Here is a 72089-nt window from a genome sequence, read left to right on the forward strand (position 1 = left end):
GTTACTCACACATACAAAGCACTGTCTATAAGTCATTAAAACTTTCACAATCTAGGCCTGCCACAAAAAGTGCTGATATCAAAATTAGACTAAGTTACAAGAAACAATAGTGGCTCACACAAATAAAAAATGCCGTATTTCCAAACAATGCTGCTACCCAGTGTTTCTTAAATTATATATAAGTAACTTGGCCCTGCGTTTTTTCATCTTACCATTTTACCAAAGAAATTACCACAAATTATTTAATTGAATAGTTTAAACAATATGTTTATTGCAGAATGGTCATATAGGTTAAGTTTGACATGATCACAGACTATTGTACAAAGAAAGTTCATTACGCATGACCAAGATGAATTTGCTTATTGAAAGATATATAAAACAGATGGCACTGGTGGAAATAGCATGTATTGCTTGATGCTTAATGAGTGTTAACATTGCAATTAGTTGTTCTTTATCGCCGTCATTTTTTAAAATTATTGTTCGTGCTTTTAAAGAAGGTAGACCAGTAAGCATAAGCCTGAATATAGATGAAATCCAGGCATCTAAAGGGGTGTAAATATAATATAGGTTGATATTTTGACATAAAGGATTAGGTTAGTTCAATTCAACTGCAATTCAGCTCAGGTTTTAATTCCATATGGCCTGGCTATATGCTTTTGCAACCAGATCAAGCTGGTTTACCAAACATCTAGATGGTACAACATAATAAAGTGTATATGTTCAGTAAAAGACTTAGTTGATTGCAAATTCGCTAGATTTAGCTGAAATGTGAGTTTTGTAGTCAGCTAGGACATAGGCAGTCTATGTCAGGGTAAAACATGAGTGAATTAGTGGTCAACAGAACTAACCTAGTCCTTTTATGTCAAAACATCTGTCAACATTGATTTCCATCCCTTCATTAGATACCATATGTATTTCGTGTTTTGCTCACTGGAAGACAAATGATACTATGTGGAGTTCACACGTGAAATTGAATGGATTTCAGGAATATAAATGAGTTCCCACGAGGCTTAGGCAGTTGCAAATTAGTTTTAAAGTAACAGCCAATTATTAGTTAGCCAATTAGGTTGCGTAATAAGTTGTAGGTTTGCCTGAGGCTTCGGTGGGATGCGATCCAAGTCTTTTAAGTTGAATGTATCATAGGCAAGCGAGCATATGTCCATTTGTATGTATGTGATGTTTTTCTTGGCTGGTGTAGCTAAATGTCCAGAGGGGCGACGTATTGTTTGTGGAAAAAAGGAAGAAGGAAAAAACACAGTCCCCTAAGTTTGGGGCTTTATAGTGCAGTGAATTTTGTCTGTTGACATGAGGTCAGAAGGTACAGAAATGAATGTTAAGGGCTGAGAGTCTGTGGTCATTGTGGTTATTTCTGTAGGCAAACCTGAAAAGTGCCCAACTCTCAGTGCTGTATAGGGCATGCTGCCATATGCCGCTTGGTCCAGATGGATGTCCATGACTTCAAAGTGGCTTTAGTTTATTTAGCCATGTGAAAAAATAAAGAATTAAGTATGGTTGTGGCAGTGTTCGATTTAACCAGAGACATATGCTGCGTAAGTCTACACAGGTGTCGTTATTGCCACACCGCCAATAGGCCTACTGGTTGTAACTGCAATTTAAACATTAAATTTAAAAAAGTACATCAGCAGAGCTGATTTTATTAAATAAATATAAGCGAGTTATATTCAAATAATGCTCAGTACCATCAGGCATAGCCAGTTCTCCTCAGTTGCCAGTAAATGAGTAATAAAATAATTTTTGCATCGCAATATTGTGAAAAGACCACACACACTGTAATGATCTCAGTTCTAACACAAGAAGCATGACGTTTTGAATAAAACAAATTCATGCTTTATGTTTAATGTCCTTACTGTCTTCAAAAAAGTAAAACTGGTCTATGCGAGTGACGTTCACACTGCAGCTGCACATGACTATATACACATGTGACGCAGTGTTCACTCATGGAAAAAGGACATGCACTGTCACAACACCAAATGTTTGTATTGTTCGGCAAAAGTTAGCACGCAGTACAGCTGTTCCACTGTCTAGCTAGCTGGCTGAGGTGTAGTCAGTAAGACAGCTTTAGTTAGCTTGCCAACCCCAACTTACTGCATTGCAGCCTTGCTAGCTCATGTACCAGCTAGTTTGGGGAAAAGCTAGAAACAGGGAAATTCACTTATACGAGAGAGAGAGAGAGAGAGAGAGAGAGAGAGAGAGAGAGATGCCTTATATGTTGGAAAAGGAAGAGCAAAACTTAAGGAACCACAAACTATCATATTCTTTCAGTGACTCACTGATTTGAAGCTACCATATTGCTATGCTTTGGTGGTGGTGGGGGGGTGGGGGGGGGTCTTCGACCAATGTGTCCAAAGCATTAGTGTGGTGGGTGTGTTCTGTAGGGAGCCAGCAGTGCTGCAGATAGACCTTTCTCCAATGATGGGCAGCATGTTGCAACTCCACCCACACTGATATTGATGAAACCTCACTCTCCTAACACAAATGTCCTATATGTGTGTGTGTTGAGCCCACCCAACCTGTTCCACACCCTGCCCCCTGGTGCAAACTGATCCAGAGTAAGACTCAGAGAACTCTTAGTAAGATAAACATGAGTTTAATCAACTCTCATTAGACAGAAAGACATAAATTAATCATAAAAAGGTCATCATAAAATGGTCTCATAAAAGGTTGGAATTTGTGAGAAACACCAGACTGTTATATTGTAAATGCAGATCAGCAGGATGTGTGAGTGTTCACACAAAAGATCACAACTCTCTTTTATACAATAAAGTAAACAATTGGGTCATATGATGTAGAGGGAAGGCAGAGATGGCTCAGGGTCACAGATTATGGGCACACTTCTAAAACCTCTAAAACTAATTACAAGCCAACTACAGTAAATTGAACTGAATTAAACTGAACAGTGTAATTAAAACATGTGTAAATATAAATTACACATTAATTATAAAATAACTAGACACATATGTATAGAAAAAATGAATTTAATATAATATAATGATGAACATATTAATAAACATTATTTCTGATTTCTTCTGTAATTTTCAGTTTCACCAGCCCAGTCTACTGCATGACCATAACCTAGTTCTGGTGTGAATTACTTAGCCCAGTCAGAGAAATAAAATTAGTTTTCTTGAAACTTCATAGTTTTGATTGTATAACAACGATGGGACCTGTTAAAATACTTAACAAATCCCCAATGCCTTGTCAGAAAAATATGAATTAGTATAACCTTATGCTGTCACTAACTCTTCCATCTCTGTAGCAGAAATCACATTCTCTCGCTCAGCCATCTGCTTCCGGGTCAGGGGGAGGTCATCATCAGGGTGACACAGGTGAGACAAACGCTGTCAGCAGAAAAATAAAATAATGGAATGGTGGATCTTTGTGAGACAAGTGTTTCATACAATATACAGTCCTGTGAAAAACTATTTCCCCTTCCTGATTTCCTCCTTTATTAATCCTTTATTTGTCATACTGAATGGTTTCATATTTGTAGACAAAATGTAACATTAGACAATATTTAATTAAATTTTTTTTTCACCCATTTTCTCCCCATTTTAGTCGTTATACCAATTCCCCTTGTGTATCACGGTCCTGGTCGATGCGCTATCCTCTGTCGGTCTGGGGAGGGTGTAGACTACCACATGCCAGCCTCCAGTACATGTGGAGCTGCCAGCCGCTTCTTTACACCTGACAGTGAGGAGTTTCACAGGGAGAGCGTAACGCGTGCAGAAGTTCACGCTATCTCCCCCAGATCCCCTCCCAGCTGAACAGGCGCCCCGACCAACCAGTAGGAATCGCTAATGCAACGATCAGGACACATACCCTCACCGGCTTCCCACCTGCAAACACTGCCAATTGTGTTCGTAGGAATGTCTGAAAAAAAAATTTTCAGACACCCACATGACCAGTACATAAGACTAGTTTGCTACCTGGCTAGGATTAAGAATGGAAGCAAACTCTGTGGGTTCCTTCCTATTGCTTATATTCACCCCTTACTTCTCTTTTTTTATATTTTCCTTGCTCCTTAGCTCCACCAAAGGAAAATGCAAATAAGTGAAGCAATGATGAGCTACGAGGATGCAGGAGTTGAGGTAACGTGTATTACGCAAATGGAACATGCTTGAAATGCCTGAATGCGGATGTGGAAGATGTGGAGAGGTGGATCCACAGTTGGATCACCTCACGTCAAGTTCCAATAAAGACTTCTGAAAAGGCTGCACTTGTGTTTTCCTCACTGAAGTCTCCTCCATGAGCTTCCTTGCTCCTCCAAGGAGCATTTAACAGATTGGTCTTTGATTTCCAGGTCATGCGAGGACCGAGGAGATGAGGACGTATAAAATAAAATTTTGGAATGAACCCAATTTTTCATTTTGGAATTTAAAAATAACATTTTTACAAGGACAGAGAGATTTATCTGCATCCACCTGCCTTGAATTGGACTCACTGTATATCTACTGATGTGTGGAAGTGTATTTGTATGTGTGTGTGTATGATTAGATAAAACACTGTAGGCCCTGGGTAAGGTACTGTGGGAAGAGAACTAGCTCCTAGAACAGCTGTGGAGACATGGGTTCTGGGCCTCACCTGTCTGAGAGTGCCAGTGCTGAGGGAGAGCTTGACCAGACTCCACCCTGGAATCAGTACAACAGAGGAGAGGGCCAGCAGCCAGCCCAGCACGTACGCCCAGTCTGGGTACACATACCAGCGGTTAAAGGTCAGGGGCTGGTAATCTACCACATAGAAGATGAAAGATCCCTATGGGAGAGGAGATAGAGTGTAAGGTTAATAAATGTAACACACATCAGACTGCTGTTGTGTCATGGAAGTAGAATTACCATGAAACTGTCTTTAAAGCAGGGTTCGATTGCTAAAATTGGTCACATTATGCAGTCAACAAAAAAAAAACTGTTCATCAAGCGCTTCATGAAATAGGTTTCCATGGCCAAGCAGCCATGCACAAGCCTAAGATCACCATGTGGAAAAAAGCGTTGGCTGGATTGATGTAAAGCGCACCGCTATTGGACTCTGGTGCAGTGTAAATGCGTACTCTGGAGTGATGAATCACGCTTCACTATCTAGCAGTCTGACGAACAAATCTCGGTTTGGCGGAATGCATAGTGCCAACTGTACTGGCCCGAATAGCGCAAACTGTAAAGTTGGGTGGAGTAGGAATAATAGTCTCTGTCTGTTTTTCCTGGTTTGGACTGGACCCCTTAGTTCCAGTGAAGGAAAATGTTAATACAATGACATTCTAGAGAACGGAGTGCTTCCCACAGTTTGGGGAAGGCCCTTTCCTTTTGCAGCATGACCCTGTGCACAAAGCAAGGTCCATAAAGAAATGGTTTGCTGAGTTTGGTGGGGAAGAACTTGATTGGCCTGCAGAGCCCTGACCTCTACCCCATCAAACACCTTTGGATTAATTGGAATGCTGACTGCAAGCTAGGCCTTACGCCCAACATCAGTGCCCAGCCTCACTAATGCTCTTGTGGCTGAATGGAAGGGAATCTTTGCAGCCATGTTCCAAAATCTAGTGGAAAGCTTTACTAGAAGAGAGGAGCCTGTTCTAGCAGCAAGGGGTCCAACTGCATATTAATTCCCCTGGTTTTGGAATGAGATGTTCAACAAACAGATATAGGGGTGATGTTGAGTTTTCACATATTTTTAGACATGTAGTGTATATATATATATTTTTTTTTAAAAACACGTTTTCAACGTACAAAAAGGCCAAGTTACTCACATATACAAAAAATTAATTATAAGTCATTAAAAAAAAACTTGCAGAACCTAGGCCTGCGATTAAAAGTATTGATATCAAAATGGGGCCAAGTTACAACAAACAATATTGGCTATCTTAGCTTACACAGACACAGCAGGGCACAATGCACAATCAGGCCACAGAGAGGGAAGGGTAAAACGAGACAACCAAAAACCAATAATTGAACAATTGAAAACAATAATACAATTAAACAGGGGGAGCAGGACACAAAACAGAAGTGCCGCCATCTGGCGGCCCAACAAGGAAAGACAGACGGAAACGCAGAACAATTTTATTTTACAAAATATGACAATTTTACATTGAAAAATTAATTATACTTATTTTACTTATTTGGCTAAACTTCATCTGACTGAGAAACATATGGTATATTAATGGGGAAAACATATGAGCATGGGTTTGTAAGATTCAATATTTATTTAATATGAATTTATATATTTTAATATTAATTATAAATATTTGTAATTTTCATTTCTGTTTATCTATTCAATCCACCACCATTCTGTAGTGTAAATTATTGTATGTTTCTTGGTATAAATATCTGTTTGTAAATGTGTATGCTATATCTATTTATCTATGTACAGTATGTATACATAATATTTATCTATCCATTATGTATACCTGCTTACCCTGAGCAGGGTCACGGGGGGTGCTGGAGCCTATCCCAGCGTGCATTGGGCGAGAGGCAGGAATACACTGTGGACAGGCCACAAATCTATCGCAGGGCACACATTCACTCACACACTCATACCTATGGGCAATTTAGAGTCTCCAGTGAGCCTATCTGCATGTCTTTGGACTGTGGGAGGAAACTGGAGTACCCGGAGGAAACCCACATGGATACAAGGAGAACATGCAAACTCCACAAAGAAAGGCCCCAAGCCGAGATTCGAACTCACAACCTTCTTGCTGTGAAGCGACGCACTGTCCCACTGGACCACCGTGCTGCCCACATACCATTTCTGGAGTTTCATTTTTGTCAGCCTGTAAAGCATTCATTTGAATGATGTATTCTTTCATGAGGCAATTTTTGTTATCTGACACTGATGTGACACATAAATTTAGAATGACCACATTCTCTTCAGATGAAAAAACATGGGGCCAAGTTACATGAAATCATTTAGGAAACATTGGGTAGCATTGCTTTGGAATAGAGCTTGTATAATTTGTGTAAGCTAAGATAGTCAATATTGTTTGTTGTAACTTTGGAGAGGAGGAAGAGTGTTAATAACACATAAACTGCCATTGTAGCACAGATGCATAATTAACATGAAATTGTTAATGGAGCAGGTTATTTTTCAACAGTAAAAAAAAAATAAAAAAATTTTTTTTCCCAAAGCATTAATTGGCTGCTGACTGAAAGGAAAACAGAAAACCCTGCAGACTCCGAAGCTCTCCAGGACTGACATTTCTGATGCCTGGCCTAATGACCCTGAATCATTAGGTAAATCTAGTGATGGTTAGAATTGTACAGCAAACAATGTGAACCCCAGTCTTGCAACATGCCAAACTAAAATATATCCATAGGAAAATTCAATGACTTCCATTTCTCCCTCCTCACACTTTAAAGTACATAAATTATTTGCCCCCAGCATGAGTGTCTGGGTGTCCCACATTCAGACCAACAAAGTAGGCATTCAGTTTAGTGTCCAACAACTGTGGCTCCTCCAACCACGAAGCTTCTCCACCCTAGCTCCCCAGTGGTGGAACGAACTCCGCGTCCCTCTACGAACCATTCGGTCATTCGCCGTGGTCTGAAGACACATGTCTTCAGACTGTACCTGGACTAACTACCACTACTCTGCAGGGCACTCCCAATATAGAATCGCTCCTATCACTTGAATCTGACTAATTTGTTCCTGCAGCACTTTCAAGTATCTCCATCCAACACTTGCATTGCACTTGTAGCATCTTGACTTTGTAGCTCGTCAGCATGCCTCCTATTTTGACTTATAATAATTTTCTGACCTAGCCTACACTTACTATGTGAACTGGACTTAATGTGTTCATGGCTATGGATAACTGTTACGATGAGTATTGCACCTTATTGACAGGGTGGGCACGGTGGCATAGTGGTTAGCACTGTTGCCTCGAATCTGGGTCCGACCGGATCCTCTCTGCGTGGACTTTGCACATTCTCCCCGTGTTTGCGTGAGTTTACTCCGGGTACCCCGGACATGCATGTTAGGTGCGCTCCTGCAGTTGCCCATGACCAAGACACTGGCCTCAGAACTGGAGTTGGTCCCCAGGTGCTGCACTGTGGCTGCCCACTGCTCCTAAGTAACTAGGATGGGTCAAATGCAGAGTACAAATTACCCCACAGGGTTCAACAAAAGTATATCTTATCTTATCTTATCTTATTTTATCTTATCTTATCTTATCTTATCTTATCTTATCTTATCTATCTTATCTTATCTTATCTTATCTTATCTTATCTTATCTTATCTTATCTTATCTTATCTTATCTTATCTTATCTTATCTTATCTATCTTATCTTATATCTTATCTTATTGGACTTGTGTTTTGTAGTTGTTCCAATAACCTTTGGTATGCACAATTTTACTTATCTATCCTCGCTACTGTATAACTAATAGAGGTATATTCTCTACATATGTATTGTAAGCACATCCAGAGACAGACCTGGTGCATCTTGAGGAATACTAATTGCGTTTAGGACCGGTTGGATCTCATTGGCGGCATTGTAAATGAGGGTCTCTCCCTCAATCCATTTGCGAGATTTAAATAAAAATTGAATGAATGAATGAATGTCTATTGCACACAAAATCTCCCAATATACAGAGGATTAGACTGATTTAGAAGCACAGATTACAACCCCCTTTAGACTGTAAAATTGTGACATCAAAATGTGTTACAAATGTGTTACAGAACTTAGCCCTTCTGGGGCAAGCTAGCTACACTAGAGTCTACAAAACACACACATGCACTTTATACACAACACTTACCAAGCTCCTTGGTGGCTATCTTACTTAAACCGTACTCTTACAGTTTGAATCTCTCTGGCATTCCCCTTACTTTCATTCAGCAGGTCATGAAGTAGGTATAATGTTTGAATAGCAAGACAGAACACTGGCTGCACGCTACTCAGCCTTACTTTTATTTTTCTTCCGTAAAACACCCTACCCTGATGCCTGTAATGCAGATGCTACGTGATTTATGACATTCAGTAATCACAAACAACATCACAAATTACAGGGAATGCTCATCACATTAGATTAATAGTGAATAATGAAATGATATAACTGAACCTAATATCTTACAAACTGATACGACAATGGGCTTCTTCTGTTGGGGCAGGACATCCAAAGCAGTTTTCCTCTGCAGTGAACATCTTACTTGTGACTCTACAGTCTATTAATGATGCTGAAGTTTGCAGTTTTATTAAATCCAAAATCCAACACGGTTCAGGTGTGCAAAGATGAGGTTTTACTTAAATAAGTGAGTAAGGCAGATGCTGGACATCCCACAATGGGGGAGAGTGAAACTCACCAGGGTCACCAGCGGTGTGATGTAGAGCCAGCAGAGCTTAAAGATGAGGCAGGGACGCTCCCCGGTCATGTCCTCAATCACATCGACCATTCGCTCCGCCCCTGCTCGAGGGACACACAGGAATGGCGGTGAGCATTGCAGTGTGTATAAAGTGAACCTCCACAGAGAACAAACCAAACTCAAAAAGCAGAGATTGCAAATCCTTCTCATTAGATTCCAGTTTCAAATTTGTTTTCTTTTTTGTTATTCACTTTTTTAAAGGCTGGCTCTCTGGCTAAAAGGTGTCCTTTTTTAAGGGGTGTTGATTGTTCTTGGTATTCAGGGGTGTTGGTTTCATGACCATTAATTTGCATTGTTTTGTCTGAATTCAATGGACCTATGTTTATTTCAAATCAAATCAGTCGTTGCTATAACATTTTAAATATCATTTAGATACATTCTACCATTCTCTGTATTTTTAGTTGATGTTTTTAATAGTTTCTCCTGTCTTTGGCAGTGAAGGAAAGTTCTAGTTAAAAGGCAGTGCTTGTTCATCAGACTTTGTCATTTTTCTTAATGGCTGTTTTGACAGGGTAAGAAAAATGTAAACATGGGCATCATTTTTTTTTAATGTAGGCTATGCTTTCCTCTGCCTCAATGTGCAGATTTAGAATTTCATAAATGTAATATATTTTTCAAAATTCATTTAAAGCACAAAGCCATTTTCCTCATCTGTTCTTAACATTGTTAGTACATTGTGTTGGTTCTTGTTCATCATCCTTTCCCATTTGGCACCATTTTTTGAATTTCTATTTCCACATTGCATTGGAAACACACATTTAGTTGGAAGGTACGCTGTTTTGTAAATACAACCAGGTTTCTTCCTAAGTAAAAATCCAGGCAGTAAAGGCCTGCACTCACCAAAGAGCCAGCCTATGGCCAGGACCTTGAACACGCACAGGAATAACACACAGGCCCCATTAATGGCATAGTAGTCGAAGAGCTGGAACACATACATCCCCCCCTGTTGGACAGCAGGGGAAATGACAAGGGTAGATATGGCAAAATACAGTTGGGAAGTGAGATATGGAAATGTGGTTATGATCAGATTTATCCAAGTTTGAATTCTTTCATATGGCCTGTAGCCTTGAACGAGACAGTAAACCTGAATTAGTTCTATCAACATGTGAGGTTGTAAATTGGTGGTAATTAAAATGTTATCTGTGTAATCTGTGTAGGCCAAAGGAGCCTGTGATAAGAATATCCTCTGGGTAAACTGATAAAATATATTGAACTTTCTCTCCCCAGCTTCCTTCTCACCTCTGTGACCATCACCAGCTGCAAGATGAAGCAGGTGAGGCAGAAGAGCAGGAGGAAGATCTCTCTGTGCCCAGCCCTACGCAGTACCCTGGGAAACATGTCCGTCACCGACGTCATCACCACCTCCATCATCACAAACTGACCGACAGATAGACAGATACCCCAAGGTTCACCAGAGAGGCAGGGAGGGAAAGGGAAGAAAAGAGGGAAAGAAAAAGAAAGGAAGGGAGAGAGAAATATGATTGATACACAGTAATGTTTAATTAGTGTGTTCCTGCTTGTGAGAAACTATCCACAAATACATCTTTATTAGCTATGAAATGTTGTCCAGTAAGCTCAATATGTAATCTTGTTGTGCTTTCCAATGACCCAGCATCATGCCTTGCTAGCTCAGTACAGCTTTACTTCATGTTAAGCATGAACCAAACCAGAAGAGTCTAGAAGTGTGTAAGGACTGCAGCCAGTTGTAGTGCTGGCAGTTTCACAGACTGAGCAGCCAGGAATGGTGAGCTGCAGCCAGGTGACTGATTACCTGTGAGTCCAGGCCCAGCAGGATGATCATAATGAAGAAGCAGGTGGCCCACAGCTGAGGTAGGGGCATCATTGCTACTGCTTGGGGGTACGCAATGAATGCCAGACCAGGTCCTGGGAGCAGGGAGCAGGGGAGAACATGGAGGTGATGGGAAGGAAAGACAGGAGGAGAGTGAAGGAGACAGAGAATGAATGGGAGAAAAATAAATGATCCAATAGTGCTTACTCTTCCTCTCCTTCCCTCCCAGGTCAGATTCCCTCTTTTTACATGTACACATTTTGCATATCCAGAGTACCATACAAATTGCCATTTTACATATCGTCTGTTAATACAGCTGGACATATTTTGCAGCAGTAATTTTGGTTAAGTACCCTGCACAAAGACAGCACCCTAGCTGGGAACTGAATCCATAACCTTTGAGTTACGTAATATTATTTCTCTCCCTTTCAAGTAAAACTCAAATGCTTAATTGTCATTATATACAGTAGACTTAATAATCACCAAACCAATAGGAGAGAGTTGAAATAACTAGTTTACATTTAAAGTACACGATTGCGTGATTATTGGTCATCATCAAGCTTTGTACTATACTACTAAAAGAATACCTTACAGTATCTGTTTTGGCAGTACAGTGGAGTTTTCCTGATTGCTAATTTATGGAAATCGAGGGAATATTTCTGAGAAATGTAGAGTTTTTATTATTTGTTACATTCTTATGGCTGTGTATATATGAGTATATATATATATATATATATATATATATATATATATATATATATATATATATATATATATATATTACACACGCCCATCAGCTGAAACCTTCAGAGTGAACTGAACACTGCACCTGAAAATCTTAAGCTTCTTTGAAATTTCTCACTGGGAATAACCTTCTTGCCACAATGTTTGCTTGGCCCCACACATCTTATCCTAACTTCTTTTTCTTCGCCAAATTTCTTGCAATTTTAGTCCATGTTTTACTTGCACCATAGGCTGAAATTATTAGGCTACCTGGGGTTTTTTTGGACAACCTTAAGGCAGATAAGATTTCACTCAATTTAATTACCCCTCCACTTCCCTCCCAGCTTGCTACTTCCCACATTGCAAAATTATTGGATAGACATCCAATAATTTAATTGTAATTAAAGCCAAGGGAGGCTATTTTAGGGAAAGTCGTGTCTAAGATTATTTTTGAGTAAAAGTCAACTTTTTGTGTTATTGTAGGTAGAATTTGGGGGGAAATTATCCTTTGGTTTGTTTTTCAATAAATGTGCATGTATTAACTGAATTCTTCTCTACCTAAGGTTAAAAAAAACAAACAAAAAAAACTATATATATATATATATATATGTATTAACATATATAGTACTGTGCAAAAGTCTTAGGCACCCTAGATTTTTAAATATAATATATAGTATGTATTTGGTCTTAGATGTTTATTTTTTGTTTTCTGCATTAGTGTATCAGTAGAAAACACCAAATTTGAGATTTCCAAACATGAATTCTCCAAAAAATGAAATGTTACACATACATTTTTGTATTTTGTTAAATAAAGTAATATTTTAAGTAATAGACTACTTTTCAGATAAAAACTTGATCAAGGATCTCTGGGATTCCCTGGAGAGCCAGAAGCAAGCAACATAGCCAAAATCTGCAGAAGAACTGTGGCAAGTTCACCAAAATGCTTGGAACAACCTACCAGCCGATTTTCTTATAAAACTGCCAGACAGTGAACGAAGAGAATTGATGTAGTCTTAAAGGTGAAGGGTGGTCACACCAAACATTGATTTTATTTAGTTTTTAACTATTTACTGCTCTTTATATTATTTTTTCGATATTTATAACCTTTCATTTCATTATTTTTGAAAGCATCTTAGCTGTACAGCATTTTTTTTTACAGGTGCCTAAGACTTTTGCACAGCACTGTATATATATATATATATATATGTGTGTGTGTGTGTGTGTGTGTACACAAACACGTGCAGTTCAACAAGCGTCCTGTTTGGCCAGTAGGGGTCACCCAAAAGCAGTGAAACACAGATCGCTATCTAATTGAACCCTCTCATACCCTAAGCGAAGCAGGCATCAATTGTGCGTCATCCTGTTGAGCTACCTGCCACAGTGAGCACTGGCACGGTCTGGATTGTATCCAAGGCGGTGATGCTCATCCACGCACCACATTGTGGTTCCTTAATTAAATGAACCATCCAGCAGCTCGATAGTTATATTTTTGTCACATCTTCATTATTTGTCTTGGCATACTGTACAAAGAGCTTCAGTACCTGATTCAGCAACTTCCTCAATGGAGACGCCCTGCTCATGTGCCATGAACCCCAGCACAGAAAAGACCGCGAATCCCGCCACTACACTGGTCCCGCTGTTCAGCAGGCACAGCCACAAACAGTCCCTGCAGAAACACCACCAGGGGGGTAAAATAATCCTCTGGCCTGCTCTTGTTTTTGCATTTATTTTATTTCAAGGTGAAAAAGTGTTTGCTGTTATGTGGCTTCCAGGTGTAGGTGTCTCTGTATTGCACTAGACAAAGGTATAAATGTGGCTTTCTCAGTACTGCACTGTACAAAGAGTTGCATACTTATGTTTTTTGGCTGGACCGCAACAGCGGGGCCATCCCTACAAACGTGAATGTCTGTGACTGAGTGACTGAGTGATGCAGTTACACCATTTGTCGGCCGAGTTGTGAAGTTACACCATTGGTCGGCCGGATGAAGTGCGTTAGGTCCAGCCATATACTAGGTTCTGACCAGGTGTTTCTCTGCATTTCTGCCCTAGTGCACTGTGGGCATGAAAGGGTCTTACTTGTAGCAGTTGTTGTTATAGGTGTTGTAGCTACCCAGCACAATCAGAGTACCCCCTCCAATACCGTAGGAGAAGAAGATCTGTGATACTGCTTCCATCCACACCTGCAGTGACATCACAAATCATGAATACATTGGGGGGTCTGGCTTAAAAATTCATGTGTTTCCCAGTGGAATGAAATAAGGAAAGAGAAATTTTGCTGTGACAAGGTGATGGGGCACTGCCTGGAATATGCTGGCATAAGCTGATGTCACAGAGTTCTTACCTGTGGGTCTGCCAGGCGGGTGGGGTCAGGGTACAGGTAGAACAGCACCCCCTGCAGAGCTCCAGGTAGAGTTAGCCCTCGTATCAACAACACCAAAAGCATCAGGTATGGGAAAGTAGCAGTGAAATAAACCACCTGGTGTGAGAGGGAGAGAGAGAGTGAGGGCCTTTTAGTCATGTGAACACAGTTTATTTCAGATCCCTTGGCACTTATTTAACCCATTCTGAAAATAGTATGTTAAGAAAAATGGCCACATTTTTGGTGTAGAATGATGAAAATTTGTATGAGTATCCAAAAGACATGTAATTATATACAGTGAGCTCCATTATGTTTCGGACAAAGACATATTTTTTCTTGATTTGGTTCTTTACTCCACAATTCTGCATTTGTAATCAAACAATTCACAGATTCTAAGATTTCATTGAAGGGTATTTTTATGCATGTTGGTTTCACCACATAGAAATTACTGCTCTACACATAGTGCCCCATTTTAGGGCACCATAATGTTTGGGACAAATGGCGTCACAGGTGTTTCTGATTAACCAGGAGTGTTCAATTGCTTCCTTAGTGCAGATGTAAGAGAGCTTTCAGTATCTAGTCTTGGTTCTAGGCTTTTGATTGTCTTTAGAGTCTATTATTGCTATCTGATGATACTATTTTAGCTGTTATTCAGAATGGACTATTTATTTTACTGTTTCTTGTAAAAATACCAATGGATCCATAGGTTCTGGAGATAGCAGGTTAATTTACTTTGGTACACTGAGATTCCAGATATGCACATGTAAGAAACAATTGAGAAAGGAACATCTGACCTTTTGGCTAAAATTATGATAACAGTAGCTCCACATCCATAATCTGTTGTCAGTTTCAACACTATTCTACTTCTGTGGATTTCTGACTATGATTCCATGGTTCTCTATCTGAATTTATGAGGAGAACTTTAGTTTTGACTTTTTAATACTCCTGTGACACACTCAAGCACCCATTCTGTGTGTGTCTTTCCCTGTAAGAAACATTTTCTCCCTCCCTCCCTCACCCTCTCTCTCTCATGCACACACACACAAAGGGGATACATGTGTGTGAGAAAGTACAGAGCAGAGTCAGGCACAAACAAACATCTCAGAATTCAGGTGCAGGTGTGTGTAAGGTCAGTGGGAGGGAAGAGACTCAAATTATGGATTAGGGGTTTTCATCTACAGATGAACTGTTCTGCATAACTTAATTGTGTTTATGTGCTTTTAGTTGTTGTGATGTACAATTTCACAAGTCAAACGTTTTCAGGTTAAATTATTTATTAAACTGCAATTTAAGTGCAGATTTTCAAAAGACAATTGATCACAGTAATTCTGACACACAACTTTTGTGCTTTGTTTTTTCATTTATACAATAATTAATATAAATAGATTTATAATATAAGCAATTATATATAATGTCATAGTGACCTTATGATAACTTGCTAAATCTATTTCATTAAGTGCTGAAGGTTTACTTTTAATAGCCTATTCATCTTATTGTATGCCGTTTTACCCCATGCCATGTCCCTGTTGGAATGTAAGTTAGCTTTATCTTCAACACCATCATTTTTGTTAAGAAATTCCCACAACATTATACTGTGCACATAATATACATCATCATTTCCTCAAATTACCTGATAAATGCTGCTAAATGAATTATTAAAAGCAATGTACAGTACATGTTAATTCTTTCTTTACACATTTGAGTGAATGTTTTGTTATTTGAATGACCAAATCAATCAATCTGTCAGTGAACATGAAGCAAGCAACATCTCTCTCAGTCTTTAACTGAACCAAATTTGGTGGCAGATTCATTAAAAGTTACCTGATAAGAACACATTTAGAAATAGCAAAAAGGGAATCAAAGAAAACAGGAAGACGTTTGTTGCATCAAAATATCAGCATGGTTGACGTGTCCCTGTTGGACTGAGCACACGCCACTCTGTGTTGAGTATTCCAGTCTATTACACAGTCAGTCTCACTCTTTGTAGAGGCAGCCCAGGTAAAGACATTCTGTGCTTATCTCACTCAGTAGCTCTGGGACAGACCTTGCCTGTAGACTTCACCCCCTTCCAGATACAGAAGTAGCAGATGACCCACATGATGATGAGGCACAGAAGCACCTCCCACCTTACACTGCCCACCTCCTCAATTCCGCCTGAGATCGCCAGCACACGTCTCCTGGGGGGGGGGGGGGGGGGGGGGGGGCGGAGGAAAGAAAAGAGAAAAATGACAGGAGGAAAGGGAGGTAAGCCAGGAAAAAGTATAAAAATATCAATTAAGGGGGGGGGGGGGGGGAATGAGGGGAGGAAAGGGAGGTAGGTGGAGAAACAGAAATATAAATTTTCACAAAAAAGGCCCTGCCAGTTAATTTAAATGTGTTCCCATGTAAGAGCCATAATGCTTTGCATACCCCTCATATCCTGGCCCTACCATGTACACAAATATTGAACATTTTCTCTTCTTATTATAGTGTTTCACTGGAATACATGCAAAAAGGTTAAACTAGGCCAATGTGCTCCATCTCCAGATACAGTACATCTGTAAACTAGATTAGTATATCACGTGATGTGTTAACAGACTCTTATCCAGAGCAACTTACACGTTATCCATACATTCATACAGCTCGATATTGGCATAAGGAATTAAAGCTAAGTAGATTATGTTAAGATTTGAACCCACAACCTCTGAGTTTCCTAGTTCACGAACCCTGAGTTCTGTACAAGCTGCAATCCTACAGAACTCAGCCTGTGAACTTACTCCCAAAACTCAGTGGCTGCAGAGGATGAGTTGTTGGGCTGTTGGGTCCAGTTTGTGGTGAGGTTTCGGTTGGAAAAATCCACACAGTGATCTGAAACACAGAGAGTAGCCTTTCCTAAATCATCGAAACAGACTCATTGGATATTGCAGCTGAGCCGCAGGCCAAATTCGTTATTCTGTTATTGTTTAGTCTGGTTTGCCGATATGCATACAGCTGTTAATAAACCAGGTCTGTATTATGAAAAGATTACAAGTGTTAATACATATGAAAATATATATTTAATATTGACATATTACAAGTGTTAAGGATACATTTTGAAAGCATTGCAAAACAAATAAACTGAATTCTGAAATACATTCCATGAAGCAGGCAAAAGATCACATATGAATGTTGCAACCTGAAATACCTGGCATACCTGGCACACGTACTGGCATGCAGAAGCATACCAGTAATAAGTTCTTCATGCTTGATTGATCTGAATTTGCCGTTCAATTTTCTGAAAGAGGGGGACTGCAGTACCCAAAGGAAATGGGGGTTCTTACCCTACCCAGTATAACTTCAAGACAGCTTTGTACCTGTATGCACCATGGATTGTAGGTCATCTGTATTTCAGGTGTTCTCACAGTCAGCCCAGTGTAGCTTAGAGACAGGCTCTGTACCTGTGTCCTCCTGTATGGACTGCAGGTGGAGTTATACCACTTACACTGCATTTCAGATCTTACCTGAGTTCCAGGTGTTGGAGCAGCTGGCCCAGGGCAGCTGTGAGCTGAAGGAGAAGTAGAGGTAGAAGAGAGCCCAGGCCAGGATGGTGATATAACACATGCAGGCGTAAAACAGGATCAGCTGGCTCGCGTAGCCAATCCCTTATACACACATATACACATAGGCACACAGACTCAATTAGCGGCTGACAATGCCAATCGTTAGTCTGAACAGCTACAGTGTGAAATTATGGGTTATGAACATGCCTGCTGTGGTTCCTCTTAGTATTTGTATTCTTGATGATGACACTGATGCCTTCTGCTTTGAGAGACACTCTGGATTACAGTCTGAGAACTGCGTGTAATATATTGTGACTATTTCTACCTGTGCGATTGCCACATTTTTCCCTGTAAAAATTAAGTCCACCTCTTAGCCTCACAGAGCTAGATTCTGGTGTAGAAGTGCAATACTGCAGCTGCAGTAATTATAGATTAATTTTCCTGGTGAACTTTGGTTTGGGAGAATATTCTAACCCCCTCCTGTGCCGTGATTGAGTGCTGTCCTGAAGTACTGTAACCCTACTGCTGATTATCCATTAGCTCCCAGTGTATTCACTGACCCCAGTCCACATCTCCATGCCTTGGCTCAGGAGATTTAATATATTTGACATTACATCCGATTATGAGCTGCCCTGCAAGGCTGTTGGGAGCACAGAAACATAAACTGGCCTGACCATAAGGCTGATCCACACAGTAGACCAGGACCTTAATAGGGTGAGCCGCCAGGCAGCTTAGAGCCACACTAACCATTCCCCACCAATAGCAACAGTGCACTTTTGCGGTTGTTGCATTTTTTATATAGAAGTTTGGGGATTCAAAAGTATAAACAACTGAACTGATTCCTGGGCTGCATGGGGAGATTTGTATATGGATTGAGAGGCAGTCGCTTGGGCCAGGCCACAAAGTTTCCCCTCTGTTTATTTTTTAATCACATGCTCATACCTGGTGAACCTGTCTCTTCTTTCTTTCGCCCCCTATTGATAAACCCAAAGTGATCTCAGTTTTACCCATCTGACAAGAGAGGTTTCTGGCCTCTCACCCTCAGCCAATGGGCACAGCTTCCTCCAGCAGGTGATGGCCCCCTCCTGGGTGTACTGTCCCATGGAAATATCCAGCAGGAACAGGGGTATCCCACAGGTCAACGCAAAGAACAAATATGGCACAAGGAACGCTCCTGCAGACACACACACACAACGGAAACACTTGAGATAAACCACCAGCCTTGTGACTGTTATGTGAACAAAACCAGAGATATTTAGTTCCAGGCAACCAGTAATCTATGATAATGGCATGGTCCAAATCAGCACACTTGCGTACCATTGAGTATACTAGCTGAGTACACTGGATGAGTGAAGCTGCGCAAATGAGTGCAGTAGGCAAAATTTTCTCTTTCTTTGCACTGTACATGAAATCCCAGGATGATGTACTTATTTCCAGGGTTTCGCTAAGTGTATTTGGGAGCATACTTTCTAGAAAGTAAACAACCATTTTGATCCCATAAATAAGACATGCAGCTTCACTCTAGAAATGAGGCGAGGCTTCACTGACAACAACAACACGTGAGCATGGGCGCAACAACACTTCCACAGTACGGTTGGAAAATAGTATGGATGATGTTATATACAGAGTCATCTGAAGGCTGAATTTGACAGGCTTTGTGACTCTGCTTGGGAGGTTCCCATAATGCACTCCTATCTGCCATGCAACATGTACATACACAGCGCAGTGAACACTGCACCATCTAGAAACAAGAACTATGTAAACCAATGCTCATTTTCAAGTTATAGGTACGTTTAACATGTGAATCAAACCAATAGATAATATTAAGTCTTATAAAACTCATACAGTCTTACTCGTGTTTACTCAAACTCATTGACACACTGATACTTATTCATACTCAGGGTCTCACTTTGGAGCACTCACACTCCTACTTGCTCTTACTAGGACTCATATGCTTCCACTTATACACTCACTCACTCTTACACTCACTCACATTCATACTCACAGTCAAACTCATACTCACACTTATACATTCACTCACTCTTACATTCACACACATACTCTCACACTATTTCACTCATTCACTCACACTCATACACATACATTAACATTCACTCGTACACTTATTCACACTTACACTCATACACTCTCTCATACTCACTCATGCATTTACTCACCGCCGCCATTCTTGTAGCAAAGGTATGGGAACCTCCACACATTTCCCAGCCCCACTATGTTCCCCGCCACCGCCAGGAGGAACTCCACCTTACGCCCCCACTGGCCCCTCTCCTCCAATGGCCTTTCCGTTGTCTCCCTTTCCTTCTTCATCTGTTCTTCCCCTGGGATCTCCCACTCTCACTGTGTCCCTCTCCGGTGCCGTCCGTTCCTCACTCTCTGACCGCTTTCCTTCGTCTAGACACAGCGAGCTGGGAAGAGGCTGATGTTTTGCCCACTGACTGTCTGACACGTTCTTACATGTGCACAATTTACCAATGAGTGACAGGGCCATGTTAAAGAATAGCCAGCTTTTTATTTGTAAAGGCCCAGCTATTACCTGAAAACATAATGTATAAAGTGTATTAGCCAAAATTTGAAATACAATCCAGTGGTGGGACACAGGATATAGGCTACAAATCTATTCTTCCCCTGGGATCTTTCACTCTCACTGTGTCCCTCTCTAGTTCTGTCCGTTCCTCACTCTCTGACTGTTTTCCTTTGTTTGGACAATGCAAGCTGGGAACAGAGTCTGATGTTTTACAGCAACACCTTTTCACATGTGCACACTTCATGAACTTTATGATGTGGAATGGACATCACCACTTGCTTCTATTGCCGAAGTTGCAGAAACCAATATGGCGTCTTGTCTGCCATACCTCTCAAATTCCCCATAGGCAATAATGGAGAAACACATGCCTTTTTCTTTTTACTTGACACGATTCAATAACAAAGTTATAGTTCCATTTTTTTACTCAACGGAGAGTTCAACACAAGACTCTACTTTGTTGTATTGAACATGTGATGATGGCTAACTGATGGATGGACTACAAAGACCCTCATGAAGAGGTTGAACAAAATGTAATTACAACACCACATGAAGTAGTTGGAGCGAGCAGTGATTCGAGACCGCAGTGTATTGTTCCGAATATCATTCATATTGTGACATCTGACATCCAACATTTCTTCCGAAATTATGGGCATTAATATGGAGTTGGTCCACCCTTTTCTGCTATCAGCAGTGTAGGAGTGAGTTTGACATTGGGAAGGGGGGGGGGCACATTTGCTCCCCAGCCCTTACCCCACAATAATTATTATAGTAAGTGGAAAAGTTAATTGGTTCCACCAGAGCCAGCTATGGGTATTAAAGATGCAGACACATGCTAGCCTCCTTCATTCTCACCTGCAAGAGCTGGCTTTTTTATTTCTTTATTGGTCTGTATATGAGATATGAGAACTACTTCACAATCATTTTCCTGGTTGGCTATTCATCATTCAAACATGTTTTTTTGTAAATGCCTGAGAACTCATTTTCAAGGAGAGCTGCAAATGCTGAAATCTGTAAAGAGACAGAGGGAAGAAGAGAGTCCCTTTCACCCAGACGTGGAGCTTACCTGGTGGAGGAGATGGGTACAGGACTCCAGAAAAGCTGTGGGGGTGGAAGTGGAGCCTTTCCTCTGGCTGCACGCTCTCTGCACCGGCAGTGAAGGTGTATGTGTATGGGGAGGTGTGCCCTTAGAGGAGTAGCAGTAGAAGTTTTCACACAAGCCATGTTGCACCTGACACACACACACACACACACAGTGCGCTCCAGAATTATTGGCACCCTTGATAAATATGCACAAAAAATGCTAAACTAAAAAATAATACAGTGTATGACATAAGCTTTATTTTCCAACATGTGTAAACTAGTGTGCTTGATTAATAATTCTTTGGAATCAACCAAAGTCTTTCCCCAAGAAATAAGTTCCACAATTATTGGCACCCCTGGTTTGTGAAAACACCCCAGGCAAAGACGACAGCCATGAGTCTTTTCCTATACTTTGTGAAAAGGTTAGAGAACACATTTGGAGGGATTTTTGACATTGCTCCATGTAGAACTTTTCAGAATCATTGATATCTTTGGGTTTGTGCTTATGGCTCTTCAGTTCAGACCACAGGTTTTTGATGGAATTTAAGTCTGGAGACTGAGATGACAATTGGAAAACATGGATGTTGATTTCACTTAAGCATTTCTGTTTGCCAATTTCATTTTGTTTGATTTTAATTACAATTGTTAGGGGTGCCAATAACTATGGTTTTCAGAAAAATTTAGATTACTTAATAAAAAAACATTGAAGCATGAGAGTAAATGTATTGAAATAAAAGTACATAGTTTTCCCATATGTTTGAATATAACACATAGATTATTATCTGTCATTTATTATATGCAGCCTTTTTTTCATTTTTATTAAGGTGCCAATAATTCTGGAGCCCACTGTAAACACTCTTTCCTCCATCCACCCATCACTACCCCCCGCATACATTTAGTGCAGTGGTGTTAACCCCACAAAGCCCTTTCATACAGAACTATCTATCCTCATTTGCAACACTCTCTACTGAGTTCCAGTCTGCCTCTGGAAGCAACGTCAGCTCAAGAACTGTTTGTAAGAACCTTCATGAAATGGGTTTCCATGGCTAAGCAGTTGCATTTAAGCCTAAGATCACCATGCACAATGCCAAGTGTCAGCTACAGTGGTGCAAAGCACCCCATCATTGAACTTTTGAGCAGTGGAAATGCGTTCCCCGGAGTGATGAATCACGTTTCACTATCTGGCAGTCTGAAGAAGAATCAGAGTTTGGCGAATGCCAAAACGCTACCTGCCTGAATAGAGCCAACTGTAAAATTAGGTGGTAGAGTAATAATGGTTTGGGGCTGTTTTTCATGGTTTGGGCTCAAGCCTTTAGTTGCAGTGAAGGGAAATCTTAAAGCTACAGCATACAATAACATTCTAGATATGGAAATGGAGGGGTGTGAGCTAGTCAAGAGCCAAAATAAAATGCAAATTGTGTGCTAACTTACTGACACCTGAAGACATATCACAACACTTCTTTCGGATATCAAAAATCCAAATATAGTATGTGCTAAGGAATGTGTATTGATTTAAACACCTAATTCTATTTAAATATATTTAGTTATTGATCCAATCATCTGTTTTTCTAAGAGATTTTTTGTTATGCAAAGCAAGCGTTGTGGAATGTGGAGAGTGTCAGCGCACCCAAAGATTGTTGTGCATATGACAGATTGTTATATAAACACGGCACAATTATCAGTTGCTGTCTCTAAAACAGTGGCCTTACGATGCACGATAGCTGACTCTTAAACTAGGTCATAAGTAACTAGCCATCTGCACATCCACTTTCGGTCAGTACGGCAAAAGAACATGCCCTTATCCCTGAATATATAAAACAGTGAAATTTGGGGGGACGGGTTTACAGCACTTCGGCAGTTGGGGGAATCCATGTCTAGGATTCCGCTCAGATTGTTTATTGTGGATCCATAATAGATTCTGTTGAATTTTGGAACGGCTTCCTCTGGGTTTCACAAAGTTGGAATTCACGACTCCTCAGAAAGAACCTGGAAATCAAGGGATTTTATCTCCCACAGTACCTATATGAAGAAAAATACGTTTTCAACGTACAAAAATACTAAGTTACTCACACATACAAAGCACTGTCTATAAGTCATTAAAACTTTCACAATCTAGGCCTGCCACAAAAAGTGCTGATATCAAAATTAGGCTAAGTTACAAGAAACAATAGTGGCTCACACAAATAAAAAATGCCGTATTTCCAAACAATGCTGCTACCCAGTGTTTCTTAAATTATATATAAGTAACTTGGCCCTGCGTTTTTTCATCTTACCATTTTACCAAATAAATTACCACAAATTATTTAATTGAATAGTTTAAACAATATGTTTATTGCAGAATGGTCATATAGGTTAAGTTTGACATGATCACAGACTATTGTACTAAGAAAGTGTATTACCCATGACCAAGGTGAATTTGCTTATTGAATGATATATAAAACAGATGGCACTGGTGGAATTAGCATGTATTTTTTGATGCTTAATTAGTTTTAACATTGCAATTAGTTGTTCTTTAACGCCGTCATTTTTTAAAATTATTGTACGTGCTTTTAAAGAAGGTAGACCAGTAAGCATAAGCCTGAATATAGATGAAATCCAGGCATCTAAAGGGGTGTAAATATAATATAGGTTGATATTTTGACATAAAGGATTAGGTTAGTTCAATTCAACTGCAATTCAGCTCAGGTTTTAATTCCATATGGCCTGGCTATATGCTTTTGCAACCAGATCAAGCTGGTTAACCAAACATCTAGATGGTACAACATAATAAAGTGTATATGTTCAGTAAAAGACTTAGTTGATTGCAAATTCGCTAGATTTAGCTGAAATGTGAGTTTTGTAGTCAGCTAGGACATAGGCAGTCTATGTCAGGGTAAAACATGAGTGAATTAGTGGTCAACAGAACTAACCTAGTCCTTTTATGTCAAAACATCTGTCAACATTGATTTCCATCCCTTCATTAGATACCATATGTATTTCGTGTTTTGCTCACTGGAAGACAAATGATACTATGTGGAGTTCACACGTGAAATTGAATGGATTTCAGGAATATAAATGAGTTCCCACGAGGCTTAGGCAGTTGCAAATTAGTTTTAAAGTAACAGCCAATTATTAGTTAGCCAATTAGGTTGCGTAATAAGTGTAGGTTTGCCTGAGGCTTCGGTGGGATGCGATCCAAGTCTTTTAAGTTGAATGTATCATAGGCAAGCGAGCATATGTCCATTTGTATGCATGTGATGTTTTTCTTGGCTGGTGTAGCTAAATGTCCAGAGGGGCGACGTATTGTTTGTGGAAAAAAGGAAGAAGGAAAAAACACAGTCCCCTAAGTTTGGGGCTTTATTGTGCGGTGAATTTTGTCTGTTGACATGAGGTCAGAAGGTACAGAAATGAATGTTAAGGGCTGAGAGTCTGTGGTCATTGTGGTTATTTCTGTAGGCAAACCTGAAAAGTGCCCAACTCTCAGTGCTGTATAGGGCATGCTGCCATATGCCGCTTGGTCCAGATGGATGTCCATGACTTCAAAGTGGCTTTAGTTTATTTAGCCATGTGAAAAAATAAAGAATTAAGTATGGTTGTGGCAGTGTTCGATTTAACCAGAGACATATGCTGCGTAAGTCTACACAGGTGTCGTTATTGCCACACCGCCAATAGGCCTACTGGTTGTAACTGCAATTTAAACATTAAATTTAAAAAAGTACATCAGCAGAGCTGATTTTATTAAATAAATATAAGCGAGTTATATTCAAATAATGCTCAGTACCATCAGGCATAGCCAGTTCTCCTCAGTTGCCAGTAAACGAGTAATAAAATAATTTTTGCATCGCAAAATTGTGAAAAGACCACACACACTGTAGGTTGGATAGCTGTAATGATCTCAGTTCTAACACAAGAAGCATGACATTTTGAATAAAACAAATTCATGCTTTATGTTAATTTTTAATGTCTTTACTGTCTTCAAAAAAGTAAAACTGGTCTATGCGAGTGACGTTCACACTGCAGCTGCACATGACTATATACACACGTGACGCAGTGTTCACTCATGGAAAAAGGACATGCACTGTCACAACACCAAATGTTTGTATTGTTCGGCAAAAGTTAGCACACAGTACAGCTGTTCCACTGTCTAGCTAGCTGGCTGAGGTGTAGTCAGTAAGACAGCTTTAGTTAGCTTGCCAACCCCAACTTACTGCATTGCAGCCTTGCTAGCTCATGTACCAGCTAGTTTGGGGAAAAGCTAGAAACAGGGAAATTCACTTATACGAGAGAGAGAGAGAGAGAGAGAGAGAGAGAGGGAGAGAGAGAGAGAGAGAGAGAGAGAGAGAGAGAGAGATGCTATCATATTCTTTCAGTGACTCACTGATTTGAAGCTACCATATTGCTAGGCTTTGGTGGTGGTGGTGGGGGGTCTTCGACCAATGTGTTCCTCTGTGTGTCCATAGCATTAGTGTGGTGGGCGTGTTCTGTAGGGAGCCAGCAGTGCTGCAGATAGACCTTTCTCCAATGATGGGCAGCATGTTGCAACTCCACCCACACTGGTATTGATGAAACCTCACTCTCCTAACACAAATGTCCTATATGTGTGTGTTTTGAGCCCACCCAACCTGTTCCACACTCTGCCCCCTGGTGCAAACTGATCCAGAGTAAGACTCAGAGAACTCTTAGTAAGATAAACATGAGTTTAATCAACTCTCATTAGACAGAAAGACATAAAACCATCAATGAATCATAAAAAGGTCTCATAAAAGGTTGGAATTTGTGAGAAACACCAGACTGTTATATTGTAAATGCAGATCAGCAGGAAGTGTGAGTGTTCACACAAAAGATCACAACTCTCTTTTATACAATAAAGTAAACAATTGGGTCATATGACGTAGAGGGAAGGCAGAGATGGCTGAGGGTCACAGATTACGGACTTCTAAAACCTCTAAAACGAATTACAAGCCAAGTACAGTAAATTGAACTGAATTAAACTGAACAGTGTAATTAAAACATGTGTAAATATAAATTACACATTAATCATAAAATAACTAGACACATATGTATAGAAAAAATGAATTTAATATAATATAATGATGAACATATTAATAAACATTATTTCTGATTTCTTCTATAATTTTCAATTTCACCAGCCCAGTCTACTGCATGACCATAACCTAGTTCTGGTGTGAATTACTTCCCAGCCCAGTCAGAGAAATAAAATTAGTTTTCTTGAAACTTCATAGTTTTGATTGTATAACAACTAAAGATGGGACCTGTTAAAATACTCAACAAATCCCCAATGCCTTGTCAGAAAAATATGAATTAGTATAACCTTATGCTGTCACTAACTCTTCCATCTCTGTAGCAGAAATCACATTCTCACGCTCAGCCATCTGCTTCCGGGTCAGGGGGAGGTCATCATCAGGGTGACACAGGTGAGACAAACGCTGTCAGCAGAAAAATAAAATAATGGAATGGTGGATCTTTGTGAGACAAATGTTTCATACAATATACAGTCCTGTGAAAAACTATTTCCCCTTCCTGATTTCCTCCTTTATTAATGCATATTTGTCATACTGAATGGTTTCATATTTTTAGACAAAATGTAACATTAGACAATATTTAATAATTTTTTTTTTGCCATTTTTTTTCTCCCATTTTAGTCGTTATACCAATTCCCCTTGTGTATCACGGTCCTGGTCGATGCGCTATCCTCTGTCGGTCTGGGGAGGATGTAGACTACCACATGCCAGCCTCCAGTACATGTGGAGCTGCCAGCCGCTTCTTTTCACCTGACAGCGAGGAGTTTCACAGGGAGAGCGTAACGCGTGCAGAGGTTCACGCTATCTCCCCCAGATCCCCTCCCGGCTTAACAGGTGCCCCGACCAACCAGTAGGAATCGCTAATGCAACAATCAGGACTCATATCCTCACCGGCTTCCCACCTGCAAACACTGCCAATTGTGTTCGTAGGAATGTCTGACCAAGCCGGAAGTACTGCTGCTGGGGATTGAACCCCGGTCTCTGCGTTGGTAGGCGAGTGCTTATACCTCTACACTACCCAGATGACCCCAAATGTAATTTATTTAATGAAAAAAATTATCAAACACCCACATGACCAGTACATAAGACTAGTTTGCTACCTGGCTAGGATTAAGAATGGAAGCAAACTCTGTGGGTTCCTTCCTATTGTTTATATTCACTCCTTGCATCTCTTTTTTTTTGTATTTTCCTTGCTCCTTAGCTCCACCAAAGGGAAATGCAAAAAAAGCGAAGCAATGATGAGCTACGAGGATGGAGGAGTTGAGGTAACGTGTATTACGCAAATGGAACATGCTTGAAATGCCTGAATGCGGATGTGGAAGATGTGGAGAGGTGGATCCACAGTTGGATCACCACACGTCAAGTTCCAATAAAGACTTCTGAAAAGGCTGCACTTGTGTTTTCCTCACTGAAGTCTCCTCCATGAGCTTCCTTGCTCCTCCAAGGAGCATTTAACAGATTGCTCTTTGATTTCCAGGTCATGCGAGGACCGAGGAGATGAGGACGTATAAAATAAAATTTTGGAATGAACCCAATTTTTCATTTTGGAATTTAAAAATAACATTTTTACAAGGACAGAGAGATCTATCTGCATCCATCTGCCTTGAATTGGACTCACTGTATATCTACTGATGTGTGGAAGTGTATTTGTATGTATGTGGGTGTGATTAGATAAAACACTGTAGACCCTGGGTAAGGGCGTGGGACTGTGGGAACAGTGCTAGCTCCCAGAGCAGCTGCGGAGACATGGGTTCTGGGCCTCACCTGTCTAAGAGTGCCAGTGCTGAGGGAGAGCTTGACCAGGCTCCACCCTGGAATCAGTACAATAGAGGAGAGGGCCAGCAGCCAGCCCAACATGTACGCCCAGTCTGGGTACACATACCAGCGGTTAAATGTCAGGGGCTTGTAGTCCACCACGGAGAAGATGAAAGATCCCTATGGGAGAGGAGATAGAGTGTAAGGTTAATAAATGTAACACACATCAGACTGCTTTTGTGTCATAGAAGTAGAATTACCATGAAACTGTCTTTAAAGCAGGGTTCGATTACTAAAATTGGTCACATTATGCAGTCAACAAAAAAAAAACTGTTCACCAAGAGCTTCATGAAATAGGTTTCCATGGCCAAGCAGCCATGCACAAGCCTAAGATCACCATGTGGAAAAAAGCGTTGGCTGGATTGATGTAAAGCGCACCGCTATTGGACTCTGGTGCAGTGTAAATGCGTACTCTGGAGTGATGAATCACACTTCACTATCTGGCAGTCTGACAGACAAATCTGGGTTTGGCGGAATGCATAGTGCCAACCGTACTGGCCCGAACAGTGCAAACTGTGAAGTTGAGTGGAATAGGAATAATAGTCTAGGTCTGTTTTTCCTGGTTTGGACTGGACCCCTTAGTTCCAGTGAAGGAAAATGTTAATACAATGACATTCTAGAGAACGGAGTGCTTCCCACAGTTTGGGGAAGGCTCTTTCCTTTTGCAGCATGACCCTGTGCACAAAGCAAGGTCCATAAAGAAATGGTTTGCTGAGTTTGGTGGGGAAGAACTTGATTGGCCTGCAGAGCCCTGACCTCTACCCCATCAAACACCTTTGGATTAATTGGAATGCTGACTGCAAGCTGGGCCTTACGTCCAACATCAGTGCCCAGCCTCACTAATGCTCTTGTGGCTGAATGGAAGCGAATCTCTGCAGCCATGTTCCAAAATTTAGTGGAAAGCTTTACCAGAAGAGAGGAGCCTGTTCTAGCAGCAAAGGGGGTTCAACTGCATATTAATTCCCCTGGTTTTGGAATGAGATGTCAACAAATAGACATGGGGGTGATGCTGAGTTGGTCACATATTTTTGGAAATGTAGTAAATATATATATGTATATATAGCTTAAATAAGTTTTAAAATGAAAAATTATTGCTATTCCAATATATATATATATATATATATATATTAAATTTCTTAATTTTCATTTGGTACATTTTGATACAGGTTGATCCAACAGTTAAAACTGTTAACATATTTCAATGATTCATCACCTTGCCAGATATAATGGACTCATTGTTGTAATTAAAACTTCAAATTCCAGAACTTGATTTTAAGTTTAAATGCATCTGTTAGTGCTTGTTTGTGATGTTGTTCTCTTTTAATTCGGCGCCATTGTAAATGAGGGTCTTTCTCTCAATGTATTTCCTAGAAATAAATAAAGGATGAATGAAAGAATGTCTATTGCTAACAGGAGTTCCCGATACATGGAGGACTAGACTGATTCAGAAGCACAGATTGCAACCACTTTTATACTGCACTGCGCACAAATACTCTAAAAATGTGACATCAAACCATGATACAAATGTGTTACAAAACCTAGCCCTTCTGAAGCTAGCTAGCTACATTAGTCTTCAAAACACACACGTGCACTTAGCTATCTCCTTGGTGACTAACTAACTTAAACATTACTCTTACTCTTACTCTTACAGGTAGGCTATGCCTTTGAAATCTCTCTGGCATTCCCCTAACTTTCATTCAGCAGGTCATGAAGTAGGTATTATGTTTGAATAATAAGACTAAATGCTGGTTGCAGGCTACTCAGTGATACTTTTTTTCCCCCCATAAAACTCCCTTCCCTGTAAAGCAGATGCTACGTGATTTATGGCATTCAGCAACCACAAACAATATCACAAATTACGGGGAATGCTCATCACATTAGACTAATATTGAATAATGAAATTATATAACTGAGCCAAATATCTAACAAACTGATACAACAGTGGGCTTCACCTGTTGTACAGCCTACAAGTGCTGGAATTCTCATTCATTAATAACTATTAATGAAAAACTATTAATGAAAGAAGTTTGCAGTTTTATTAAATCTAAAATCCAACATGCTTCAGGTGTGCAATGATGAGGTTTTACTGTAATAAGCGAGTCAGACAGATGCTCTCTCTCCGCTCATCCACAATGGCGGTGAGTCAAACTCACCAGGGTCACCAGTGGTGTGAAGTAGAGCCAGCAGAGCTTAAAGATGAGGCAGGGACGGTCCCCGGTCATGTCCTCAATTGCATCGACCATTCGCTCCGCCCCTGCTCGAGGGACACACAGGAATGGTGGTGAGCATTGTTTTGTGTGTAAGCGAACCTCCACTCAGAACAAATCAAATTCAAAAAGCAGAGATTGCTAATTTAAGTATCTCTCATTTGATTCCAGTTTCAAAATAGCATTCTTTTTTTTGCTATTCTCTTTTTAAAAGGCTGTGGATTTGGTTTTGTAAGCATTATTGGATGGCTGACTCAGGTTTAAAGTGTCCTTTATTGAGGGTGTGTTGGTTGTTCTTGGTATACAGGGGTGTTGTTTTCATGATCATTAATTTGCATTGTTTTGTCTGAATTCATTGGACCTACCTTTCTTTAAAATCAAATCAGTCGTTGCTCTATTATGTTAAACGCAATTTACAAGAAAGGTAAGGAACTTTAAAACCTGGATCAATTTAGAGACATTCTACCATTCTCTGTATTTTTAGTTAATGTGGTGTGGTGGCTCAGGCTCCCTTTAACACAGTTTCTCTTGTCTTTGGCAGTGAAGGAAAGTTCCAGTTAAAAGGCAGTGGTTGTGCATCTGACTTTCAGTCTTTTTTCTTATTGGCTGGATTGACAGTGTAAGAAAAAACTGAATCCATGGGCTTTATTTTTTTAATGAAACCATGGGCTTTATTTTTTTAATGAAGGCTATGCTTTCCTCTGCCTCAATGTGCAAATTTAGAATTTAATACATTTTCTACATTTATCAAATCTAATTTTGCACTAAAACATTTTCATTATGTATTCTGTACATTGTGAATACACTGTTTTGGTTCTTGTTCATAATCCATTCCCATTTGGTGCCATTTTTCTTATTATTTCCACAGATTGTTGTATTGGAAAGACACAGTTTGTTGGAAGGTATGCTGTTTTGTATACAACCAGTGTAAATACAACCAGGTTCCATTTCAAGTAAAAATCCTGCACTCACCAAACAGCCAGCCCATGGCCAGAACTTTGAGCACACACATGAAGAGCATACAGGCCCCATTACAGGCATAGTAGTCGAAGAGCTGGAACACATACACTCCCCCCTGGTGGACAGTAGGGGAAATGAAAGTGTAGATATGGTGAAATAGGAAGAGGCAGATTTGTGCTCTGAGTGAGTAAACCTGAATGAGTTCTATCAACATTTAAGGTTGTATGTTATCTCTGTAAATCTGTGTAGGCCTGTGATAAGAGCATCCTCTGGTTAAACTGATAACATATATTGAAATGATTGATCTTTCTCTCCCCAGTTGTCTTCTCACCTCTGTGACCATCACCAGCTGCAAAATGAAGCAGGTGAGGCAGAAGAGCAGGAGGAAGATCTCTCTGTGCCCAGCCCTACGCAGTACCATAGGAAACCGGTCCGTCATCGACGTCATCACCACCTCCATCATCACAAACTGACCAATAGGCAGACAGATACCCCAAGGTTCACCAGAGAGAGAGAGAGAGAGAGAGAGAGAGAGAGAGAGAGAGAGAGAGAGAGAGAGAGAGAGAGAGAGAGAGAGAGAGAGAGAGAGAGAGAGAGAGAGAGAGAGAGAGAGAGAGAGGAGATGGAGGACAGAGGAAAAGAAAAAGAAAGAGAGAAATATGATTGACACACAATAATGTTCAATTGCTGTTTTCCTGCATATGAGAAACTATCCACAAATACATCTTTATTAGCTATGAAATATTGTCCAGTTAGCTTGGCAAGTAATCTTGCTGTGATCTTCAATCCAGCAGCCATACCACGCACTCTGCTCCTGCTGACTGGCTGAAGCTAAGCAGGGGTGGGCTTGGTTAGTACTTGGATGGGAGACCACCAGGGAATACTGAGTTGATGCAGGAAATGGTGTTGGTGGGCCAGCAGGGGGCAATCTGTGGTCAAATAAACCCCAATGCCCCAGTGCAGTGATGGGGACACTGTGCTGTAGGAGATGCCGTCTTTCGGATGAGTCGGTAAACCGAGGTCCTGACTCACTGTGGTCATTAAAGACACATGACACTATTCCCAAAGAGTAGGGGTTCCCTGCTGTCCTGGCCAAAATCCCAGATCTGGCTCTCACAAAAACTTGCCACCTAATCATCTCCTGATTTAATTGGCTAAAACAATGTTGTCTCACTCCAGTAGAGCTGCTCTGTGGCCAACAATAGAGGATTGTGGTTGTACTGGGCAGCTCCCAGGTGTGAATGTGTATGAGTGTGAAGTAGGGCGTTCCTGCAAATGAGCATCCATGCTCAGTGAACCTACCCTGGTTAAATAAAAATAAAATAAAATAACCCAGCATCATGCCTTGCTAGCTCGGTACAGCTTTACTTCAGGTTAAGCATGAACCAAACCGGAAGAGTCTAGAAGTAAGCAATGGCTGCAGGTAGTTGTAGTGCTGGCAGTTTCAAAGAGCAGCCAGGAATGATGAGCCGAAGCCAGGTGACTGATTACCTGTGTGTCCAGGCCCAACAGAATGATCATAATGAAGAAGCACACGGCCCACAGCTGAGGTAGGGGCATCATTGCTACTGCTTGGGGGTACGCAATGAATGCCAGACCAGGTCCTGGGAGCAGGGAGCAGAGGAGAACATGGAGGTGTTGGGAAGGAAAGACAAGAGGAGAGTGAAGGAGACAGAGAATGAATGGGAGAAAAATAAATGATAGTGTTTAATCTTCCTCCTCTTCTCTCCCAGGTCAGACTCCCTTTTATTATATTTGCACATTTTCTGCATTTAGCAGACGCTCTTATCCAAAGTATCTTACACAGATTGCCATTTTACATATCATCTGTTAATACCGCTGGACATATTTCACTGCAAGAATTCAGGTTAAGTACCGCAAGGGTAGAAAGACAGCACCACAGGTGGGAATTTAATCCACAACCATTTGATTGCATATTGTTACTGCTCTCCCTTTCAAGTTCAACTCAAATGCTTGATTGTCATTATATAGACTTAATATCACCAAGGCTAAAAGTCGACACAATTACAGCAGTAAGATTAAGAGTACATGATTGTAGCTTCTTTGCCATTTTTCACAGGTAATAACGTCCTTGCCACAAAATTTACTTGGCCCCACACACCCAAGCCTTACTCCCTTTTTTGGATTGCCAAATTTCTTGCAACTTTAGTCCCTATTTTACTTGCATTATAGGCTGAAGTTATTAGGCTACCTGGGTTTTTATGAAAAACTTAAGGTAGATAAGATTTCACTTAAATTAATTACCCCTCCACTTCCCCCCCATCCTGCTACCTCCCACACTGCAAAATGATTGGATAGACATCCAATAATTTCATTGTAATTAACGCCAAAGGAGGCTATTTTAAGGAAAGTCGTGTCTAAGATTAATTTTAAGTAAAATCATCTTTTTGTGTTATTGAGGGTAGAAATTGAAAAAAAAATGTTTATATTTTGGTTTGTTATTCAACAAATTTGCATGAATTCTGAATTCTTCTCTACCTAAGGCTTTTTTTTTTTTAAACTACAGGTGGCCTATAATGTGTATATATATATATATATATCACCGGCCACTTCATTAGGTACACCTGTTCAACTGCAAACTGCACCCGTTAATGCAAATATCTAATCAGCCAATCACGTGGCAGCAACCCAATGCATTTAAGCATGTAGACATGATCAAGACTGAAGATCTGCTGAAGTTCAAACCAAGCATCAGAATGGGGAAGAAAGGAGATTTAAGTGACTTTGAACGAGGCATGGTTGTTGGTGCCAGACGGGCTGGTTTGAGTATTTCAGAAGCTGCTGATCTACTGGGATTTTCACACACAACCATCTCTAGGGTTTACAGAGAATGGTCAGAAAAAGAGAAAATATCCAGTGAGAGGCAGTTCTCTGGGCAAAAATGCCTTGTTGCTGGCAGAGGTCAGAGGAGAATGGCCAGACTGGTTCAAGCTGATAGAAAGGCAACAGTAACTCAAATAACCACTCATTACAACTGAGGTATGCAGAAGAGCATTTCTGAATGCACACCACGTCAAACCTTGAAGCAGATGGGTTATAGCAGAAGACCACACCGGGTGCCACTCCTGTCACCTAATGTCACATCTTCATTATTTGTCTTGGCATACTGTACAAAGAGCTTCAGTACCTGATTCAGCCACTTCCTCAATGGCGACACCCAGCTCATGTGCCATGAACCCCAGCACAGAAAAGACCGCGAATCCCGCCACTACACTGGTCCCGCTGTTCAGCAGGCACAGCCACAAACAGTCCCTGCAGAAACACCACCAGGAGGGTAAAGGAATTTGCTGACCTGTCCTTGTTTTTCCATTTATTTTCTTTCAAAGTGAAAGAAATTAAGTGTTTGCTACTAATTGTTTTCCATTGTGAATGTGGGTATCTCTGGATTGCACTGGATGAAGGTTTAAATGTGGATATCTTAGTATTGCACTGAAGAAAAGATAAATCTTGGTACTGAACTGGACAAAGAGTTGCATATTTATGTTTAAGCACCTGCCATTTTTTTCTCTGCATTTCTGCCCTAGTGCACTGTGGGTATGATAGGGCCTTACTTGTAGCAGTTGTTGTTATAGGTGTTGTAGCTACCCAGTACAGTCAGAGTACCCGCTCCAAGACTGTAGGAGAAGATTATCTGAGATCCTGCCTCCATCCACACCTGCAGTGACATCACAAACGGTGAACCCATTTGAGGTGATATGGCTGAAAACATTTATTTATATGTTCCCCTTTGGAGTGAAATAAGGAAGGGGGAAATTTAGCTATGACAAGGTGATGGGGCACTGCCTAACATATGCTGATGTTACGGAGTTCTTACCTGTGGATCTGTCAGGTGGGAGGGGTCAGGGTACAGATAGAACAGCACCCCCTGCAGAGCTCCAGGTAGAGTTAGCCCTCGTATCAACAACACCAAAAGCATCAGGTATGGGAAAGTAGCAGTGAAATAAACCACCTGGTGAGAGGTGGAGAGAGAGAGCGTGTGGCTTTTACAGTCATGTGAACATGGTTAATTTCGAATCCCTTGGCACTTATTTAACCCATTCTTGACAAAAGCATAAAAAGAGTATGTTTAGACAAATGACCAGAGAGGTCATTCTGTTTGGTGTTGAAAGAAGAGATTTTGTATGAGTATCCAAAAGGCATGTAAGTACATACAGCAAGCTCCATTATGTTTGGAATAAAGACAAATTTATTCTTGATTTATCACCAAAAAGTATAAAGATTTGACATTCTAATCTGTTTCTAGAGATGATTTCCTGGATAATCAAAAAACCTGAAACCCTTTGTGACTAATGACCAAAAAATACTCAGTCTAACTGTCTAATACTCTCTACACATTTGATGTGACAATTCTGGCAACAACCTGACCAAATTCTGGCTGAGTGTTTCACCCATTGTTCTCCCCTCCATGATAAGGTGTTGAGATTGTGTGATGGAAGACATTATATCAGTGCAATCCATAAATTGAAAACTCAAAAGACAACAGGAAGATGTTTGAACGTCAGAGTGTCCCTATTGGACTGATCACACGCCACTCTGTGTTGAGTATTCCAGTCTGTTACACAGTCAGTCTCACTCTTTGTAGAGGTAGCCCAGGTAAGGACATTCTGTGCTTATCTCTCTCAGTAACTCTGGGACAGACCTTGCCTGTAGACTTCACCCCCTTCCAGATGCAGAAGTAGCAGATGACCAACATGGTGATGAGGCACAGAAGGACCTCCCACCTCACACTGCCCACCTCCTCAATGCCCCCCGAGATCAACAGTACACGTCTCCTGGGTGGGGAAGGGGGGGGGGGGGGGGGGGGGGGGGGGGGGGGGGGCGGGGGTTGGGGGGGGAACAGAAAAATGACAGGAGGAAAGGGAGGTAAGTGGAGAAAGATAAATATTAATAACTTCATTTACACAAAAAATGTTCTGCCAGTTAACTTACATTTATTTCCATGTAGGAGCCATAATGCTCTGCATAACCCTTACATCCTGGCCCTACCGTGTACACATTTTATCTTCTTATGGTTCAGAAAGTATTTCACTAGCATAAATGCAAAAAGGTTAAACTAGGCCAATGTGTTCCATCTCCGCATACATTTATAAACTAGGCTAATGTGTAGGCATGTCCCTACACATCACCTGATGTGTTAACATACACTCTTGTCCAGATCAACTTACACGTTTCCCATATATTTACACGGCTCGATATTTACATAAGTAATTCAAGCTAAGTGGATTATGTAAATATTTGAACCCACAACCTCTGAGTTTCCTAGTTCCCTAACCCCGAGGTCTGTAGTAGGTGAATTACTACAGAACTCAGTCAGCAGACTTACTCCCAAAACTCAGTGGCTGCAGATGAGTTGTTGGGCTGTTGGGTCCAGTTTGTGGTGAGGTTTCGGTTGGAAATGTCCACACAGTGATCTGAAACACAGAGAGTAGCCTTTGTTAAATCATCTAAACAGACTCACCGGATATTGCAGCTGAGCTACAGACCGTTTTAAATAAACATGACTGTCACTCCAAACTCACCTGTTATTGACAGCTGTTAACAAACTCTGTATTATAAAAACGTTAGGAGCGTTAATACATGTGAAAATATATATTTAATATTGACATATTACAAGTGTAAAGATTACATTCTGAAAGCATTGCAAAACTAATTTTAAATAATTGTGTATTCTACATAATACATTCTACACAATACATTCCATGAAGCAGACATAAGATCACATGTGAATGTTTAAACCTGAAATACCCACATATATCACACATACCTGCATGCACAGGCATCACAATAGTTCCTCATGTTTAATTGATCTGAATTTACCATACAATTTTTCCTGTCTCTGAAGAAGTGGGACTGTGGTACCCAAAGGAAATGGTTGTACTTATCCTACCCAGTATCACTTCAAGACAGCTTTGTACCTGTATGCACCATGGATTGTAGGTCACCTGTATTTCAGGTGTTCTTACAGTCAGCTCAGTGTAGCTTAGAGACGGGCTCTGTACCTGTGTCCTCCTGTATGGACTGCAGGTGGAGTTATACCACGTACACTGCATTTCAGATTTTACCTGAGTTCCAGGTGTTGGAGCAGCTGGCCCAGGGCAGCTGTGAGCTGAAGGAGAAGTAGAGGTAGAAGAGAGCCCAGGCCAGGATGGTGATATAACACATGCAGCTGTAAAACATGATCAGCTGGCCCGCATAGCCAATTCCTGAGACACACACAGGCACACACAAACATGATTAGCAGCTGACAGTGGCAATCATTGGTTTGGACAGCTAAATTGTGTCACAGGCACACAGAAAGGATTAGGACCCTGGTGCAGAAATGACTCAGGGAGGCAGAAGTAAGGAATATGTTAAGTCTTTACTGAATTAAACCAGTAAAACAAAAAAACAAGGAAACACGAGGAGCATGGGAAGCAAAACCTAGACAAGGGGGACTAGAGTAGAACATGCAAGAACACACAAAGACCAAGCACTAAACTGAGGAAAACCAGGAACTGAAATACACAAAGAGACATGCGCAGACAATCATGGAAAATGAGCAGACATGCAGAATGTGAAAAATCAATGGTCCAATAACTACTACAATTAGCAGGCAGGAGACACAAAACACAGGGAATGCACAGGATCACAGGTGAGAGATAAAACAGGGCATAAGTACATAATACGAGTTGCGGCCTCCCGATTGTTTTTTTGAAGACCAAATTGTAAGAAAAACGTTAGGTCTGAACCTTGCAACTCAAAAGATATGAGATACCATTCCGAACCGATCGGTTCGAACCGACTGGTTTGTGGGCTCCCGATCAAATGTTTTTTTGGCTTGAATAGGGTTACAGTACTGCTTGGATAATCAGCAGTACTGTAGCCCTACTACTAATTATCCATTGGATCCCAGTGTATTCACTGACCCCAGTCCACATCTCCATGCCTTGGCTCAGGAGATTTCATATATTTGACATTACATCCGATTATGAGCTGCCCTGCAAGGCCGTTGGGCACACAGAAACAGAAACTGGCCTGACCATAAGGCTGATCCACACAGCAGAACAGGACCTTAATAGGGTGAGCCCCTCGCAGCCTAGAGCCACACTAACCATTCCCCACCAACAGCAACAGTGCACTTTTGATATTGTTGCATTTTTTATATGTCTATAGAGTTTGGAGATTCGCATGTATGAACAATTGAACTGAACCCCTGGCTGCATGGGGAGATTTGTACATGGATTGAGAGGCAGCCGCTCTAAGGGCTGGGCCACAAAGTCTCCCCTCTGTTTAATTTTAGATCACATGCTCATGCCTAGTGAGCCCGTCTTCTCTACTTCACCCCAAATTGTGATTTAGTTTTACCCATTCACTGACAAAGGTTTCTGGCCTCTCACCCTCAGCCAATGGGCACAGCTTCCTCCAGCAGGTGATGCCCCCCTCCTGGGTGTACTGTCCCATGGCAGTCTCCAGCAGGAACAGGGGTATCCCACAGGTCACCACAAACAGCAAATACGGCACAAGGAACGCTCCTACAGACACACCCACACACAACGGAAATATATGAGATAAATCTTCAATCACCAGCCTCACAAATGTTACTGTACGTGAACAAGACCAGAGATGTTTACTTCTGGGCAATTAATAATCCATGACTATAGCTACATCCAAATCAACACACTTGCCTACAATTGAGTGTACTGTTGAGTATACTGGATGAGTGAAGCACCACAAATAAATAGGCAAAATTTAGAACATACAGGTACTATTAACATGTAAATCAAACCTATTGTTCACAAACCATTGACACTCTCTCCTACTTATTCATATACATGATCTCACTCTGGAGCACTCACACTCCTACTTGCTCTTAGACTCATAAACCTTACACTCATACACTCACTCACACTCATACTCATACTCACACTTATACACTCATGCACTCATACACACACTCATATCCATAATTACATTCATACTCACACTCATTCTTAAATATTCATGCAATTACATTGATACAGACTTATTCAATTGTACTCACGGGGACCCCAGGAAGAGTAGCTGTTGTGATGGTAACAGCTAATGGAGAACCTAATAAACTAAACTAAACTCACGCTCGTACTCTCACTCACTCACCGCCGCCGTTCTTGTAGCAGAGGTATGGGAACCTCCACACATTTCCCAGCCCCACTACGTTCCCCGCCACCGCCAGGAGGAACTCCACCTTACTCCCCCACTGGCCCCTCTCCTCCAATGGCCTTTCAGCGGTCTCCCTCTCCTTCTTCATCTGTTCTTCCCCTGGGATCTTTCACTCTCACTGTGTCCCTCTCCGGTGCTGTCCGTTCCTCACTCTCTGACCGTTTTCCTTTGTCTGGACACTGCAAGCTGGGAACAGAACCTGATGTTTTACCTACTGAATGACAGACACCTTAGATATGCGCAGTGTATCTGGGATGCTGGGTCAAGTTACCAATGAGTGACAGGGCCATGTTAAAGAATACAGATGCAGTCCGGGGGAATGCACGCACATACGAAATATTCTAACAGGTGCAGGATAAAAAAATAGTAAGAAGAGAGAGTATATCCGCACACTGTTTTTTCTGCTCCCAAAGTGATTTATTGGTACAACGTTTCGAGGTGTGCGGATATACTCTATTTAATAGAATAGACATCACTCTCTTTATAATGGCCCAGTTGTTACCTTGTTTTTATATGAGTGATTTATTTTAATTTGAAGTCCAAAACAAGGTATCCTTCAGTTGTTCTTGAGGATCACAAATAAGCAGAAATTACACACGCACAAGCAAAGCTTGGGCTTCACCTCTATAATAACAATAAATTAAACATTGGCCTATAGGCTAAATAATAGGTAGAGGCCTGTAATGACTCACTTGACTTGTTTTTCCTTTGGAAGTACACTTTCAGAGGCACAGTGCAATGATGAACTGCATTCACCGGATTACCAGTCCTGCAGTTGCAGATGTTTTAACAAAATTAAAGGGCATTGTGGCATTCAGTCCGCCGGAGAGGCAGATTGGTCTCGGCCGCGCCGGCTGGTGGAGAGAGAACACGCACCTGGGCTACGTTGGCTAATCAGCCACGTGCTTAAAGGTGTGCTGCTCTCCACGGTTCAGGTCCGAGACCGGGAGCTAACACAGAGAGCGCAGTTATGATTTTCATTTAGTTTTATTTTCGAGGTTGGTTCAAGTAAAAAGGAAAGACCAAAGACGTAATCCTCAGCTGGGATGCTGGAGGAGCTGGAGCCGGCTGGGAAGCGCATGTGAAAGTGGTCGCGCTGTTTTATTTTCTTCGTTATTTTAGCTTGTTGTTTTAGTTTATTGTTTTTGCCCGGAACCCGTGAGGGATAAGGGTGAAGAGGGTCGTTTATTCTATTTCATGTTTGTGTAGGTGCTCTCTCTCTCTTTCTCCATGCGGCAACCAACAGTGTTCTGTGGCACTGTTGCCTAAGGCAACCACACTAAATAAATAATATGTGCGGCAGTGTAGTATAATGGGTAAGGCGTTGGTCTTGTAACCTAAAGGTCGCAGGTTCGATTCCACCGTGGGACACTGTCGTTGTGCCCTTGAGCAAGGTACTTAACCTGCATTGCTCCAGTATATATCCAGCTGTATAAATGGATACAATGTAAAAAAAAAAAAAAAAAAAAAAAATGCTATGTAAATGTTGTGTACGTCGTTCTGGATAAGAGCGTCTGCTAAATGCCTGCAATGTAATGTAATGTGCAATAATAATAGTGTGTTTGCCTAAGGTAACCACACTAATAAATAATATGTGCAATAATAATAGTGTGTTTGCCTAAGGCAACCACACTAATAATGCTAAGCACTATCAGGTATAGCCAGTTCTCCACAGCTGCTTGTAGGTGAATAATAAAATCATTGGGATGGCAGGTATGCCATCCCGCCAAGTTACGCCTTGGCGGGGGCATGCCCCATACCTATACAGCACAGAGAGTTTGGCACTTTTCAGGGTTCCCCACAGAAATAACCACAACAGCCACAGACACTCAGCCCTTAAAACTTTAAATTCTGTACATTCTCACCCCATTTCAACAGACAGAATTAATAAACAACTTCATAACTTAGCATTTTTGTACGTGTAAAACGTGTTTTTTATGAGATTTACATTGCAAGACTGTGAAAAGACCCACACGGTCAGTTTACTCAGTTTGGAGAGCTGTAATGATTTTTTCAAATAAAATGTTATTCCCAAACAAATGCATGCAATTACATTGTCCAATTAACTGCATCTATTTAATCAACAATGGATGTATGAGTTTTTGAATAAAACTAATTCATGTTTTATATTCATCTTTAATGTCTTTATTGTCTTCAGAAAAGTAAAGCTGCTTCGTGACAGTGACGTTCACACTGCAGCTGGACATTGCTGTATGCACATGTGAAGCAGAGCTCACTCATGGAAAAGTTGGGGCTCACTGCCTCAACTGATTTGTTGTTACAAACACACTCTGTGTAAGTTAACAAGGTATTTTATAGTCATGGCATTTACTGGAGGCAGGGCATGAGATGTGGCAAAAAATTTTAGTGACTAAAATGTGACTAAAATACTTAGTTATTTTCTTCGACTAAAATAAATACGATTTTAGTCATTTTTGTCCTGAATAAAAATAATGAACATAATAAAATATGACAAAAACTAAATAGAACAGTGAGAGTCACTTTCAAACAAGTTTTTTTGTAAATGCCTGTGAACTCATTTTCTAGCAGAGCCACAAGTGCTGAAACCCGCCGGGAAGAAGAGAGTCCCTTTCACCCAGACGTGGAGCTTACCTGGTGGAGGAGATGGGTACAGGACTCCAGAAAAGCTGTGGGGGTGGACGGGGAGCCTTTCCTCTGGCTACACGCTCTCTGCACCAGCAGCGAAGGTGTACATGTATGGGGAGGTGTGTCCTTAGAGGAATAGCAGTAGAAGTTTTCTCACAAGCCATGCTGCACCTGTGGCTTTTTATAGACTTTGTCACAGGACCTGAACCTATTTGTGCAATCTTCCTGAACACACACACACACACACGCGCGTGCGTGCACACACACATATAAACACTCTTTCCTCCATTCACCCCCCCCCCCACACACACACACACACACATTCAGTGCAAAGGTGTTTACCCCACAAAGCCCTTTCATCAAGAACTACCCTAACCTGCCCCCCAAACCCCTATTACACCCCTTTGTACCCTACCCTTGCACTCCCCCCCCCTTCCAAACACATACTGTCGAGCAGTAATTCAGTTCTACACGGAGACTTCAATCAAGGTTAAGCTTTAATACATGACATCACGGATTGAAGTACAGCCATCTGTAGTTCTTTGAAAATACACTTTATTCAGCACGTTTTTTATACACTACATGGCCAAAAGTATGTGGACACCCCTTCTAATTAGTGGGTTCAGCTACTTCAGCTACACCCATTGCTTACAGGTACATAAAATCAAGCATACAGCCATGCAATCTCCATAGAAAAACATTGGCAGTAGAATCGGTCATACTGAAGAGCTCAATGACTTTCAATGTGGTGCTGTTATAGAATGCCACCTTCCAAAGTCAGTTCATCAAATTTCTGCCTTGCTAGAACTAGCTGGTCAACAGTAAGTGTTGTTATTTTGAAGTGGAAATGTCTCAGCTCAGCTGCAAAGCGGTAGGCCACACAATCTCACAAAACGGGACCACCAAGTGCTGAAGTGCGTAGTTCATAAAAATCTTCTGTCCTCGGTTGCAACTCTCACTACTGAATTCCAGCCTGCCTCTGGAAGCAAGGTCAGCGCAAGAACTGTTCATAAGAAGCTTCATGAAATGGGTTGCCATGGCCAAGCAGCTGCACACAAGCCTTAGGTCACCATGCACAATGCCAAGTGTCGACTGGAGTGGTGTAAAGCACACCGCTATTCAACTCTCGAGCAGTGGAAATATGTTCTTTGGAGTGATGAATCACACTTCAATCAATCAATCAATCAATCAAAATGTATTTCTATAGCACACTTCATACAAAGAGGCAACCCAGTGTGCTTTACATAAATAAAAGCAAAAGGAACATAGAAAGTACAAAGTACATAAAATTGAATAAAAACAAAATTAAAAAACATAGTCATTCCCGTCGGGTGTAAAGATTTTAGAACTGGAGTAATGTGCTCTGTTCTTTTCGTCCTGGATAAAACTGTAGCTGCTGCATTCTAAATAAGCTGTAGCTGTTTAATGGTCTTTTTGGGAAGTCCAGTGAAGAGACCATTACAGTAGTCCACCCTACTGGAAATAAAAGCATGAATGAGCTTCTCTTGGTCTTTTTGGGACACCAAACTCTTGATTCTGGCTATATTTCTAAGATCATAGAATGCTGTTTTAGTGATTGCTTTGATATGACCGATGAAGGTGAGATCTGAGTCTATTAGAACGCCAAGATTTTGGACTTGGTCTTTGGTTTTTAGAGCCCGATAAGATAGCCAATATTGTTACAAGAAACAATATTGGCTATCTTAGCTCACGCAAACTAAAAATGCTGTATTCCCAAGAAATGCTGCTACCCAGTGTTTCCTAAACTATTTCAAATAATTAGGCCCTTTTTTCAACTTACTACTTCAGAATGGGCATAGCCTGTAGGTTAAGTTTGACATGATCACAGACTATTGTACAGTACAGTATTGTAAGTGTATTAACCATGACCGAGATGAGTTTGCTTATTGAATGATATATAAAACAGATGTTTAACAAGTGCTTCAAATGAAATTAGATGTTCTTTAATGCCATCATTTGCATGTGCTTTTAAAGAAGGTAGACCAGTAAGCACAAGCCCGAATATAGATGAAATCCAGATGTCTAAATGGGTGGAAATATAATATAGGTTTACATTTTGACATAAAGGTCTAGGTTGGCTCAATACAAACATAATTCAGCTCATTTTTTACTTCCATATATCCTGACTGGCTAGAAAACGTTCACATTGCAACCAAATCTAGCTGGTTAACCTAACGTCTAGATGGTACAACATAATAGGTTTGGTGAAAGACAGGCTAGATTTGGTTGAAATGTGATAGTTTTGCAACCGGCTAGGACATAGGCAAGCTATCATTTTTAAATTACTGGTAAAGAAAGCTAACCTAGTCAGTTTATGTCAAAACATCTGTCAACATCGATTTCAATCCCTTCAGAGGTTTAGACACCGTCTGTATTGAAATTATAGAGAATGGATGGGGTGACATAGCTCAGGAGGTAAGAGCGGTTGTCTGGCAGTCGGAGGGTTGCTGGTTGGCTCCCCTGCCCTGGACGTGTCGAAGTGTCCCTGAGCAAGACACCTAACCCCTAATTGCTCTGGTGAATAAGAGGCATCAATTGTAAAGCGCTTTGGATAAAAGCACTATATAAATGCAGTCCATTACCATTTGGATTTTAGGAATATAAATGAGTTCCCAAGAGGATTATACAGTTGCAAAAAAAATAGTTTTAAACAATAGCCAATTATTACTTAAAAAATAAGCTTGCATAACGAGTTAGAGGTTTGCCTGAGGCTTCCTCGGTGGGATGTGATCCCAGACTTTTAAGTTGTTTGAATGTCTCATAGGCAAATGTGTTTCCAATGAACATACATCCATTTGTGTGTATGTGATGTTTTTCTTGGCTGGTGTAGATAAATGCCCAATGGGGAGACATGTTATTTGCGGGCCTGAAACATTTTTGATGATGTAATGGCCAGAATGAAGGAAAAAAACACAAAATTCCCTAAGTTTGGGGTGTAAGAGTAATTTTCTGATTGACAGTATATGTGTGTTAACATAGAGACAATCACGTGATTAAATATATCCTTTATTATTCTCTTGATTATTGTTACACCATATATCCCAATGTACGTGATTCGAAATATACTCTTTATAGCAAATAGTTTCAAATCAAGTGTCTAGACCTTTGCATAGTCTGTTCTGAGTTCTGGAAAGTGAGAAGACACCCTGTCTGAGAACTGGTCAGTAAACAAAAAGATAAATGATCAAGGCCTAAGTGTGAAAAACAGATTGTCCCATTCTCCAGAAATTGGGAGGACTGGTGGATGACACCGCACCCTAGAGGATTTATTGTACGGTCAATCTTATCAGAAGACAAAATAAATCTGGGAAAAACCAAGGTTGTCAGACCGGGTGTCCACTGCTAAGGAGGGTAAGGATTAATTAGGGCAGGGGGCAGCTGTTCATAGAGAGAAGGAGAGACACGCCTCCTGTGCCTAGTGGAAAGTTACTGAGATCGTGGATATAAGGAACGGCCTATGCATCTAAAACATTAGAGAGTTTTGGGAGTGCTCTCTCATTCTTTCTTCTCCTTGCAAGTTGAATAAAAGTCTTATTGATCTTTGAAAGTGCTGTGACTCTGTGTTATTGGGGAAGGATCTCACCTCTGGGTATGTGGAGATGGGAAATGGTAAGTTCCCTGACAGGGGCTTCATTGTGCCCCAAACACACATTATTGTTTGTGACAGATTAAGTTGTTTGTGAATTCTGTCTGCTTACATGAGGTCAGGAGGTACAGAAATAGATGTTTTTAAACACTGAGAATCTGTGGTTGTTGTGGTTATTTCTGTAGGCAAACCTGAAAAGTGCCCAACTCTCAGTGCTGTATAGGGCATGCTGCCATATGCCGCTTGGTCCAGATGGACATCCATAATTTCAAAGTCGCTTTAGTTTATTTAGCCAAAAGAAAATAATTAAGTGTAGTTTTCGCAGTGTTCGGTTTAACTGGAGACATGCTGTGTAAGTCTACACAGGTGTAGCCTAGTTATTGCCACACTGCCAATAGGCCTGGAAATTAGGTAAAGTAAAAAAAAAAAAAAAAAAAGTAAAAAAAAGTGCATCCACAGAGCTTCAACATTGATTTCATGAAATGAATAAAAGCATGGTATATTCAAATAATGTTCAGTACCATCAGGTATAGCCGGTTCTACACAGCTTCCTGTAGGCGATTAATAAAATAATGTTTATTTGCAATGTAAAATTGTGAAAAGATCACACATACCACATATTATGGGGTGTTGTTTGTAAACTTGAATAGGAACATTTTCACAGGTCTTGTTTCCTAACATTTACAAATATGATAGCATAAATAAATTATTTCTTTAGGAAGATTTAATTCATAAATATGACGCTTGAAAGAAGGTATTCAAATATTTGTATCATATAATAAATCCATGTTACAAAATAAACATTTAGCAATAGTTAAATATTTAAATGATAGCTAAATCTGTCATAAAAAATAAGTATTTAGTGACAAATTAAATATTTAATTATATACAGTCCCCTCCAAAAGTATTGGAACAGCAAGGTCAATTCCTTTGTTTTTGCTATACACTGAAGACAATTGAGTTTGAGGTCAAAAGATGTACATGAGATGACAGATCCGAATTTCAGCTTTTATTTCCTGGTAATTTTATCTAGATTTGTTAAACAACTTAGAACATATCACCTTTTGTATCAGACAACCCAATTTTTAGATGAGCAAAAGTATTGGAACATGTGACTGACAGGTGTTTCTTGTTTCCCAGATGTGTCCTGTCAGATTGATTGGTTAAACAATGGTTTTACCCTTGGGTTTTGCCTGTGACAACTGCATTTGTGTTATAAAAGAAACTAACATGAAGACCAGAGAGCTGTCTTTGGGAGAAAAGCAAGCTTAGAAAAGAGGGGAAATCGATCAGAGCCATTGGGGATAGCTTGTACGACAACTTGGAATGTCCTGAAAAAGAAAGAGACCGCTGGCGTACTGAGCAACAGATATCGAACAGGTCGACCAAGGAAAACAACAGCAGTTGATGACAGAAACATTGTGAAATCTGTGAAGAAAAACCTCAAAACATCAGTCAGTGACATCACAAACAATCTCCACAGGGCAGGGGTGAAGGTATCTCAATCAACTGTTCGAAGAAGACTTAGAGAGCAGCAATATAGAGGCTATACCACAAGATGCAAACCACTCATCAGTAGTAAGAATCGGAAGATGAGATTACAATTTGCAAAGAAGTACAGAGATGAGCCACAAAAGTTCTGGAACAAAGTTTTATGGACTGATAAAACTTTGTTTTATGGAGTGTGGAGAAAGAAGGGATCTGCTCATGATCCAAAACATATAAGCTCATCTGTGAAGCACAGTGGAGGAAGTGTCATGGCTTGGGCTTGCTTGGCTGCTTCTAGAGTGGGCTCACTAATCTTTATTGATGATGTAACTCATGATGGTAGCAGCAGGATGAATTCAGAAGTCTACAAAAACATTCTGTCTGCCAACCTACGGAGAAATGCGTCCAAACTAATTGGGAGGAACTTCATCATGCAGCAAGACAATGATCCAAAACACACTGCGAACACAACAAAGGAGTTCATTAGGGAGAAAAAGTGGAAGGTTTTAGACTGGCCAAGTCAATCACCAGACCCTTAACCCAATTGAGCATGCATTTCACCTCCTGAAGAGGAGATTGAAGGGAACCCCCCCCCCCCCCCCCCCGAAACAAACAACAACTGAAAGAGGCTGCAGTAAAAGCCTGGAAAAGCATCACGAAAGAAGAATGCAACAGTTTGATGATGTCAATGGGTCGCAGGCTTGATGCAGTTATTGCAAGCAAGAGATATGCTACCAAATATTAAGTGTTATTTGCTTTCATTTACTTAAATACTCTCTGTTCCAATACTCTTGCTCACCTAAAAATTGGGTGGTTGATACCAAAGGTGCTATGTTCTAAGTAGTTTAACACATCTAGGTGTAAATACCAGGAAATAAAAGCTGAAATTCTGAACTCTTGTCTCATGTTCATCTTTTTATCTCAACCTCAAATGTATTCAGTGTATTGAAAAAACAAAGGAATTGGCCTTGCTGTTCCAATACTTTGGAGGGGACTGTATTTTATTAAATGTATGAAACATTTAGCTAAATATTTATCTAAATGTCTGAAATATTTAGCTGAATGTACCAAACATATTAGATAAATATTTAACTAAATGTTAGGTACATTTAGCTATTATTATAGTATTTATTTAGACATGGAGTATGAAGATTGTCTTTTCCATCTGTTGTGTGTGTGTGTGTGTGTGTGTGTGTGAGCGAGCGAGAGAGAGAGAGAGAGAGAGAGTTTTAATTAAAAATATATTGTATAATATTTTTAATTAATTTTAATTACTTTCAAACAACCGACTGTTTTTGTATTTGTTTGCATTGGTTGCTCATAGCTGAGGAAAAACGCAAAGATTGAATGCCACCATGTGTGCAGTGAAGAGTGACTCAAGTGTCAATATTTACAATATTTACTTGCCAAAAAACAAAATGTATGGCCCCGTATCTAAAGCCACACCTGATTAGAACTAGATTCTAATTCTCTAGATGACTGATATGATTTTCAGATGCACACTTTTAACATCATCTACTTTTTAAAAATATGATACTGTCACTTTATTGACTTTTGGTTGGTCACTAACTCTTCCATCTCTGTAGCAGAAATTGCATGCTCTCGCTCAGCCATTTGCTTCCGGGTCAGGGGGAGGTCATCATCAGGGTGAATCAGATGAGACAAACGCTGTCAGCAGAAAAGAAATAATGGTACTGAGAGAGAGAGAGAGAAATTGGCTAAAACACTGTTTGCCCTGGGTAAGGGCGTGGGACTGTGGGAACAGGGCTAGCTCCTAGAACAGCTGGGGAGACATGGGTTCTGAGCCTCACCTGTCTGAGAGTGCCAGTGCTGAGGGAAAGCTTGACCAGGCTCCACCCCGGAACCAGTACAACAGAGGAGAGGGCCAGCAGCCAGCCCAGCACGTACGCCCAGTCTGGGTACACATACCAGCGGTTAAAGGTCAGGGGCTTGTAGTCCACCACAGAGAAAATGAAGGAACCCTATAGGACAAGAGTAAGAGTAAGAGTAAGAATTTGTATTATCTCTGCCAGGCGAGAGATAATAAAAATTTCCATCATTATCCATTGAAATACATTGAGTGTTAACTCCTCACTCCACCTAACCGGCCGGTAGGGACCGCATGTGATCAACAGCTGCTTCCGTTAAAATTCCAACAAAATAATCCACCGGCTAACGGTACGTTAATGTTTGAATCTGTGGCAATTATTTTGTTGATATTTTCATGTTGAAATTGATATTTTACATTGCTGGTCTTTTGGAATTGTTCCTGTCCAGATTGTTCCTTTCCATATTTGAAACGAAAGTGCCAGACTATAACGTCAACGTTAGCTCTGTCTAACACATCGTGGCTGATATGAATGAAATTAGCTAACATGTCACCACCTTTAGCATTACTTCACTGAATCTGCGTTTTTGGGATTTTCGGTGGCACATGGTAAAAACTTGTAATATTGTATTTGTCTGGTTGCACCGATTGTGTAGCCTCTATTGTTGCATCAGCAAAGCTAACACGCCTGGAAGAGATCTGCACTCTACTGAGTGCACTCTTCTAGTTATAAATGTTATGTTACATGTACCATACTGCCAATGTGTAATGGAAGTAGAATTAACAAGAAATTGTCTTTACAGTAAAGTTCAATTGTTAAAATTGGCCCAATTTTGGAACGTTTCATTTTAAAACTTACTGGTTGAACTTCAACTATGACAGTGGCGTGCACAATGCCGGTGCCACATATGCTGCAGCACCTGCCCCTTTGTCTAAAGATATAAAACTGCCCTTTTGATTTGTGACTTTTTCGTGACCTTACACCTTCGGTTGAGCATTTCAATGCAGTGCTTAGTGGATCACATTCACGCTCGCCGGCTGCTCTGCGTGGTTCTAACTGATGGTTCGTTCCAGTGGCGCGTCTACACAGAGTGGTCCGGGCCAGTTTCAGAAAAGCCGACTGGACATCCCACAATGGGGGTGAGTCAAACTCACCAGAGTCACCAGCGGCGTGAAGTAGAGCCAGCAGAGCTTAAAGATGAGGCAGGGACGGTCCCCGGTCATGTCCTCAATCACATCGATCATGCGCTCCGCCCCTGCTCGAGGGACACACAGAGAGCATATTATGGTGTGTATAAAGAAAACCTCAACTGAGAACAAAAGGCTCTCCTCTCCTCTGCCTCAATCTACAAATTTAGAATTTCATGAATTTTATACATTTAAAAAAAAATTATTAAAGCCATTTTCATTAGCTGTTCTTAACGTTGTGAGTACTTTGCATTGGTTCTTTTTCATAATCCGTTCCCATTTGGTGCCATTTTTTTCTTTTCTATTTTCACAGAGTATTGTATCAGAAAGCCACAGTTCGATGGAAGGTGCACTGTTTTGTGCAGTAATGTGTTAATACAGTCAGGTATCTTCCTAAGTTGAAATTCAGGCAGCAAAGTCCTGCACTCACCAAATAGCCAGCCCATGGCCAGAACCTCGAACACACACAGGAAGAACAGACAGGCCCCATTACAGGCATAATAGTCGAAGAGCTGAAACACATACATCCCCCCCTGATGGACAGCAGGGGAAATGACAAGGGTAGGCACAGGAAAAAACGGTCAGGAAATGACAGATTTGTGCATGCAATCACATTATAGACAATTTTGTGCTTCCCAAACAGTTTGAGGAAGGCCCTTTCCTGCTTCAGCACGACAATGCTGAGCACACAGCAAGGTCCATATAGAAATGGTTTTTTCTAGAACACCATGGAAGAACTGAACTGCCTGCACAGAGCCCTGACCTCAACCCCATCCAAAACCTTTTGGATCAATAGGAAAGCCAACTCAGGGCCAGGCCTAATCGCCCAATCACCTTATTAAAGCTCTTCTGGCTGAATGAAAGCACATCCCTGCAGCAATGCTCCAACATCTAGTATAAAGCTTTCCCAGAAGAGTGGAGATTGTTATAGCAGAAAAGGGTGGACCAACTCCATATTAATCCATATAATTTTGGATGAGATGTTGGATGGCAGGTGTCCACATACTTTTGGCCATGTAGTGTAATATCTTTTTTTCCCCCAACTGTCGTCTCACCTGTGTGACCATCACCAGCTGCAAGATGAAGCAGGTGAGGCAGAAGAGCAGGAGGAAGATCTCTCTGCGCCCGGCCCTCCGCAGTACCCTGGGAAACATGTCCGTCACCGACGTCATCACCACCTCCATCATCACAAACTGACCAACAGATAGACAGATACCCCAAGGTTCACCAGAAAAGCAGGGAGGGAAAGGGAAGAAAAGAGGGAAAGAAAAAGAAAGGAAGGGAGAGATAAATATGATTGATACACATTCATGTTTAATTCGTGTTTTCCTGCTTGTGAGAAACTATCCACAAATACTTTATTAGCTATGAAATGTTGTCCAGTTAGCTCTGCGTGTAATCATGCTCTGATCTACGATGACCCAGCATCATGCCGAGCAAGCTCAGTACAGCTTTACTTCATATTAAACAAAGAACCAAACCAGAATGATCTAGAAGTGTGCAAGGACTGCAGCCAGTTATGGTGCTGGCAGTTTCACAGACAGAGCAGCCAGGGATGGTGAGCTGCAGCCAGGTGACTGATTACCTGTGTGTCCAGGCCCAACAGGATGATCATAATGAAGAAGCACACGGCCCACAGCTGAGGTAGGGGCATCATTGCTATTGCTTGGGGGTACGCAATGAATGCCAGACCAGGTCCTGGGAGCAGGGGTGGGGGGGGGGGGGGGTTAACTTGTGGTTAACTTATGGAAGAACTAGAACAGTATGGAAGAGCTTGACTGACCTGCACAGAGCCTTGACCTCAACCTCATCCAACACCTTTGGGATCAATTTGAAAGCCAACTGCCAGCCAGTGCCCAATCTCACTAATGCTCTTTTGGCTGAATGGAAGCAAATCCCTGCAGCAATGCTCCAACATCTAGTATAAAGCCTTCCCAGAAGAGTGGTTGTTATACCAGCAGACATTGGCCTGACCATAGGAAGCCTAGAATCACGCTAACCAATTCCATATTAATGCCCATAATTTTGGATGAAATGTCATGTGCCCCCATGCATTTGGCCATGTAGTGCATACGCACACGCACCCCAATCTGGAATGCACAATTGTCTGCAAGCACAGCCGCGTACCATGCACGAACCCCCTTTCCAATTCGGGAGATCTGGAACATCCATGGTTCTCCTTCGAAACGTGTGCTGTCCAACGTCTGCTTCTTTTTGAGTTTAAAACTGCAGCTAAACTCGCACAGAGTGGCGTCCGAGGAAGACCGGACAAATTTGGCTTTGATGTGCAGTCACACAAGCACCATTATCAGCTGGTCAGGGCCATTCAAGAGCAATGAAAGGCAGATCACTATCTGACTGAATCCTCTCATGTCCTGGGCAATGCAGGCGCCATTTTTACATCATCCTGTGAAGCTACCGGCCAGTCAGCACTGGCACGGTCTGGATTTGATGTAAGGCCATGAGGCTATCTATTGTGGTGTCCTAACCAAATAAGCCATCCAGCAGATTGATTTGTTTTATACTTATATTTTTGTCACATCTTAATCATTTGTCTTAACATACTATACAAAGAACTTCAGTACCTGATTCTGCCACTTCCTCAATGGCGACGCCCAGCTCATGTGCTATGAACCCCAGCACAGAAAAGACCGCGAATCCCGCCACTACACTGGTCATGCTGTTCAGCAGGCACAGCCACAAACAGTCTCTGCGGAAACACCACCAGGACAGTAAAATAATTCCCTGACCTTCCCTCAAGTTCGCCTTTTTTTTTCTTTCAAGGTGAAATAAATGAAGTGTTTGCTCCTATGTGGCTATATGTGGGTATCTCTGGATTGCACTAGACAGAGGTATACATGTGGGTTTCGCAGTATTGCACTGGACAAAGTGTTGCATATTTATGATTAAGAACCTGACCTTTTTCCTCTGCCTTCCTGCCCTAGTATACTGTGGGTAAGCTAGGACCTTACTTGTAGCAGTTGTTGTTATAGGTGTTGTAGCTACCCAGCACAGTCAGAGAACCCACTCCAACACTGTAGGAGAAGAAGATCTGTGATCCTGCCTCCATCCACACCTGCAGTGACATCACAAATTGTGAACACATAGATGGAATATGGCTGAAAAAAATTAACATGTTCCCTGGCTGAATGAAATAAGGAAAGATACATTTTGCAGTGACAAGGTGATGGGGCACAGCCTGGTATACGCTGATGTTACAGAGTTCTTACCTGTGGGTCTACCAAGTGGGTGGGGTCAGGGTACAGGTAGAACAGCACCCCCTGCAGAGCTCCAGGTAGAGTTAGCCCTCGAATCAACAACACCAAAAGCATCAGGTATGGGAAAGTAGCTGTGAAATAAACCACCTGGCAAGAGAGAGAGTTTACAGTTTCTTTTATAGCCATGTGAAAATATCATGTTAATTTCAGATCCTTTGGCATTCAAAGAGTTCCTGTGTTGGGACCAAATGCCCAACATTCAATTCAATTTTCAATTTCAAAGTGCTTTTTTGGCATGACAAATATAGGCACTTGTGTTGCCAAGCAGTGGTTACAACATACAACTATATACAATGAATCCGAGAATGTGAATTTCTTATATAAAAAATATAAAAATATATACAAAAATATCAGTAAGTGATGTTAGGTGTGTGTGTGTGTCTGGCTATCTGTGTGTTGTGTGCATGAGTGAATATTATTGTCTGCTTGTACGCGTGTATGCTGTGTGTAAATGTGTGCATGAGGTGGTCACACATTGTCCCTCAGAGTATGGCAAGGGAACAGAAATTGTGCTGCTAGTATGCAGCAACCTTTTTCTTCTCCTAATAGGTAGGATAATCTATCGTCATTGGGTATATCATTGAATTGGGGACATTTCTGGATCATTTTTTTGGCGAATTTGGTCAAATTTGGTGCATTCCATCAGGAAGTGTTTTTCAGTTTCAATTTGGTTGCATTTGCATTGTTGGCGCAATCTTTTTCCTTCTGGCAACCATGATTTTCTGTGCCTGCCAGTTTCTATGGCTAAGTGGTGCTCGCTGAGTCTATACCTCGTCAAGGTGGTTCTCAGTTTTTTGTCAATAACTGTGGTCAGGTAGTTCTCCACAGCATACTGTCTTTTTAGGGCCAAATAACATTTCATTTTACTTTGCGATTTTGTTTTAGTTTCCCAGTAGGTTATATAATTCTGTTTCAGCTGTGTTGCAATTTGGTTTATTCTAATTATGTTTGTAGTTTTGTTCTGATCCTGAGCAGGTGAGGTGTTAGTGTGTCTTAGTGTATGTGGGGAACTAAGGCTCAGGACCAGCTGAGTGAGGGGATTGTTTGCTTTGCTCAACTCTTGGCATTGCAGGGCTTTGTATTGATGTAAGTGGGGGGTCACTTTGTTTTAGGTGCTTCCAAAATTTGATTGACCTTTTTTGTATTTTTATAAGTAATGGGTATTGGCCTAATTCTGCCCTGCATGCATTATTTGTTGTGTTTCTATGTAATTTCAGGATATGTTTACAGAATTCTGCATGCACGGTTTCAGTTGGATGTTTGTCCCATTTGCCAAATTCTTGACTGATGAGTGGACCCCACACTTCACTGCCATAAAGAGCAATTGGTTCGATTACAGCTCCAAAGATTTTAAGCCAAATTCTAATTGGAATCTCTACACAAATCTGTCGTTTCATGGCGTAGAAGGCCCTGCGTGCTTTCTCCCTTAGTTCATTCACTGCAGCCCAGGTAAAGACATTCTGTGCTTATCTCTCTCAGTAGCTCTGGGACAGACCTTGCCTGTAGACTTCACCCCCTTCCAGATGCAGAAGTAGCAGATAACCCATATGATGATGAGGCACAGAAGCACCTCCCACCTCACACTGCCCACCTCCTCAATGCCCCCCGAGATCAACAGCACACGTCTCCTGGGGGTGGAGGTGGAGGGGGAGAGAAAGAAAAAGAGAAAAATGAGGGGAGGAAAGGGAGGGAAGCCAGGAAAAAGTATAAAAATATGGATTTTAACAACTTCATTCACATTAAAAATATTCTGCCAGTTAATTTACATTTATTCACATGTACTGTAAGAACCATAATGCTCTGCACACCCCTGTGCCCTAGCCCTACCATGTACACAAATAATGAACATTTTCTCTTCTTATGGTTCTGCTAGTATTCATTCACATAAATGCAAAAAGGTTAAACTAGGTCAATGTGCTACATCTGCAAACTAGACTAATATGTCCCTACACATCACCTTATTAACAGACACTCTTATCTTGAGCAACGTAGACTTTTTCCATACATTTATACAGTTGAATATTTACATAAGCAATTCAGGGTAAATAGATTATAAAAAGACTAGAACACAACCTCTGAGTTTCCTAGTTCCCTAACCCTGAGGTCTGTCAGAGGTGCAATCCTACAGAACTCAGCCTGCAAACTTACTCCCAAAACTCAGTGGTTGCAGAGGATGAGTTGTTGGACTGTTGGGTCCAGTTTGTGGTGAGGTTTCGATTGGAAAAGTCCACACAGTGATCTGAAACACAGAGAGTAGCTTTTCCTAAATCACATGCAGACAGCTGTTAATAAAATGAGCTCTGCATAATGAACAGGTTATGAGTGTTAATACATGTAAAAATATATATTTATAGACATATTACAAGTGTTAAGGATACATTTTGAAACCATTGCAAAACAAATTGTAAATAATTGCACATTCTGAAATACATTCTATGAAACAAGCATAAGATCACATATGAATGTTGCAACCTGAAATACCCACATATATCACACATACTGGCATGCAGAGGCATCACAATAATAAGTTCCTCATGTTTAACTGATCTGAATTTGCTGCACAATTTTTTACCTGTATGCACCATGGATTGTAAGAGGAGCAAATGTCACCTGTATTTCAGGTGTTCTTACAGTCAGCCCAGTGTAGCTTAGAGACGGGCTCTGTACCTGTGTCCCCCTGTATGGACTGCAGGTGGAGTTATACCACTTACACTAATTTCAGATCTTACCTGAGTTCCAGGTGTTGGAGCAGCTGGCCCAGGGCAGCTGTGAGCTGAAGGAGGAGTAGAGGTAGAAGAGAGCCCAGGCCAGGATGATGATATAACACATGCAGCAGTAAAACACGATCAGCTGGCCTGCATAGCCAATTCCTGAGACACACGCATGCACACACACACAGACACACACGTACACACATATACACACTCGATTAGCAGGTGACAATGGCAATCCCTGAGACACACACAGGCACATAGACTCAATTAGCAGCTGACAATGCCAATTGTTAGTTTGAACAGCTACATTATGCAGTTACTGGTTGTGAACATGCCTGCTGTGGTTTCCCTTAGTATTTGGATTCCTGATGGTGACACTGATGCCTTCTGCTTTGAGAGACACTCTGGATAAAAGTGCCTGACAACTGCCTGTAATATACTGCAATTATTTCTCCCTGTGTGATGGCCCCATTTCCCCTGTAAGAGTAAAGTCCACCTCTTAACCTCACAGAGCTAGATTCTGGTGTAGAAGTGCAATACTGCAGCTGCAGTAATGACAGATTAATTTTCCCTGGTGACCTTCGATTTGGGAGAATATTCAAACTCCCTCCTGTGCCATGATTGAGTGCTGGCCTGCAGTACTGTAACCCTACTGCTGATTATCCATTAGCTCCCAGTGTATTCACTGACCCCAGTCCACATCTCCACGCCTTGGCCTAGGAGATTTAAAACATTTGACATTACATCCAATTATGAGCTACCCTGCATGGCCGCGGGACACACAGTATATAAGAACAATTGAACTGAACCCCAGGCTGCATGGGGAGATTTGTACATGGATTGAGAGGCAGCTGATCTATGGGCTGGGCTACAAAGTCTCTGCTTCATTTAATCTTTAATCACATGCTCATACCTGGTGAGCCTGTCTCTTCTCTCCTTCACCCCCTATTGTGATCTCAGTTTTACCCATTTGATGAGACGTTTCTTGCCTCTCACCCTCAGCCAATGGGCACAGCTTCCTCCAGCAGGTGATGGCCCCCTCCTGGGTATACTGTCCCATGGCAGTCTCCAGCAGGAACAGGGGTATCCCACAGGTCACCGCAAAGAGCAAATATGGCACAAGGAACGCTCCTGCAGACACACCCACACACAACGGAAACATTTGAGATAAATCACCAGCCTTGTGACTGTTATGTGAACAAAACCAGAGATATTTAGTCCCAGGCAACCAGTAATCTATGATTATGGCAGGGTCCAAATCAGCGCACTTGCCTACCATTGAGTATACTAGCTGAGTACACAGGGTGCGTGAAACTGCGAAAATGCGTGCAGTAGGCAAAGTTTTCTCTTTTTTTGCACTGTAGCTAAAATCCCAGGATGATGTACTTATTTCCAGAGTTTTGCTGATTGTATTTGGGAGCACACTTTTTAGAAAGTAAATAATCATTTTGATCCCATGAATAATACATGCAGCTTCACTTTAGAAATGAAGTGCAGCTTCACTGATAACAACAACACGTGAGCATGACGCACAAGGGCAGAACGTCTTATGGCACTTCCACAGTGAAGTTTGAAAATAGTATGAAGGATATTTTTTGCATACTGCCCATCGCATACTATAATGTGCTTAGTAGACAGTACATACTTGGTGGACACAGTAGTTTAAAGGCTGATTTGGACACAGGCTTTGTGACTAACTCACAGAGTCATACTCACAATTACTCATACTTGCAGTCAAACCCATACTCACTTGCACACTCACACTTACAGTCATACATTCGGACTCACTCATACACTCACTCATTTACTCACTTACTCACCGCCGCCGTTCTTGTAGCAGAGGTATGGGAACCTCCACACATTTCCCAGCCCCACTACGTTCCCCGCCACTGCCAGGAGGAACTCCACCTTACTCCCCCACTGGCCCCTCTCCTCCAATGGCCTTTCAGCGGTCTCCCTCTCCTTCTTCATCCCGTCTTCCCCTGGGATCTTTCACTCTCACTGTGTCCCTCTCCGGTGCTGTCCGTTCCTAACTTTTTCCTTTGGAAGTACACCTTTAAGAGGCACATTGTGTCGATGGGCTGCATTCAAACAACTTTGAATCTTGCTGTTGCAGATGTTTTAACAAAATTAAACGGCATATATTTCATAAAATAACAGCAGTGCTGAAAGGAAAAATGTATTTTTAAAAAATAGTTTTTCCATTTTCCATTAGCATATTGGGAAGCAGGAGATTGTTTGGACAGGAATTCCCAAGAACCCATTTCCTGGTATTAAACCTTAAAGCATAAATATCAGAGATTAAGAATGAAACAAATAACAATGGCATATTTGACGCTGCCGTAAGACCTAGTAGGCCATGCTTTCAGAAGATTTCTGGAGAACTGCAAACTGATCTTTGCAGTAAATAACAAATGGCTTCTTAGGCCGTTTTCGTGTAAATTTTTTTGCTCCATGTGTGAAACCAAAGGCTACAAACGCATGTTATACAAACTATAAACTTTAAAGTACATGCGTGTGCACATCATTTAGAAACCATTGGGATTCACTAATATACTTACTTGGGTGCCGATTCAGTTAACTAAGGCATGTTACACGGATCTAATGGTATGTTTGTATGGATTTTTCCCTTAATACAAAATATACATTGTAGGGAATATACATCTACTAATTATAAAATGGAAAGGATAGATAGTTAAAATGTGTCCATTTTAACAATTATCATATGGCACCAATTATGTAGGTGTAGCAATAATTGCAATAAGCAACCAGTCTCATAAAATGACTATTATCTAAAATATCTAACCATAAATTAGAAATTTCAATTAATTAAAATAACCGATATCAAAGGTCAAACAATAAAGTTGAATATTTAATAGATAACCTGAAGGATGGAAGGAGTTCTTGGAACGACTGATTTGACTCGGCTCTCATGTTTGTGTAACATTGAAACAGACCCGGGTTTTACACAAGCCTCGAATTGTGACAAAATCTTTCGTCAGCTCCTAGATTTTTGTGATTAAATGAACATAAGCCCATTATATTCAAATAATGGTCAATACCACCAGGTACAGCCAGTTCTCATCAGCTGCCTGTAAGTCAGTTATAAAATAATTTTTATTTGCATTGCAAAATTGTGCAAAGAAGTGACACGCAGTTATGCCCAAACAAATGCATGCAGATACATTGTCCAGTTGTCCATATTTATTTAATTCACTAGGTTTAATCAACAAAGGACGTATGAGTTTTTTAATAAAACGAATTCATGTTGTATATTAATCTTTATATTAATCTAATGTTTTTATTGTCTTAAAAAAAGTAAAGCTGTTTTGTAGCAGCAATGTTCACACTGCAGCTGGACATTGCTGTATGCACTTGTGAAGCAGAGTTCACTCATGTGACATGTACTGTGACACCTGATGTGTTGTCACAGACTAAGTCACTATGTATTTTATAGTCATGGAATCAGGGCATTAAATGTGGCAAAAATTAAGTTAGGACTAAAATACTTGGTTCTTTTTGTAAACTAAAATAATTATGATTTTGTCATTTTTGTTTTGACTAAAATATGACTATAACTAAAATGCATTTTCACCAAAAGGCTAAGACCATGACTTAATCTAAAACTGGTGGCAGAAGCAACACTGATAAACTGTGAGAGTCATTTTCAGAGATGTTCCTTTGTAAATGCCTGAGAAGTCATTTTCTAGGAGAGCCACAAGCACTGAACTCTGTAAAGAGACAGCGGGAAGAAAGAGTCCCTTTCACCCAGACGTGGAGCTTACCTGGTGGAGAAGAAGGGCACAGGACTCCAGAAAAGCTGTGGGGGTGGAAGGGGAGCCTTTCCTCTGGCTACACGCTCTCTGCACTGGCAGTGCAGGTGTATGTGTGTCCTTAGAGGAGTAGCAGTAGAAGTTCTTACACAAACCATGTTGCGTCTGTGGCTTTTTAGCTTTTTATAGAGTTTGTCAGAGAGCCAGAACCTGTGTGCGCAAATTTCTGAATGTACATGAACACACACACATACACGCACACACTCTCTCCTCCAACTCATCCCCCCCCCCCACTCCTACTCCCCGTATGATCTTTGCTGAGAATATTCTCTAAGTGTGAGTGTAGAGAACATGTATCCACAATTTTACATAATGTTGAGAATATCTCCACAGTTTTACCTTGCAAATAAAAAATATTGTATTACACACCTACAGGCAGCTGAGGAGAACTGGCTATTGAGAATTGTGTGAATTTTTCTAAATTGCAATTTGCAATTTAAAATAGGAGTCAGTTGCATGCCAGTAACTCCACCTGCCTTGGCGTACACACCATATGCCACCGATTTTTCTTTTAGTGCTGCAAAACAGAAATGTCAGGGTTTTGGCGTGTTAGGACCCAAGTGCAAAGTAAACACACCGGAGGCTCAACAGTTAATTCCAAACAAAGACCAAACAAAAGGCCACGACGGGCAATTCCCAAAACTCACAGACATACTTGAAATCGAAAAAACAAGCAAAGAAACTCAAAACATGAAAAACAGGCAAGGGAACTCAAAACTCCTCAAAAAGCAGATTAACTCAAAAATACTTGAGACACAGGAAACAAACAGCAAGGGCAGAAAACTGTAGGATCCAGTAAGGGACTTAAGGAAAAAACAGAGCTTAAATAGACAAGAGGGATAACTAGACACAGGTGAACACAATGCACAATCAACACAGAAAGGAGAGGGATAACAAGACACAGGTGAACGCAATGATTGAATAAATTAACACAATGATTGCATTAGACACAGGAAAAAGCAATGAGACAAACGAACACACGGTACAAAGGTGTGAAATGCCGCCAGCTGGCGGCCAAAAAAGGAATAACCTTAACAGAAACGGCAGAATCCTGACACTAAATAAACTAAAGTGACTTTGAAATTATGGACGTCCATCTGTCCAAGCCACAGAAGTGTCTGTGGTCGAAGTTATTGCAATTTTACCAAACCATTGTTGTTTTTGGTGCTGCAGTCATCACTGCTGTGTTTCAGAACTGGAAAATCTGCACTCTCCTCTGTGAAAGTATCAGTAAACATACACTTTGAAGCCACAACAAGAAAAGGTGTATACAATTCTGTATAAATGTTTAGATGTTGGATTTCTGCCGAGTTCACCTTCTCCCACTGAGGAGAAGCGAGAGCAAGTGTTGTACCAATTTATATATTTCATTGCTTAGTTATGTATTTCATTATCAATTTATTTAAATTTGTCACATAGGTTTCCATAAGTTTGAGCCTGGTTTAATAGCCTACAAATTTAGTATATTTGTGGACTAATTGGCAAAAGGTTGCAACAGTACCCTGTGACTGTTCACAGAGACATTCTGTAAAGGTTTAAACAGCCAGGAAAGGTGTATCTGGAGGGAGGGAGGGGTATCTGGAGGTGAGAGCTCAAGGCCAGAAGGACACGAGCCCTGCCCTGAATGAAACTGTGTGCCAGCCTGTATGAATTAAGCCAGCTCCTGTCTTGTGGAAAAGAGCATCAGCAGCATTATTTAAGGAGCCTCATGAACGGGCGGAAGGTTTTTATGAACTCAATGCAGTGATTGTTGTTGAACCCAAATGAATCGTTGAATTTCTTTACCTGTACGTCCTTTAGCAATGACTAGCTGTATCTCCAGAGACGGACTGCCTTACTCACTTAGGGGTGGCATAGTTTTGGTGTCCAAACAGTCTCTTATGAGTGTTCTCATTAGTCAAGAAGAAAAGAAACTGAGATGTCTTTGTTTGGTTTAATTAATCCTACTATTACAGCTTTAACCTACCGGCAGTCAGTCTAAGAAACATGATTGGGCAGCCCTGAACTAAATAAATGAGCCTTTTCTGTTGGTGTCACCTTTTAAAATATTTATTCAGACCGGGAGTGCGAAGGTCTTATCCCATAAAATCTGTTGTGTGTGTGTGTGTGTGTGTGTGTGTGAGTGAGTGAGTGAGTGAGAGGGGGGGATGGCTTGATGTATTTGATTGGTTCATAGGTCAATGGTGGGCAGCATGAGGTACACCACAAATGTCCTGTATGTGTGCGTTGAGCTAGGTCTGCCCACCCAACCTGATACACACCCCGCCGCCAGTGTATTTTCCTGCTCCAACGTCTTATTTTGATTTGATTGATTTAAGGGGGAGGTCATCATCAGGGTGACACAGATGAGACAAACGCTGTCAGCAGAAAATAAATAATGATATGGATCTTGATGAGCAAGTGTTTAATAAAATATAAATATAAAATGTAAGTACTATGTTTATACCAATACAATGTGAAATACTGAAAATGTTTAATAAAAAGTTTTATTAAAAAGAGAAACACTTCAGACTCATCCATTGACCTCAGTGGAAAACCATGGTTATACCTGACAGAACACATATTTTCTAGTGTAAACTATCAGTACATAAGTGTGTTGGATAGCTAGGAGGAAGAATGGAAGCAGACACTGCAATGGCATTTTACAAAGGACAGACAGATCTACCTGCATCCACCTGCCTAGAATTGGGTGCACTGCATAGCTACTGGTGTGTGTGTATCTGAGAGAGAGAGAGAGAGAGACAAACACAGACACAGACACAGACACAGACAGACAGACACAGACACAGACACAGACACAGACACAGACAGACAGACACAGACACAGACACAGACAGACAGACAGACAGAGAGAGCGACACTAAAAACTGTAGGCCCTGGGTAAGGGGGTTGGACTGTGTGAACAGGGCTAGCTCCCAGAACAGCTGGGGAGACATGGGGTTCTGGGCCTCACCTGTCTGAGAGTGCCAGTGCTGAGGGAGAGCTTGACCACGCTCCACCCCGGAACCAGTACAACAGAGGAGAGGGCCAGCAGCCAGCCCAGCATGTACGCCCAGTCTGGGTACACATACCAGCGGTTAAAGGTCAGGGGCTGGTACTCCACCACATAGAAGATGAAGGATCCCTATGGGAGAGCAGTAAGAGTGGAAGGTTTTATAATCATTACAAACACCATACTGCCATTGTGTCATAGAAGTAGAATTAACAAGAAATTGTCTTTATGGCAGGATTAGTTCAAATCGGCTAACATAGTTATGTACTCATAAAATATTCATTTTGGAGTAACAAAACATGTTTCATTTTAAAACGTGCTGGTTAACGGTAGGAAACAGAGACCTAATTCAGAGATCTCAATCTCAGGTCGCAGAGGTCTTCAGATTTTTTGTCTTTGCCTGTACTTAAGTCTTTAATTCAAGCATAAATAAGTTTCCAAAGCATAAATTGCCAGCAGACTGAAAGGAGATCACAAAAGCTTACAGACACTGAAGCTCATCGGGACTGAATGTTTTGTTTCCTGGACCTGAATCCTATGGTAGTCTAGTGATGGTTTGTAGAATAGTACATGTGACATGCCTGGTCGAAATATTTCTACAACAAAGTTAAGTGACTTCCATTTCTCCCTCCACGCTTGGCCCCTCTGGCTCATCTCATCTTGACAAAGAAATGCACATTATGCTTCTAGATCTTCTAGCCAGCAGTCATACCACCACACACTCTGCTCCTGCCGACTGGCTGAAGCTAAGCAAGTGTGGGGATTGGTTAATACTTGGATGGGAGACCATCAGGGAATACTGAGTTGCTACTGGAAGTGGTGTTGGTGGGTCAGCAGGGGGCAATCTTCCCTCTGGTCAAATAAACCCCATTGCCCCAGTGCAGTGACGGGGACACTGTGCTGCAGGAGATGCCGTCTTTCAGATGAGACGTTAAACCGAGGTCTTGACTCACTGTGGTCATTAAAGATCCCATGACACTATTCGCAAAGAGTAGGGGGTTCCCCGGTGTCCTGGCTAAAATCCCAGATCTGGCTCTCACAAAAACTTGCCACCTAATCATCCCCTGATTTAAATGGCTAAAAAATGTTCTCTCCCTCCAGTGGAGCTGCTCAGTGGCCAACAATAGAGGATTGTGGTTGTACTGGGTAGCTCCCAGGTGTAAATGTGAATGAGTGTGAAGCAGGGCGTTGCTGCAAAAGAGCATCCTTGCTCACGAACCTACCCTGGTTAAATTAAAAAATTTTTTAAAAAAGATCTGGGGTGCAGGTTTTTGTTTTAGCCCCCACCAAGACACCTGATCTTATTTATTAAGGTCTTGACTGAAGACCATGATTGGTTGATTAGTTGAATCGGGTGTCATATTTCTGGGCTAAAACAAAAACCTGTGCCCACACCTGATTTAAAAGGAATCGGATTTCATTAAGTTTTTAAAAAGTTTTTGAGTCCAATTACAGCTGGACTCAAATTTGTAATGTCATTACCCAACTCAAAATCTTGATTGAGATGATAAACCCAGAAGCGATGTTGCAGGTACACGCCCTTATCTACAGTGAATTAGATTATCAAAAGGACACATATCATGATTGAATGTGCAACATGAGTAAAGTATGAAATGCAGCTATGACAGTGACGTGCACAAGGCTGGAGCCACATGTGCTGCAGCACCTGCCCCTTAGTTGCCTAAAGATCTAAAACTGCCCTTTTGATTTGTGACTTTATTGTTCGGTTGAGCATTTCAATGCAGTGCTTTGGGGATCACATTCACCCTCGCTGGTTTCCCTCCGTAGTTCTGAATGATGGTTCATTCATGCACAGAGTGTTTCGCGCCACTGGATATGCCACATAGGGGTGAGTCAAACTCACCAGAGTCACCAGCGGTGTGAAGTAGAGCCAGCAGAGCTTAAAGATGAGGCAGGGACGTTCTCCGGTCATGTCCTCAATCACATCGACCATTCGCTCTGCCCCTACTCGACGGACACACAGGAATGGTGGTGAGCATTGCAGTGTATATAAAGCAAACCTCCACTGGAAAAAAAAAACAAACTCAAAAGGCAGTGAATGGGAAATCAAGAATGTCGTTCATTTGGTTCCTGTTTCAAAACTGCTTTACTTTTGTTATTCACAAGGCTGCAGGCTTTGTTTTGTAAGCACAATGGAGCTGTTGGGTCTCAGAACATCTCATGGCGACAGAAGATGCACAACCGAATTCAACAGTACAAGCAATTGTATTTTAGGTGTACAGGGGAGGCAGTGTGCCACCCCAGTCTCTCACAAAACATTCAGCTAAACATACTTTTATATACTTAATATGGCTATATACTTCATATGTGACGTTTTGATAATGAAAGCAAGTCAGTGGTCACTAAAACTGCCAGGAATGATGACTTGGGATATTCTGCATGTTTTTCTAATTAATATAGCTCACATTCTTAATTAATTATTAATTAATTAATAATTGCTTATTTTTATCACTACCCATCAGAGCACTGCACTTTGGAACTGCTGGCTCTCTGGCTCCCAGTCTCCTTTTTGAAGGGGTGTTGACTGCTCTTGGTATGTCAGGGTGTGGTTTTCATGGTCATTAATTTGCATTGCTGTGTTTTTATTTATCTGGATATCTCTGCTTCAAACATATCAGTCATTACTCCATTGTGTATGAACACTGTCATTTTCCACACAAATGAAACAAAAAGATAAGTTACTTTGAAACTAGGGTCAAATCAGGGATATTCTACCATTCTGTATATTTTTAGGTAATGTTTTTCCAATGGAGGCTCCCCTTTAAAAAGTTTCTCCTGCCTTTGGCAGTGAAATAAAGTTCCAGTTAAAAGGCAATCCTTGTGCATCTGACTTTCAGTCTTTTTCTTATTGGCTGGATTGCCATGATTTAAAGCTTTTAAACATGGTCTTCATTTTTTAAAGTAGGCTAGGTGTTCATCTGCCTAAACATTTAATTTAGAATCTCTTAAACTTTATGCATTTTTATACATTTTTCAAAAATAAATATACAGAAAGCCATTGTCATTATCTGTTCTGTTTTTCTTTTCTATTTCAAGATTATTGTATTAGAAAGTCACAGTTTATAGAAAGGTCCACTGTTTTATGTGTTAATACAGTCAGGCAGAAAAGTCCTGCACTCACCAAATAGCCAGCCCATGGCCAGAACCTCGAACACACACAGGAAGAACACACAGGCCCCATTAAAGGCGTAGTAGTCGAAGAGCTGAAACACATACATCCCCCCCTAGTGGACAGCAGGGGATATTACAAGGGTAGATATCATGGCAAAATACAGTCAGGAAGATACTGAAGTGATTTTTGCTGTGTGAAACCTGGAATTATGGTTATGATCAGAATGATGCAAGTTTGAATTATTTTCTGTGGGCCTGTAGCCTTCAACAGGGGAGTAACCTGAATTACTTCTATATATATTTAAGGATTTAAAATTGGTAGTGATTAAAATGTTGTTTGTGTAATCTGTGTAGGCCAAAGAAGCCTGTGATAAGAACATCCTCTGGGTAAACTGATAACACATATTGAAATGTAATTTTTCTCTCTCCCCAGCTGTCTTCTTACCTGTGTGACCATCACCAGCTGCAAGATGAAGCAGGAGAGGCAGAAGAGCAGGACGAAGATCTCTCTGTGCCCGGCCCTCCACAGTAACGTGGGAAACATGTCTGTCACCGATGTGATCACTCCCTCCATCCCCACAAACTGAACAACAGACAGAAGCACAAATGAACAGGCAGTGAATGGAAGAGGGTGGAAGGAAGGAAAGAAAAAGAAAGCAAGAGAAAAAAAGATGACAGTCACAGAAAGTTTTCCTGCTTGTGAGAAATAAAATACATCTTTATTAGCCATGAAATGTGTGACCCAGCACCATGCCAGCACACCTTCTAGCACAGCTTCACTTCATGTTAAATCATGAACCAATCCGGAAGAGTCTAGAAGTAAGAAATGGCTGCAGGTAGTTGTAGTGCTGGCAGTTTCACAGCCTCAGCAGCCAGGAATGGTGAGCCGCAGCCAGGTTACTGATTACCTGTGTGTCCAGGCCCAACAGGATGATCATAATGAAGAAGCACACGGCCCACAGCTGAGGTAGGGGCATCATTGCTACTGCTTGGGGGTACGCAATGAATGCCAGACCAGGTCCTGGGAGCAGGGAGCAGAGGAGAACATGGAGGTGATGGGAAGGAAAGACAGGGGGAGAGTGAAGGAGACAGAGAATGAATGGAAGAAAAATACATGATCCAATAGTGTTTACTCTTCCTTAGCTTACTATACTACTTAAATGGTTATCTTAGCACTATAAGTTTTGTCAGCACAGAAGGGTATTCAGTACCGTGGTGTTTTCCCATTTGTGATTTTCTGGAAATGAATTTTAATTAGATATATTTTTAACTTGTCACATCTTCATCATTTGTCTTGGCATACTATACAAAGAACTTCAGTACCTGATTCTGCCACTTCCTCAATGGCGACGCCCAACTCAAGGGCCATGAACCCCAGCACAGAAAAGACCGCGAATCCCGTCACTACACTGGTCCCGCTGTTCAGCAGGCACAGCCACAAACAGTCCCTGCAGAAACACCACCAGGGGGGTAAAGGAATTTGCTGACCTGCCTTTGTTTTTTCATTTATTTCCTTTTAAAAGTGAAAGAAATTAAGATTTTGCAGAGGTAGCAGATGACCCACATGATGATGAGGCACAGAAAGACCTCCCACCTCACACTGCCCACCTCCTCAATTCCCACTGAGATCGCCAGCACACGTCTCCTGGGGGTGGGGGGGGGGGGGGGGGGGGGGGGGTGGGGGGAGTGGGGGGGGGTGCGGAGTGGGGGGCAGGGAAAGAAAAATAGAATAATGAGGGGAGGAAAGGGAGGTAAGTGGAGAAACAGAAATATACATTTTCACAAAAAAGGCCCTGCCAGTTAATTTAAATTTATTCCCATTTAAGAGCATAATGCTTTGCATACCCCTCATATCCTGGCCCTACCATGTACACAAATATTGAACATTTTCTCTTCTTATTATTCAGTGTTTCACTGGAATAAATGCAAAAAGGTTAAACTAGGCCAATGTACTCCATCTCCAGATACAGTACATCTGTAAACTAGGTCAATATATCACCTGATGTGTTAACAGACTCTTATCCAGAGCAACTTACACGTTTTCCATACATTAATACAGCTCAATATTGGCATAAGGAATTAAAGCTAAGTAAATTATGTTAAGATTTCAACCCACAACCTCTGAGTTTCCTAGTTCATGAACCCTGAGTTCTGTACAAGCTGCAATCCTACAGAACTCAGCCTGCAAACTTACTCCCAAAACTCAGTGGCTGCAGAGGATGAGTTGTTGGGCTGTTGGGTCCAGTTTGTGGTGAGGTTTCGGTTGGAAAAATCCACACAGTGATCTGAAACACAGAGAGTAGCCTTTCCTAAATCATCGAAACAGACTTATTGGATATTGCAGCTGAGCTGAATCTTTATGAAAAGATTACAAGTGTTAATACATATGAAAATATATATTTCATATTGACATATTACAAGTGTTAAGGATACATTTTGAAAGCAATGCAAAAATAATAAACTGAATTCTGAAATACATTCCATGAAGCAGGCATAAGATCACATATGAATGTTGCAACCTGAAATACCTGGCATACCTGGCACACGTACTGGCATGCAGAAGCATACCAGTAATAAGTTCTTCGTGCTTGATTGAATTTGCAGTTCAATTTTCTGAAAGAGGGCGGACTGCAGTACCCAAAGGAAATGGGGGTTCTTACCCTACCCAGTATAACTTCAAGACAGCTTTGTACCTGTATGCACCATGGATTGTAGGTCACCTGTATTTCAGGTGTTCTTACAGTCAGCCCAGTGTAGCTGAGAGACGGGCTCTGTACCTGTGTCCTCCTGTATAGACTGCAGGTGGAGTTATACCACGTACACTGCATTTCAGATCTTACCTGAGTTCCAGGTGTTGGAGCAGCTGGCCCAGGGCAGCTGTGAGCTGAAGGAGAAGTAGAGGTAGAAGAGAGCCCAGGCCAGGATGATGATATAACACATGCAGCTGTAAAACATGATCAGCTGGCCCGCATAGCCAATTCCTGAGACACACACAGGCACACACAAACATGATTAGCAGCTGACAGTGGCAATCTTTGGTTTGGACAGCTAAATTGTGTCACAGGCACACAGAAAGGATTAGGACCCTGGTGCAGAAATGACTCAGGGAGGCAGAAGTAAGGAATATGTTAAGTCTTTACTGAATTAAACCAGTAAAACAAAAAACAAGGAAACACGAGGAGCATGGGAAGCAAAACCTAGACAAGGGGGACTAGAGTAGAACATGCAAGAACACACAAGGACCAAGCACTAAACTGAGGAAAACCAGGAACTTAAATACACAGAGAGACATGCGCAGACATTCATGGAAAATGAGCAGACATGCAGAATGTGAAAAATCAATGGTCCAATAACAACTACAATTAGCAGGCACGAGACACAAAACACAGGGAATGCACAGGATCACAACTGAGAGTTAAAACAGGGCATCAGTATATTATATGAGTTGCGGGCTCCCAACTATTTTTTTTTTCAAGACCAAATTGTAAGAAAAACGTTAGGTCTTAACCTCGCAACTCAAAAGATATGAGATACCATTCCGACCTGATCGGTTTGAACCGACTGGTTTGTGGGCTCCCGATCAAAATGTTTTTGGCTTGAATAGGGTTACAGTACTGCTTGGATAATCAGCAGTACTGTAGCCCTACTACTAATTATCCATTGGATCCCAGTGTATTCACTGACCCCAGTCCACATCTCCATGCCTTGGCTCAGGAGATTTCATATATTTGACATTACATCTGATTATGAGTTGCCCTGCAAGGCCGTTGGGCACACAGAAACAGAAACTGGCCTGACCATAAGGCTGATCCACACAGCAGAACAGGACCTTAATAGGGTGGGCCCCACGCAGCCTAGAGCCACACTAACCATTCCCCACCAACAGCAACAGTGCACTTTTGATATTGTTGCATTTTTTATATGTCTATAGAGTTTGGAGATTTGCATGTATGAACAATTGAACTGAACCCCTGGCTGCATGAGGAGATTTGTACATGGATTGAGAGGCAGCCACCCTAAGGGCTGGGCCACAAAGTCTCCCCTCTGTTTAATTTTAGATCACATGCTCATGCCTAGTGAGCCCGTCTTCTCTACTTCACCCCAAATTGTGATTTAGTTTTACCCATTCACTGACAAAGGTTTCTGGCCTCTCACCCTCAGCCAATGGGCACAGCTTCCTCCAGCATGTGATGGCCCCCTCCTGGGTGTACTGTCCCATGGCAGTCTCCAGCAGGAACAGGGGTATCCCACAGGTCACCACAAAGAGCAAATACGGCACAAGGAACGCTCCTACAGATACACCCACACACAACGGAAACATTTGAGATAAATCTTCAATCACCAGCCTCACAAATGTTACTGTACGTGAACAAGACCAGAGATGTTTACTTCTGGACAATTAATAATCCATGACTATAGCTACATCCAAATCAACACACTTGCCTACAATTGAGTGTACTGTTGAGTATACTGGATGAGTGAAGCACCACAAATAAATAGGCAAAATTTAGAACATACAGGTACTATTAACATGTAAATCAAACCTATTGTTCACAAACCATTGACACTCTCTCCTACTTATTCATATACATAGTCTCACTCTGGAGCACTCACACTCCTACTTGCTCTTAGACTCATAAACCTTACACTCATACACTCACTCACACTCATACTCATACTCACACTTATACACTCATACACTCACTCACACTCATACTCATACTCACACTTATACACTCATGCACTCATACACACACTCATATCCATAATTACATTCATACTCACACTCATTCTCAGATACTCATGCAATTACATTGATACACACTTATTCAATTGTACTCATTCACTCATACACTCACTCACTCACTCACCACCGCCGTTCTGGTAGCAGAGGTAAGGGAACCTCCACACATTTCCCAGCCCCACTACGTTCCCCGCCACCGCCAGGAGGAACTCCACCTTACTCCCCCACTGTCCCCTCTCCTTCAATGGCCTTTCAGCGGTCTCCCTCTCCTTCTTCATCTGTTCTTCCCCTGGGATCTTTCACTCTCACTGTGTCCCTCTCCGGTGCTGTCCGTTCCTCACTCTCTGACCGTTTTCCTTTGTCTGGACACTGCAAGCTGGGAACAGAACCTGATGTTTTACCTACTGAATGACAGACACCTTACATATGCACAGTGTATCTGGGATGCTGGGTCAAGTTACCAATGAGTGCCATGTTAAAGAATACAGATGCAGTCCGGGGGAATGCACGCACATCCAAAATATTCTAACAGGTGCAGGATAAAAAAACAGTAAGGAGAGAGTATATCCGCACACTGTTTTTTCTGCTCCCAAAGTGATTTATTGGTACAACGTTTCGAGGTGTGCGGATATACTCTATTTAACAGAATAGACATCACTCTCTTTATAATGGCCCAGTTGTTACCTTGTTTTTATATGAGTGATTTATTTTAATTTGAAGTCCAAAACAAGGTATGCTTCAGTTGTTCTTGAGGATCACAAATAAGCAGAAATTACACACGCACAAGCAAAGCTTGGGCTTCACCTCTATAATAACAATAAATTAAATGTTAGCCTATAGGCTAAATAATAGGTAAAGGCCTGTAATGACTCACTTGAATTGTTTTTCCTTTGGAAGTACACTTTCAGAGGCACAGTGCAATGATGTACTGCATTCACATGATTACCAGTCCTGCTGTTGCAGATGTTTTAACAAAATGAAAGGGCATTGTGACATTCAGTCTGCCGGAGAGGCAGATTGGTCTCGGCCGCACCGGCTGGTGGAGAGAGGCACACGCACCTGGGCTGCGTTGGCTAATTAGCCACGTGCTTAAAGGTGTGCTGC

At 41.3% G+C, this 72089-nt stretch overlaps 3 protein-coding genes and 1 pseudogene across 4 annotated transcripts; all 4 read right to left on the minus strand.

Annotated features, from left to right (window-relative positions):
- Window positions 1-2592: 2592 nt before the first annotated feature.
- LOC118209639 (sodium- and chloride-dependent GABA transporter 2-like) lies at window positions 2593-20174 on the minus strand. Of its 2 annotated transcripts, XM_035385170.1 has the most exons (14): window positions 19925-20174; window positions 18787-18921; window positions 17709-17849; window positions 16986-17076; window positions 16274-16406; window positions 14212-14346; window positions 13947-14050; window positions 13412-13536; window positions 11130-11242; window positions 10598-10735; window positions 10199-10301; window positions 9299-9399; window positions 4603-4773; window positions 2593-3359 (listed from the first exon to the last, which is right to left on the minus strand). In XM_035385170.1, exons 1-14 carry the CDS (start codon window positions 20073-20075, stop codon window positions 3246-3248), a joined length of 1755 nt encoding a protein of 584 aa, XP_035241061.1. In that variant the 5' UTR covers window positions 20076-20174; the 3' UTR covers window positions 2593-3245. The 2 variants fall into 2 exon arrangements, with proteins under 2 accessions (XP_035241061.1, XP_035241062.1); XM_035385171.1 differs by lacking the exons at window positions 18787-18921; window positions 19925-20174 and adding an exon at window positions 17955-18164.
- A 6394-nt stretch (window positions 20175-26568) lies between these two features.
- On the minus strand, window positions 26569-39729 carry LOC118209645 (sodium- and chloride-dependent GABA transporter 2-like). The gene is made up of 14 exons (XM_035385185.1): window positions 39512-39729; window positions 38773-38907; window positions 37459-37599; window positions 36720-36807; window positions 36036-36168; window positions 35211-35345; window positions 34948-35051; window positions 34524-34648; window positions 32867-32979; window positions 31707-31844; window positions 31388-31490; window positions 30362-30462; window positions 28158-28328; window positions 26569-26798 (listed from the first exon to the last, which is right to left on the minus strand). Exons 1-14 carry the CDS (start codon window positions 39660-39662, stop codon window positions 26685-26687), a joined length of 1752 nt encoding a protein of 583 aa, XP_035241076.1. The 5' UTR covers window positions 39663-39729; the 3' UTR covers window positions 26569-26684.
- An 8930-nt stretch (window positions 39730-48659) lies between these two features.
- LOC118209638 (sodium- and chloride-dependent GABA transporter 2-like) lies at window positions 48660-58368 on the minus strand. The gene is made up of 14 exons (XM_035385169.1): window positions 58105-58368; window positions 57281-57415; window positions 56300-56440; window positions 55719-55809; window positions 55066-55198; window positions 53523-53657; window positions 53265-53368; window positions 52878-53002; window positions 51878-51990; window positions 51348-51485; window positions 50723-50825; window positions 50260-50360; window positions 49088-49258; window positions 48660-48944 (listed from the first exon to the last, which is right to left on the minus strand). The coding sequence occupies exons 1-14, from the start codon at window positions 58253-58255 to the stop codon at window positions 48816-48818; spliced, it is 1770 nt and encodes a 589-aa protein (XP_035241060.1). The 5' UTR covers window positions 58256-58368; the 3' UTR covers window positions 48660-48815.
- Window positions 58369-62287: 3919 nt separating this feature from the next.
- Window positions 62288-71330, minus strand: LOC118209131 (annotated as a pseudogene).
- Between the last annotated feature and the right edge of the window lie 759 nt (window positions 71331-72089).

This window comes from Anguilla anguilla, chromosome 12 (assembly GCF_013347855.1).
Source record: "Anguilla anguilla isolate fAngAng1 chromosome 12, fAngAng1.pri, whole genome shotgun sequence".
In the NCBI taxonomy this organism is placed as follows: domain Eukaryota; kingdom Metazoa; phylum Chordata; class Actinopteri; order Anguilliformes; family Anguillidae; genus Anguilla; species Anguilla anguilla.

What these genes read in the sequence shown, in the direction of transcription:
- LOC118209639 (XM_035385170.1), bottom strand. Translation starts at nt 20,075, where the DNA reads ATGAAGAAGGAAAGGGAGACAACGGAAAGGCCATTGGAGGAGAGGGGC. An exon ending in CTCCAACACCTGGAACTCAG is followed by an intron (nt 17,077 to 17,708) that starts GTAAGATCTGAA and finishes TCTGTGTTTCAG; the next exon opens with ATCACTGTGTGGATTTTTCC. An exon ending in CCCGCCTGGCAGACCCACAG is followed by an intron (nt 14,051 to 14,211) that starts GTAAGAACTCTG and finishes ATGTCACTGCAG; the next exon opens with GTGTGGATGGAAGCAGTATC.
- LOC118209645 (XM_035385185.1), bottom strand. Translation starts at nt 39,662, where the DNA reads ATGAAGAAGGAGAGGGAGACCGCTGAAAGGCCATTGGAGGAGAGGGGC. An exon ending in CTCCAACACCTGGAACTCAG is followed by an intron (nt 36,808 to 37,458) that starts GTAAAATCTGAA and finishes TCTGTGTTTCAG; the next exon opens with ATCACTGTGTGGACATTTCC. An exon ending in TGTTGGGCCTGGACACACAG is followed by an intron (nt 31,845 to 32,866) that starts GTAATCAGTCAC and finishes CCTATTGGTCAG; the next exon opens with TTTGTGATGATGGAGGTGGT.
- LOC118209638 (XM_035385169.1), bottom strand. Translation starts at nt 58,255, where the DNA reads ATGAAGAAGGAGAGGGAGACCGCTGAAAGGCCATTGGAGGAGAGGGGC. An exon ending in GCAACCACTGAGTTTTGGGA is followed by an intron (nt 55,199 to 55,718) that starts GTAAGTTTGCAG and finishes CTCCACCCCCAG; the next exon opens with GAGACGTGTGCTGTTGATCT. An exon ending in TCACGCCGCTGGTGACTCTG is followed by an intron (nt 49,259 to 50,259) that starts GTGAGTTTGACT and finishes CTTGTCCTATAG; the next exon opens with GGTTCCTTCATTTTCTCTGT.